The following is a 72,089-nucleotide window of genomic DNA, read 5'->3' on the forward strand; positions in this document are numbered from 1 at the left end:
CTATCTATAGTTTCTTCAAAAAATTCCTCTTCTAAATGAGGATTTAGCCTCCGCCTCTTAACACCAGGCTATTCTAATGGACCACTGGTAGGGGTAGCTACTTCCCTGTCTCTCTTTTTGTTCTTTTCCTAAGTTAGAGGAGTCTGTAAAATTGGTGGCTCTCCTATGTTGACTTGAGTTGGGTGAGCCTGTGTTTGAGCTTGCTCCTAAGAAATTTCAGGCCGCTTTGACATGGTTGTTTGTTCTGTTGCCTGAGTGCTGGTTTCTTTTTCTCTCCCCTGTGATGTCTCAGCAAGTGGTGCATCGGTCTCCTGTGAGTGCCTTTGAGAGGTATGAGCTATTGAGGCACTAATCCCTGATGCTGACTTTTGAGAAGTCTCAAATTGTACCTGTCCAAAAGAATCTAGGTCAAGTGTCTTTTCAAGATCCTTCATTACATTTTCTATGTTCACTTGCTCACTATCTATTTATACTAGGGTTCCTTCCCTCCATTCATCCATATTAGAAAAGTGTTCAATCTCAGGCATTCTGTGACGCAGGTATGGTGATAATCTATTTTTCATCATTCTGTCACAAATGAAAATATTAGGATCATATGGAATCCAACCAAAACTTTTTTTTAATTTCAGATTATCTTCTAGAATTTGTTCAACTGATTTCAATGCTTCCCTAGTGTTGCAGAAAAATGGGCCTAAGTGATCCTTGATTCTAAGTTGTGATTTCTTCTTGGCCTTAGTAAAATGAATCAAATCTGAGTTTATCATCTGTCTATAATATTCCAATGCAAACAGTCTCATTGGAACATATCTAGGTAGCTTGAATGGGGCAATCTCACATCCATATACCCTGATTTCTATGTGCTTTTGGTATAAATACCAATCACCCACTCTATACTATTTGAAGAGCTGAAGGATCCTCTTGATGTCATCACTAATTCTGGGAGGGGAATTCCCCATCAGCAAGGTGGTCACAGGTGGACAAATTGATCAATCAACTCATTATAGGAATAAGGGCTAGCAAAAGATCTATGGAAGATGGAAGTCCAAAAGATGACAGACCTTGGATTACCCTTAGTATCAAGTTTCTTGACAGAAAATGGGAATTTGTTTGATTGATATTAGAGGATGAGATGATATATGAAGGTGGAAAACTTAAAAACCCTTTCATTCGCCAGCCTCATGAACTAGTCATGAATATTATCAACAATAAAAGAGGCATAATCGTACTTGACAGTAGGAGGCTGGCCAGGGGTAAAGATAAACATCAACACTAGGGTCAATTCATCTACATACTCACTAGTGTTAAATCCCATGACTGCAGTGATCATGTCAACTATGATTTTACCTATATCTGTGAAGAAAGTTTGCATATAAGGAGGGGGATCTTTACGTTGATATCTTTGTTCTATGAAAGTCTGACAGAGGTGATTAAGTTCAGATTGGGATAATTTAGTTGATTTTTCAAGTAAATTTCCAATGGAAATGGGGGTAAGGGCATGACTAGGATGAAATTGCAGCATCTCATTGATTGAGTCTACAGTTATTGTGAATAGGACTGTTTGGTTGGGAGACATGATTGATCTGCGGATGGGGTCATAATTTGCATGGCACAGATGGATTATGTCAGGGAAAATATGCACAGCGGGGAGAAAATACATTGGGAGATTGGATTCCCATAGTCCCATGGCATCATAGCCATTCAAATGATTGTCTCGACATTGGAAAAAGAGTTGCAAATGGTTTTTACCAGTGGTCAGGTCTTTTATTTGAAAGTCTTTATCTTTCAGAGGTAGATAGTCTAAATCACGATGAGGGGTGGTAATGGGAGCAACATTTAGGGCTACTGGAGTTTCCATATTGGTTCTTGTGGAGTTCAGGAGGGAAACTGAGGTTTTTTAGGTGGAAATGATGAAATAGAAGGTCTGGGTACTTGAATTTACAAATGAAATAGCAGAATTATGGTGAATTTTGGTTTATTAATCAATTTGCAGTGAAAACAAGTATTTGCAGGGTTTTCTTGTTGGGAAATTGGTAAATACCTGCTTTTGGGGGATGGGCAATGGAATGCAGGTACTGGGTGTAACTGGATGGCTCTGGGCAGCGTCGGCTGCAAAGTTTGGAGCAGGTTGGCAGCTGAAAGCTCAAGTTGGTTGACCTCGACATATTGTTTGCATGGGCATATAGGTTCAGAGAATAAAACAAAGAAAATGACTTGTTTTGTTTTATATACAAAGTCAAGGTTTGGCGGTTTTTGGAATTTGGATGGGTGAAGTTATTGAGCAAACGACATGATGTTTTGTCATTTTTTGGAGGGCGGTAAGTGGTTTCTATCGCACCACTCATCAGTGGGAAGCGGTATTGGGGTTCATCCGCACGATACCATAGAATGAGTGATGCGTGGCAGGAGCACTGTACATAAAACCGCTTTGTGATCACGTGCTAACGTGCAGTCGCAAAGGGTCATGCGATATGCATGATAGCCATTGGATCTCAGAGCCTTGATCGGATGATTATTGGGGAGGTAAAGTCTCAACGGTTTAATGAGGCCGGGCCCAATGTAATTTAAAGGTTTTTAATCATATCGGGAGCAAAGTGATTGGTCGCGGAGGCTATTAATTAACCGTGAGGGTTAATTAATACCTTTTTTAATGTGGTGGGGGGTTAGGGCTGTTAACTAGTTAGTAGTTAACTAATTAATCCCTATTTAAAATGTATTATGGTTATATTTCCACCAAAGGGGTGGGATATGTAGTATTTCTGGATTTTTACATAGTCTAAACTAATATGGGAATGGGTAGATTTTCATAGGGAATTTATATATTAATACAAGTTAGTAGTTAATATGACATAATGAATGAAAAGTGCTAAGTATAAAACATTTTATGTGTTTTTTTAAACTTAGGCTAAAGTGAAAAAGGGTTTATATGGAAAATATTGTGATTTTCCTAAGTAAATTAGGATTTTACTTAGGAAAAACTTATCAAGGGAATAAATGATTTATGAATGGGTATGATGATTAATGAATGGTCTCAAGTACTTGGGATTTATAAATTACTGGGCCGAGGGTCTGGTCCCTCCAAAAGTCAGAGAAATGCTCTGAGCCCCTTTAATTTAATAAATACCTTGGAACTTAGGGAAAATTAGTGAAACTTTAGGGGAAATTAGTAGGGGAGTTAATTATTTTGACTTTGTTTGCTTGATGTGTCTTTCATGTTGTTACAGGGAAAAGTGTCTATTTAGAACTACTCTATCCCACTAAGGTGTGACAGCTACCTTAGAAACAAACAGAGAAAAACTACTTTTGTATTTCCTTTATGAATTATAGATAGAGAGGAATAGAAAGAACCAACCTGTGACTTGCGCTAATCCTTTGATCCAATCCCTCTCTTCTTTGATGGTCTCCAGCTACCTGCTCCCTTGCATGCCCAGCTTCATAAAGTACCTGTAAGATCACAGAAGCAGAGCACTATACAAAGACATGGATCTATATTCATAAACAACTTAGGATCAAATTTAAGTTAACCATACAAATGTAACTAGCATCAATGATACAAAAGCATGGAGGAAAACTCAAATAGTTTTTATTGATAAACAAGAAAAGATCCAGGAGGAGTTACAACCAATGGTTCCGACCCAGCATCAACCTCCCAGCAAAGAAGCCCCTCTTCACCTCAAACAAAGCATAAATCACCCAACAATCTGATGTTTGTCTCTAGAAACCAACAACAATTCCTTACAATATGCAAAATTCCAGCTTCCGGATCTCTGGGATGAGGGATCCATATATAGATATGTGTAAGGAGGATGAGTCAGCTTGTGATTTGATTAGTGTCTTCTCTCTGTCAGTTCTTGCTTCCACTTGGAGACTGAGGGCCTCTTACTCATCCTTGGTCAAATTCAGTGAGGCAAGTGTCACAGGAGAAGATTCTAGAAGCTTCCATTGTCTCTCCACCTCGCGGAATGACACTGCCATTTGTCATTTCTCGCCCATCGTACCCTACACAAGGGAGTTTTGAAATGCAACGCACCCTCACAGTGTATTTAGGTGCAATGCAATGCACTTAGCCAGTGGAGCAGCTGAAATGATCCTGTTTTGACCAATTCTGAGCAGTTTCTGTTGGAGAACTTTTGGGAGAAGCTGTAATGTGTTGACCTTGTTCCTTTAGGGGCTAGAACAACACTTTTAGGGACTTAGGAGCCCTTGGTTTATGGACATTTCAGGCTTGGAGTTGCAGGGCACAAAAATGTCTATAACAGTTGCCCCCTAAAGTGTGAGGCCATTAACCTTTTGGTGTCGGGTGAAATGCTTTATTATGAGGATCCGAAGTTCTTTCAATGCTGGGAGGAGACCTGTAATAAGATATAATACAATACATTATCTTCATACTATTTTCATGATCTAGCTGAGGCGGGCATTCCCATGCTCAGCTTTATAAATTCATTTTCATGTACATAGGACAGACAATCGTCTGATTGTAGACTGATGATTCTGATAGAGCCATCATCCTTTTGGTAGGATGATTATCTGTGCTGCAATGCTGTACATTAAATGTCTTTAATTCCCTGAATATATATCGCAGCCCGGATGGATGAAACTAGATCCGGGGTCTTCAATCTCGTCTGATCTTCACTCGAAGTACAAGTCGATCCATGTGAGAAATGTTTTGAAGTCGAACATGGAAAGACATCGCTTGATTACTAGTCAATGATGTAAACTGTTAACAAGCGCGAGAGGAATCACCGATAATGATAATGATCCTCAAGGTACTGCAGTACAATTCACGTGGTGTGAATAAAGGACTTGGTGTCGAACACCACCCAAAATATTTCGGTCGAAGGCCATTGATGTAAACCTGTTGCCGGAAGTGAGAAACTTGCCATTGAGGCATGCAAGCTTCAAAGTATTGAATGGGGTGTTCCTAGATCAACTTCTTGGATAATGAGCTGATGTCGACAAGAAGTGATCCGTCACAGGAGGGCCTTAATGAATCCCACATCAATGACATGGAACGGAGCAAATGATTTTGATGGAGGTGAAAACGATCTGATGATATAAGGTTCAGGGTGGCGGTCATGAAAGAATGGAGTATAATGTATGGTAGTGGGTGAGACACGGGTGACTTCTCTGGATGACTTCTCTTGAACATATCGGCGACACTGATGTGATGGATTGGTAGCATTGACCCCAAATGTGGATGGTATGGCATGACCATGGTGATGTGACTGGTGAATGAAACAACCTAACCCGACTCGGACACGGAGTGGAAGTGTCATGTTCAAGAGCGACTTGCTACCAACAAAGTGTCTTTGAGTTTTCTTCCCAATTTTTCCCTAGTCATTGCCGACCAGTACCTCTTTATTTTTGTCAAGCTTGAGGAGGATAACATATGCTTGCTCTATAATTTGCCCTTCGGGCAAACCCATCGCTATGTTTTAACGAGCCTAGCGATAGTGAAACTCGTTCTTGTTTAAAGACAAGTTTGTCGCTATTAATCTTTTTAACGAGTTTAACGACAAAGATAACTCGATCCTTTTCAATTTTAGAGAGTCTGAAAAGGAACGTAAAGGTAACTCCAAAATTCCTTTTTCGTCATCTAATCCCTTAAGTCCGAAAAAGTATAAAACAATACAGAAGGGATGAATTTTCGATAGTTTTAACGAGCCGAACAAAACAAGCGCTCGATCTTTTTGTGTAATAATCCCTCAGGTCCAAAAAGATTAAAATCTAGAGGAGGGATAGCACTTCCTGTCCCTTTAACGAGCTAGAGAGGCCAATGGCTCGGCAATCTTTTCATATTTTATGAGTCAGTTGAAAAGAGCTTAAAGGAGACTCCTCTTTTGAGGAACGAGTGATAAAACGGGTAGCAGCTGATTCCAGGTAAGGTTTGGAATTTTCCAATCACGGCAGTGTGACAAGGATGGCTAGTGAAATCACTCTTCGCAGCTGTTCCTCAAAATGGGTAAACAATCAAATGGAGGTGAATGATCGGCCAATGAAAAGTGGAGGTGACGGTGCAAACACAACCAAGGCTTTAACAGCTGAAGTACTACATTCACGATGGTTATTTACCGGGGGAATAGTTCATTTTTTAATGAGCTTAAACGCGGGTGGAAACATTTGCTCATGTTTTATGTTTATTTTTTAACAAGCTTGAACTATGTGCTAAAACTGCTCGATTAGATGGTCTTGTTTTGATTTTACCATAAATAGCTTTGTCCTTTCAAAGATCGTACTGTATTTTCAACTGCTTCATCAAACTAGTCAGAAATGAACAATATTTGCTTGAAAATGAGTTAGAACACTAATATTTTTTTTGAACTACGTAAAAGTAATGAAAAAGTGTTTTTTACCTCTCATTTTACCATTTCATTTGAACTTGGTTTGTTGGAGCTTTGGAGGTGCTTTTCCCCCTCGATTTTCATCAGCTGATTTCGGGAGATTCTGTGGACGATTCTCGGCGCCGTCTGGACCAGGTAGGAGCTAAACCTGAGCTCTTTCATTTCATGGTTTCCATTTTGCATTTTGAGCTTGATTCCTAGCTTTTCTGAGTCCCTGGGGTTTAAAGAACTCGTTCTTCCATCAGCGCACCCTCAGTGTATCGAAACCTGCATTGAATGTTGGCCTGTCTAAAGGCCATCTGACATTCAATGCACCTAGAACACTGCTGCAGGTGCGTTGGGCGCAAAAAGGGAATTTGATGCACAATTTTTGATGGAATTTTTGCCTGTTTCTCACCAAAATCAGGACCTGGCTCCTCTCTTGTTTGTTTTTCAGAGATCTTTGGAGTAAGATGACCATTACATGGCGAGAACATGACCATGAAGAAGAGGACATGCTTGCCTTACATGATCCAGTTACAGTGAACGTGTTGCGGAACTGTGGCTTGCTGAAGTTCTTCCGCATTTCTAGCATGAGACAGCAGATCAACTTACTGCAGTATTTGGTCGATGCTTGGGATCCTACCAATCAGGTTTTTCAGATCAGGGGCAAATCTATCCCCTTGACTATAGTAGACATCTATTTCTTGACTGGCTTGTCGAGGCGGGGTGCCCCCATCTCTTTGTCAGATTCGGCTCGAGGAGGCGATTCTGTGAGAGATTATGTCCGCCGGTACTGCAGAGAAGGATCTCAGCCGAGTAAAGACGGCAAGATCATCATCCGTGATGTCACTGACAGGTCCCTCAGGACTATTTTGTTTACTTTTGGTAGGATGGCCGGTGGTGCGGCTCTTCATGTAGCCAACCGATCTTACATGCAGCATGCCTTGGAATGCCTCCAACCGAAGGTGTTCAACTGGTGTGACGCAGTACTTCTTGTGATGAAAGAACAATTGACGAAGATAAAGAGCGGGAGGTTGAATAACTTTGGGTATGGTTCTATTTTGACCGCCTTTGCCTTGGAGAAGATACCACTGATGCAGCCGCAGTACATTGCACTCGATTTACCTTCTCCTACTGAACCACGTATGCAGAGATGGGTTGACCATATGTCTAGGCATGCTAGCCAGTCTCAGATTTCATTTTCTGGTACCTTCTTCAGGTGGTTTGATCATCAGGAGATGGTTTATTCTGAGTATCCATACGCTGGCATGGACTTCCAGGGTGATCCAGATTTAGTACTGCCGGATGGCGAGTAGTGGGGTGCCATTGGTAAAATCTTTGACCATATTCCTGTTTATCGTTTTTTTTTGTTTATAATGTCTTTGTTCTTTATTCTATCAAGACTTTAATCAAACTCATGTGTACATGCAGATGTTGCTCCTGTTCGTCCAGTAGTTCGCCTGAGAGTACCAGCTGCTTCCCCAGCAGGAGAGGCCGTCGGAAGGGCTATTCTTCGTGACCTCTATGTGGCCAAGACTCTCACAACATTATAGGAGCAGGTTGAGGGCCTCACTCTCGGTATTCCAGATGTGAGGACCGACGAGCTACCTTTGCGGTTACAGCGGCATACTACTAGTGTGCCTAGACGATGGACTTGTCTCTTACGCATGATCGCACAGGCTGTGACTTGCTATCACGAGCATCATTAGACTAGGGTGCCCCCTAGCATTTTGAGTTTTTGAGTCATTTGACCGATTTTGTCTTGGTTACAAAACATTATGTGTAAACCATAAACAGTTATATATATTTTTGATTTTCGGAGTTTTATTTTGGTTGAGCTACATGATCCACATGCAAAACTTTGATGGTGTGTTTCTTTTTACAAATGTTGCAAATGTCTATCTAATACATAGTTTGCTAATGAGTTAGTTAATGTGTTTAAGTTTCTGGAAATATGTTGATATTGAATAAGATCAAATTGTCCTTCCAAAATCTTAACCCTTAGGAACATGCGATAAATAGCTGGGTTTCGGACGGAATATATACCATTGAGTTGTAGTATTACGAATTGTGAGTCTAGCCTGACAATTAGTTCGGCGTATACCATGTGTGATGGCATCAGAGAGAAGTTCTATCAACGCGCTATATTCAGCGATGTTATTCGTTGATCGACCAATACATACACCTCTGAAAATTACTAACTCGCCGCTTGGATCAAAAATGGCCCAGGCTGCAGAGGATAGGTTCCGCGAACTACGACTCGCTCCGTCGGCATATCCAACACATGACTCCAATAGGTTTGACATCTGCAACAAATGTAAAAAGTGGATTACTTGACGAAAATAAACACTTTTAGCGAAAACAAAAATATAACAAAAGCACACAGGTTACCATTACGCATAGTAACGCTTGAGGTACAACCCATTACGAGGTTGTGCCAGCGGAATTCCGTCATAATCCATTAACTCGTAGGCTCCTTTTTCTAACACTCGTTTAACAATATAGGGGCCCATCCATAGAGACTTAAATTTACTTGCTCCCAATTTATCGGATTCTTGGTCGTAAAGCAAGACTAAGTCACCTTCTGAGAAGACACGAGGTTTGACATTTTTGTCAAACTGCACCTTGACTCGTTTCTTATGGGCTTCGTTAGCCAAAGCGGCATAACGACGGGTTTCATCCAATTGGATTAATTCCAAGAAACGAGCTTCTTCTTCTGAAGTTCCGGGGAGGAGATCAATTGCGAGTTTGAGAGACGAGATTTCACATTGGATTGGTAAGACTGCTTCCAGGCCATATACCAGTTGGAAAGGTGTGAACCTGGTTGAATTCCTTACTGATGTTCGGTAAGCCCACAAAGCTGAGTACAGGATTAGGTGCCATCTTCTTTTGTGAACTCCAATCATCTTTTGCAGCATGCGTTTGAGGACCTTGTTGATTGCTTCAACTTGTCTGTTGGCTTGCGGATAATATGGTGTAGAGCTGTCGTGAGACAACCCTAGTTTGGCAGCTAATTCGACCATCATGTGATTGCGAAAATGCGATCCATGATCTGTGACTATAGCCTGTGGCACGCCGAATCTGGCGACTACATGATTGAAAAGGAAGAGGGCAGCTGTTTCACCAGTATTATCTAATGTAGGCATCGCCTCGGCCCATTTGGTAAAATAGTCAACTGCGACTATGATGTACCCATGCCCCCCGGTCGAGGTGGGGTTACATGTCATGAAATCAATGCCCCATTTGGCGAATGGCCCAACAGCAACTATTGGTTGCAGAGGTGCGGGTGGTCTTCTGGTTTTGCTATCAAAAATTTGACAAGCATGGCAACTTCTGACTGCGATTATGCAATCTTTGAACATTTTTGTCCAGAAGTATCCTACTCGTAAGATTTTTTGTGCCGTAGAATATCCAGATTGATGTCCCCCACACGCGCCTGAATGACAATTATTCAGGACTTTTTCGGCCTCCTCATGGGTGAGGAACCTTCTCAGAACTGTATCGATACCACGACGGTAGAGTGTATCATCGACGATCATGTAGTCTTTTGCTTGGTATCAAATACGTTTTTGTTCGGAGTGGGAGGTGTTTGGCCTGTATTTTTGAGTTTGGAGATAAATGATTATATCTCCATACCACTCATTGCTTGCAGATATCAGAAACAAACTTTCATCCACGATTGTTTCTTCTGATGTGTCATCGTTGGACGACAATGGGAGATCGCACAATAATTCTGTGAAAACTAGAGCTTTCTTTGACTTGGATTTTACAAATTCCAGATCAAACTCTTGTAGGATTGCTATCCATTTTGAATATTTGCCCCCCAGCAACTGTCGCGACAGTATATAAGTCATGGGGTTACAATCTGACAGAATGGTAGTTTTCCGAAAGAGGATATAGTGTCGAAATCTCTGTATCGCTTGAACAGCTGCGAGTGCTAGCTTTTCAACGTAAGAATATTTGATTTCTGTATCATTTAAGTTTTTACTTAAATAATATATAGGATGTTCAATTCCATCGACTTCTTGAACTAAAACCATTGCGATGGTCGTATCTGCTGCAGCCAGATACAGGTTAAAATCTTTTTGATAATCAGGGGCGTACATTAATGATGCTTTCATTAGGGAATCTTTTAAAGCATCAAAGGAAGCTTACGCAACTTGATCCCAGACAAAGGGTACCTCCTTTTTCAAAAGACGTGTATAACCTTTAGCAAGTTCGGCGTAATTTGGAATGAACCTCCTCAGAAAGTTCGCTTTCCCTTGGAGTTTCTGAATCTGAAGCAAATTCGAAGGTGGAGGCAAATTTATGATTGCCTGGACCTTACATGGGTCGAGACGGATCCCGTCCTTCGAGACTACAAAGCCATGTAAACGGCCAGAACTGACGCAAAATACACATTTGTGTGGATTGAGTCGTATCTTGTAGTGTCGGCAACGTAGAAATATCGCTCTTAAATGCTGCGGGTGATCGGTCCGCTTTCACGAATGAGCCGGAAGGTCGTCGAGGTATGGTTGAACGATGTTTTTGATGTCATGGAAGGCATAATTCATTGCCCTCTGAAAAGTCGCCCCTGCGTTCTTTAAACCAAAGGGTAATTTTCGATATGCGAATGTGCCCCACGGACAAATAAATGCAGTCTTTGACTGGTCCTGTGGGCGGATATTTATTTGATTATACCCGGAGAATCCATCCATGAATGAAAAGATTTCGCATCCGGCGCATTCATCAATTATCTGGTCAACGAAGGGTGTAGGGTAGTTGTCCTTTGGACAAGCTTGATTTACATCCCTATAATTGACACACACTCTAATTGTTCCTTGTTTTTTCATAACAGGGACAATATTCGATACCCAATCGCTTAGAGGAACCGGGTAGATGAAACTAGCATGGAGAAGTTTTTCAACTTCTGCCTTAATGGCAGCGGCTTTCTTGGGGTGCACCTGCCGTAGCCGTTGTCGTACTGGTTTGACATCTGGATACATCTTAATTTCGTGTTCAACGATACTCGAGTCAATGCCTGGCATTTCATCATATGACCAAGAAAAGACATCTCTGAATTCGCGAAAAAGAGCGTTATATATCTCTAGTTCTAAAGGAGAACAACATTTGCCGACATAAATATTCTCTACAATATCTGTTTTAGTCGAGATATTTATGGCGATAGTCTCTTCAATATTGGACAAGTTTCGCTCGGAATCCACCGTGTTTACAGTATTTGATAGGAATTCAAAAACTGAAGGATAACACAGGTCATCTTGATTATCTTCTCCACAATCCAGAAGAAGGGAACGATGGTGGGAATCATTCCATGGTGTCCCTTCAATTACCATAGATCGGACAATTCCTTCGTCGGTGACATGCACTCGCGACCAAGGATCTGAAGGGGTACCATATTCTCTAGACCTATCTATCCAAACGCTTGATGAGCATTGATTTGGGTTTGCCTCCCATGCTAGGAACATTGATTGCTATAATATTTCCGTTGGGCTTGGGGGCAAAACCACTGCATGATCCATGTCGATATCGTTTTCTGAGATCTTTTTAGAAGATATCATGTTGCAGGTTCCTATCGACGCTACTTCCGCCAGATTGATTGGAGGTGGAAGAGTGAAAGTTCCCATTAGTATAGGATCTTTTAGTAGGCCTACTCCGATATTCTGAAGCGAATGGGGGCTTCCATGGATCATGGGAATGCTTCCAGTAACTTGAGAACCATTGGGGAGGAAGTTTTGTTGATCGACGATTGTAATCCCTCCTTGAAAGGGAAATGCAATCTTTCTAAAATAGGTCGACACAACAGCTGCCATGGCATATATCCATGGTCTTCCTAGTAGTATGTTGTAATCAAGATTCCCATCGATGAATTCAACATCTATTTCTACCGTTTTCCCTCCTAGTTCAACTTTCAAGTTACTTAGGATACCATATGGGGTATATGCCCTTTCGTCGAATGCTTTTAATGTCGTCGAAGATCGCGACAAGGTTGGAGATCCTAAAGTTTTCCAGCAACTCATCGACATAATGCATGTAGATGCCCCCTCATCAATAATCATTCGATGAACAGTTTTGTTGAGGGCTTTCACTTGAACAAGGAAAGCTAGTTGAGCTGGTAATTGAGGATCGTATCCTTTATGATCGAAGGATACAAGATTGGAATCCTTTGGGTCAATCCCACCAATGGCCGATAATAAATCCTGCCTTTGGGATGGGCAATTTTGTAGTACTTAGAGAGTCGACATAGCGGATGGCGATTGGGCCAAATCTTCCACTATATTATAATGCTGTGCCGCTCTAGCGCGGGGATTAAACGTCGACTTGTGTACTACTCCCTTTGGTGGTTTTATTGTCAATTCAGGGATGATGGGTGGCGCAACTTCTGTCGAAGTTGTTGTCGAACTACTAGGTTGATCTTTATCCTTGTTGTTCGACAGCTGTGGATTCCCATAATCTTTGTTCCTTGTCGATATCAAAGCATCATTTTGCTGTTTTGAAACCGACAACATTAGCACTTGAGATGGGGAAGCATTTCCACTTTCAACCAGATTTGTTCCTGGATTTGGAAACGGATCAGTTAACACTGCGGAGGTTTTCGAATTCTTGAAGAATTTCTTAAGCTTAGCTCTGTGTGGACAATGCACGGTCCAATGATCCTCATCGCATATAAAGCATGGATTTTTTGGTTTCCTATCTCCAGGAGGGTTTGAAGAAGATTTTTCAGGTGATGATTCCTCCTGTTTCTTCTTCTTCCCTTTGCCTTTTTTCTTGCTTCCTGGTTGTTTGGTTTCTTTGCCTTTATCTGTCGATACGGCATTTACTTCCGAAGCAAGAAGTTCGTCTCTTGCATTTTGACCTGAAATCTTACGGGCCTTTTTGGATGTAGCCTTTATCGATTTCGTGTCTGTCGTGCCAATCATGCCATCGTCGGCATGAGAGTCATTGTTTGATTTAGGAGGAGGAGGAATTGAGAATTCCGGTCTAGGGGCGTTAGGTATTTTATCGTAGAGCGTGCCGGACTATGTGTAAATCAAGTCCAGATATTGTGCACGAGCGATAACTTGCTCTTCTTTTACGACTCCCCCCTTTGCCACATCTTCCGTGATGGAAGGCAATAATGACTTGATAAACCATTCAGCTAACAGCTGATCGAGGACATATGTTTTTACCATTCTACGACGACGTCGCCACTCATGTATATGATCAGATATGTGAGTGGCCGTTGTCTGTTTGAAATTGGTAAGAAGTTCTGTTCCCGTTTCGTACCTTATTGGTAATTGAAAATGGGTTAAAAGGGTTGTGGCTAAGGTACTGAAGTTGTCGAACGAAGCTCTAGGCAATTCGATGTACCATTTTGCCGCCGGACCCGTTAATGTCCTCTGAAAGAGGCGAAGTCTTATCGAATCATCATTTAGGGTGTTTGATGAACACCATAGATGAAAGGTCATCACGTGATTTGATGGATCTTCACCCGGATTTCCATTAAATTTAGGAATATCTGATAGAAGTTTATGCGGAATCGTTGGCCACCAAGGGGCGTAAGCAATTGGATCGTTTGTTAACCGATTTAAATCAGGTAACTCTAAAGTTGCCACAAAGGGTAACTGTTGGTTCAGGTTAGGTGAAGCATACCCAGGGTAAGATGGGATTGCCTAAGCTGTTGGTCTTTGCATACCGGCATAATGCATTTGCTGCTGGTATGTTTGACAAGGTTGGTGGATATGACCATTGTAAAATGGTTGATTTTGACCATTTTGAATACACGGCTGTCCATTGTTAGCAAAGATTTGCTGCTCAGAACCTTGGTATACTTGTTGGAATTGCGGTTGTTGGTATTGCACCAGCCATGGTTGTGAAGCCATGTGTTATTGCCCGATACTAACAGTTTGACCAAGATGAGGGGTAATTGTACCCGTTTGAACCTGTGTCACTCCACTAGTCGGCGATTGTGATTGAGTAGCAGGGTCAAGGGGCTGTTGCATTACAACCTGAGAAACCTGAGGTTGGCATACAACAGGCAGCGCTTGAACTTGCGACACCATCACAATAGCTGGCATAGTCGGGATATTCGACATAGGTATGCATTGTTGCATTGAGTACACAACTCTTGGTTGTTGAGGTAGTATAGGTACCCAACCACTTGAGGTAATTCCAGTATAACCTGAATGTTGTTGTGAACTCCCGTATGGATATCCTCCCGGAGGGGATAATGAAAGGGTATACTGCCCCCCATACGGTGGTAATCCAGAACTCAAGGGAATTGTTTGCCCTTGGGGGTCAGATTGCCCAAATTGACCTCTAAATGGATCAATTTGTTGAGACTCAACATAAGAGTTTCCAGATATTATTCCGGATGAACAAACAGGAATGGACCATACTGTCGAAATAGCCCCTGAGTGGGCTCCTTCTAGTGGCTGAGATCTAGTCGGGACAGATGGTATATCAGCGAACATTGTCGGAGTGATAGCAGGGAGTTCTGTCGTCGCTGTGTCAGATGACACAGTCCTAGATGTTGACGGTTGTTCAAACATTTGTAGTCTATCGAAAAGATTACCTAGCGATTCTACAGGAGCTTCTGCTGGTGGTAGACTAACTTCTGATGAAGAAGGATATAGAGTGATCCCGACTCCAAAGTGCGTTGGAGTACTTGTTTGAGGATCTTCTACAATTTCTTCTATGGCAATCAGACCAGGTGGAAGGGGAAGACCGTCAGGTCCATAAAACATTTCTGGTGCCGAAGAAGGTGTGAAATCGGCAGCGACAGATGTTTGAAGAGTAAGACTCTTCGAACCGGTTGTAGATGGAACTGGTTCGGTAACACAAGTGTTTACTCTCAGACTAGGATCAATATCACTGTCCTTCTGTGGCTGCTGAACTTCTTCTGTAGAGGCAGGGATTCCAGAAATGTTTGGAGTAATCGGAGTCTTTGATGTCATTGGAACACGTGTTCTAACTTTAATAGGAGATTTGGAACCAGTTAAACGAGTTCGCTTTGTCCGTACTGGTTTCGATTCCGGAGACAAAGACGGTTGACTCGCAAGCCTCCGCGAATGACGGGGGTTCAATTGACTTTCTTCCACGATTGTGGATTACTCGATCAACTAAAATAAAGGGGAAGTATGTTTCCGAATTAAATGAATTTTAGATGCTTTGACACAACTTGTTTTTTCAGTTTTTAAGAGTCGAGAAAAAACAAAAGATGACTCTAGTCGCCTTCGATTTTTAATGAGCCTGAAGTGACAAGTGCTCAGATGGACCTTTTCCGTTAAGGAGTCTGAAAAGGAATGAAAGGGACTACTCTAGAGATCTAGGTAGAGGGAGTACCAACCCAATCGCAAAACTATAGAATACTTTTTACGGTACGGCAGTCAATCTTCCCGAATGCTGTGTTCAGTGCATTGCGATCGATAGGGCGGCAGACATGGCTTCCTAAGGATAAAGGATTTAAGCCTATAGGGATCTCCCAAAATATACTCGACGGTACGTGGGAGCACAAGTCCGTACTGGCACTTATCGTCTCAAAGTGGAGTAATCACCCAACCATCAGTGAGGACAACAGTTACCAGGCTTTACGACGCCGGAATACGTCTCTAGCCTAGACCTCTAAATGTTGTGCGTTAAGTTCCAAAGCGTTGTTAGATTCATTGAATTTATTTTAAGTTGATCTTGTTTATGAAGTTTGCCTTTCGGGTTCACCACGAGATGTAGATGTGTTGTTGGGAAAAGTATCCAATACGGAATGACCCTATCCCACTCTAAGGGTGATAGTACCTCAGCAACAATTGAAGCAAAGCTATCTAAGATTTCTTCTTTATGAAAGTAAAATAGGAGAGAAAGAGATCCACTAACCGATGTCTTTCGCTAATGGTTGATCCAATATTCTCTCCTTGTTGCTTGCTCCCAGCTCATTGCTCTTTCACTGGCCCAGCTACACCAAGATCCTGCAAAATGGCAAGAGAGGGAAACTACAAGAAGCATACATTCATAATTGATTCAAGGATTAGAATAAATCAAATACACAAGTATAACAATACATCATTGAGACACATGCATATAGAAGAACCTCAAATGCTTTATTAATGGAACAAGTAAAGTTCAGGAAGTGATACAACCATAAGAGGCCCAATCCAGCATCACCTTCCCAGCAGAAAGAAATCTCCTCTTCACCTCCTTCAAAGCAAATCACCCAATAGTTCTAAACTCAAACCAACAACACTTCCTTACATTCACAAGATTCCAGCCTCCCTAGACCTCATGAGAGAGCTCTATATATAGGAGTTTTGGAGAAAGGATGAGTCAGCTTGAAGCTGGCATGAAGCTGACTAGTGTCCTCTCTCACTTCAGTTATTCTTCAGTTCTTGAGTCCACTTGGAGGTTCTTGCTTCCACTTGGAGATCCAGACCCTCTTACTCATCACCAGTCGAATTCCCTGATCCAAGTGTCATTTTGGAAGCTTCCTGGGCATTGACACCTTGAGGAATGACTGCGCCACATGTCCCAACTCGCCCAGCGCAGGTAGCCTTCTTTGCAGTTGACATTCAGCGCAGGTAGACAGTGGAGCAGTTGACATTCAGCGCAGATGCTCAGTGGAGCAGTTGACATGATCCAGAATTGCCTTGTTTTTGAGTGTTTTCAGGTGGAGAACTTTTATTCAGTGCTGTGGTTTGCTGACCTTGTTCCTCTAGGGGTAGGAACAACATGTTTAGGGACTTTGGATCCCTTAGATTATGGACATTTCATGCTTCATGCTGTAAGGCACAAAAATGTCTATAACAGTTGCCCCCTAAAGTATGAGGTCGTTTATCGGGTGAAATGCTTTATCAGGAGGATCCGAAGTTCATTCAATCGCTGAGAGGTGACCTGTAATAAAATACAATACAATACATTATTTTTCATTCTGCTTTCATGATCTAGCTGAGGTGGGCATTCCCATGCTCAGCTTTATAAATTCATTTTGGTACATAGAACAGACGATTGTCTGATAGTAGACTGATAATTCTCTGCTGAAATTATCATCCTTTGAGTAGGATGATCATCTGCTGCAATGATGTACATGTCAAATGTCTTTATATTTCCTGAATATATATCGCAGCCCGGATGGATGAAACTAGATCCGGGGTCTTCAAACTCGTTCGATCTTCACTCTAAGTACAAGTCGATCCATGTGAGAATTGCGCTGAAGTCGAACATGGAAAGACATCGCTTGATTACCGGCCAATGATGTAAACCGTTAACAAGCGCGAGAGGAATCACCGATAATGATAATGACCCTCAAGGTACTGCAGTACAATTCACGTGGTGTGAATATAGGACTTGGCGTCGAACACCATGCAAAATCTTCTGGTCGAAGGTCATTGATGTATACCTGTCGCCGGAAGTGAGAAACTTGCCATTGAGGCATGCAAGCTTCAAAGTACTGGGGGGGGTGTTCCTAGATCAACTTCTTGGATAATGAGCTGAAGTCGACAAGAAGTGATCCGTCAAAGGAGGGCCTTAATGAATCCCACATCAGTGACATGGAACGGAGCTAATGATTTTAATGGAGGTGAAAACAATCTGTGACATATGATTCAGGGTGGCGATCATGGATGGATGAAGGATAATGTATGGCAGTGGATGGGACACGGTTGACTCTTTCTGAACAACATCTCTTGAACATATAACGACACTGATGCGATGGATCGGTAGCATTACCCCAAATGTGGATGGTTTGGCGAGACCATGGTGATGAGACCGGTGAATGAAACAACCCAACCCGATGTGGTACGGAGGAAAAGTGTCATGTTCAAGAGCGACTTGCTACCATTACAGCTTTGAGGTTCTCCCAATTTTTCCCCAGTCATTTCTGACCAGTACCTCTTTATTTTTGTCAAGCTTGAGGAGGATAACATATGCTTGTTCTATAACCTGCCCTTCGGGCAAGCCCATCGCTATGTTTTAACGAGCCTAGCGATAGGGAAACTCGTTCTCGTCTAAAGACAAGTTTGTCGCTATTTAATCATTTTAACGAGTCTAACGACAAGGAAAACTCGGTCCTTTTCATTTTTAGAGAGTCTGAAAAGGTACAGAAAGTTAACTCCAAAATTCCTTTTTCGTCATCTAATCCCTTAAGTCCGAAAAAGTATAAAACAATACAAAAGGGATGAGTTTTCGATAACTTTAACGAGCCGAATAAAACAAGCGCTCGACCTTTTTGTGCAATAATCCCTCAGGTCCAAAAAGATTAAAATCTAGAGGAGGGATAGCTCTTCCGGTCCTTTAACGAGCTGGAAGGCCAAAACTCGGCAAACTTTTCATATTTTACGAGTCAGTTGAAAAGAGCTCAAAGAAGACTCGTCTTTTGAGGAACGAGTGATAAACAGGGATAGCAGCAGATTCCAGGTACAGGTTGGAATTTTCCAATCACGGCAGTGTCACAAGGATGGCTAGGTGAAATCACTCTTCGCAGCTGTTCCTCAAAATGGGTAAACAATCATATGGAGGTGAACGATCGGCCAAATGACGGTGGAGGTGGCAGGTGCAAACACGACCAAGGCTTTTTATGGCTGATAAATTTACGATCACAAAGGTTATTTACCGGGATAGGTTCATTTTTTATTTAAAAATGAGCTTAAACTCTGGGGGAAACATTGCTCACTGCTTTTATTTATTTTTTAACGAGCATGAAGACCGTGTTAAAACTGCTCGGATCTTGCGTTTATTTTTTAACGAGCATGAACTTTATGCTAAAACTACTCAATATACCAGTCATAAGATAAGAAATGTCCCCTGTGAGATCTCTATTTTTTAAGGAGTTTCATCTTCACTAAGCTTTACTCCATATCCTTTCTTTATGCAAGTTCGGAAACGACTAATCCAAAAAACAGATAAATAACCGCTCTTTGCTTGCACTCCAAAAGGTTTGCATGCCCCCAGGTATAAAATACAATTTCAAGGTTGCCCCTCCTCCTTCCCACCTCTGTTTTTCTTTGGGTGTTCACAACTACTTGTCGTCTTGCCAGTCTAATCTTAACAATACTTGTCTTCTCGTTATTTTTAACGGGTCTTATGCGATACTTGTCTTCTCGTCAGCCCAACTTTTAACAGATCTTTCGCAAGATCGCAAGAGAACAGCTACTTGCGACAAGAGAGCAGCTACTTGTGACAAGAGAAGAACACTACTCAAAGACAAAACATTGGTGTTATTGAGGGAGGCTTGCCTCTTTCTGGTTACCCAAAGATGGTCCTGTTATTTTTTCAACAAAAAACTTCCTCGGCAATGTCTACCGAAATAGACAAGGGTGAATGACCTTTGTCAAACACGTAACCTTGACAAAATAATCTTATTCCAGAACAACCCCTCTTCCATCCACGGACGGGGTACGGACTAGTCATATTCTCTCGCGGAAATTCTACCTTATACCCAAGGTTCTCTCTGCCCGAAGCAGACCAGGATGCATGCCCCCTGGGTTCCAGTCCCATCTTTCCGAATCACTCGCACTCATCGGGAAGAAGGACTGGGGGTGGAGACATTTCATGATTGAATAGACCATTCAGGGTCGGTATGTGACTATTTGCGATGCGTGATCCCGGAAATGAAAGTTGGTCTACGAGCTTGACCATTCTTCCTTCGTGTGGAAAACACATTACTCTAAAGAGTGAGGAGACTATTGCTCCCATGCAATATATATAGTCTCGTCCAAGGAGTAGGTTATAATCCAAGGGTCCTTGAACGACCATCACGTTCATTTGAACGACCTTCCCTTTCAATGTAATAGGCACATTGGGGAGGATCCCTAATGGTCGACTGGTTCCTTTATCGAAACCCGAGAGATTTCTTATCTCAGGCAAAAGCGCCGGGGAACCCAGTGCTTTCCAAGCAATAGAGGAAAGGATACTCACAGATGCCCCTTCATCAATGATAGTTCCAGCCATTACCATTCTATAAATTTGGACTATGATTCTGAATGGTATACTGGCTGGTAACCGGGGTCTGCCTAGTTGGTTCCAATCAAAGGACACAACCAGGTTGCTTGGTGGTGGGACCGAATACACGGCCGGATATGACCCTGACAATGTTCCTTCCTGCGATAAAGGAATGGGCGCATTGCCCTGATGCTCATCAGAGTCTGTGTTGATGAAAAGAATCTGGATGGTGTCATCCTTATTCTCTTCAGTGAGGGTGTCATTTGAAGACGAATCTTCAGTGACGGTGTCATTTGACGATGAAACTTCTGAAGGAAGAACCGGGTCAACTACCGTTTCGACCTTTGGACTTTCGTCCGGTCTGGATTCAGTAGGTTCATTTTCAATGACTGACGCTTCAGCTGACCACTTGAGCGGGCCAGCTGTATTCTCAACCAACGAAGGACTTGGCACGAGTTTTTTGTATCCAGGAGGAAGTCTCAACGGTGAAACCGGACGATCTTCCAAAACTCTCTTCGCTTCGTCTAAGAAGGGACAACGGTGGATGGCGTGATCGCCTTCACACAGTCTGCAGGGGGATCTTGCTCCCCCTCTTTGTCTTGAACCTTCACTTTCGCTGGTTGATGGTAAGCATTCAACATGGCTATCAGAGGTTGATGCTCCCGAATTGTGCAAACGAGGGGACCAGTCCCTTAGTATCCGGGGAATACAGGGACAATCTCTATGGAAGTGGTCTCCTCTACATATGACACATGGCGATTTAGGCCCAGTCTGTGCTGTGTGTGGATTTTTGTCAGATGTCTTTTGCTTGCCCCCAGTCGCCTTAGGCTCCTTCTTCTTCTTCTCTCTCTTCTTCTTCTCCTTCTTCTCCATGGGAGCTTGGCTTTTGCCGGCTCTACCTTGCGAAGATGAAGGATTGGAGGAAGAGTTATAGGAAGTAGAAGGCTGGTGGGCAGCTCTAGACTGATCTAACTGTTGACTCGACTGTTCAGGAACCATGGTGTTCTGAACTACATTGGTTGAGAATAGCCAAATTGGCAGGCCAATTGTCAGTCCTGGAAGCGACAATGTGGCCATGTGGGGCGCACCAACTTCTCCCCAAGAGGAGAAAGGACTAGGATTTCCATCATGTGGAATTCCTTGGTTGGGGCGTTCCATGTTCTCAACTTACAGATCAACGCAGGAATAGGAGGTGATTATGTTCCGTTTAAAATAAATTTTATAACGACGCTTTAGACACAACTTGCTTTTTCACTTTTTAAGAGTCGAGAAAAAGCTAAAGATGACTCTAGTCTCCTTCGATGTTTTAACGAGCCCGAAGTGACAAATGCTCGGATGGACTTTTTCAGTTATAGAGTTTGAAAAAGGCCAAAAGAAACTACTCTGGAGTTCTAGGCAGAGGGTGTGCCAAACTTTTCGCAAAACCACAGAATACGTTTTACGGTACGGGTGGTCGATCTTCGTGAATGCTGTGTTCACTGCATTGCGATCAGTAGGGCGGCCGACACGGCTTCCTATTGGATAAAGGCTTTGTTCCTATAGGGGTCTCCCAATATATACGCGACGGTACGTGGGAGCACATGTCCGTATTGATACTTATCGCTTCACCGTGGAGGAATCACCCAACCACTCAACGCTAAGATATCACGTTTAACGACGCCGGAACACGTCTCTAGCTTAGACCTCTATGTGTTTGCGTTATGTTTCAATGCGTTGTTATGTAAATTCAATTCATTTTAATGTTGATCTTGTTTAGCAGTTTGCCTTTATGGATCACCACGAGATGTATAATACAACTTCCTAAATGCAGTCTAAGATGATAAGCAAGCTTTTCAATCTTTCAACTTTGAAAATCTTAACTACTGAGGGAAAAGAAAGACATCATCTTTTCACACAGATCATAGAGCACACACTAATGCACTTTTTCCTAAATCAACATACAAGCTGTCAAAATGCACATGCACAATGCAGGTATTTCTTTTCTCTTTCTTAATGTTGATGTAATACAAAAAGAAAGCTGTTGTATAATTTTGAATTCGATTTCAAGTGAAAGCAAACAAGCTTTTGTCCAAAATCAAAAGACACCTTAAGATTTACTTGTTTCAACACTAGAAATACATAAATTCACACCATATGACGAAAGCAAAAGCTCAATCAGCTATGAACAACAAACAAACTAACTCTTAAGATCAAAACGACACTTATCACAGGTCTAGATCTAAGAGGTCACAGCAAGACTAGTTCACTTTCGTTATGGGAAACTGCAAATGATATAAGAAATACACAAAGAACAAATACAGTTTCTTTATACAACCGAGGCGGAATAGTGGCAAGGAAAGGTGGTTTCAGATAGGTACATTGACTGATAACAGGCTGCAAAAACAAGGATGAAAACAGGGCAATAAACAGCAGGGAACCCCAGTAGCACAAGGCAAAACTGGTTCAGCGCAGGTAGTACACTGTCAGTTTGACATTCAGCGCAGGTAGCCCCTTCGGGACCTGCGATGAAATGCAGACTGCCTTCACAGTGCCTGCAATGAAGAGAGAAACTCTCGTTTCTCTTGGTTTCCGGGTTACAGATTGCTCAAAAATTCACAGTTTTTGGCCAAATCAAAAGCTATCAATCAAGTACACACTAAAGGGTAATTAGGAGGATGAAAAGCTATCACTAAGAGCTGTTCAGAGTCCTTGTGGATCAGCTCTTCAAATCATAAACATGCCCAGAAACTGAGCTAGAGTAGCTGCCCTCTACTTTGCACTTGAAAGATCCAAATGCAGTTCGATTCGGTACTCCCTGTGTTTAGGAAATGAATAGAAAAAACACAAACAACCAACAAGATACGATCCCCAGCGGAGTCACAGTTTGTTGTTGGGAAAAGTATCCAATACGGAATGACCCTATCCCACTCTAAGGGTGATAGTACCTCAGCAACAATCGAAGCAAAGCTATCTAAGATTTCTTCTTTATGAAAGTAAAATAGGAGAGAAAGAGATCCACTAACCGATGTCTTTCGCTAATGGTTGATCCAATCTTCTCTCCTTGCTGCTTGCTCCCAGCTCCTTGCTCTTTCACTGGCCCAGCTACACCAAGATCCTGCAAAATGGCAAGAGAGGGAAACTACAAGAAGCATACATTCATAATTGATTCAAGGATTAGAATAAATCAAATACACAAGTATAACAATACATCATTGAGACACATGCATATAGAAGAACCTCAAATGCTTTATTAATGGAACAAGTAAAGTTCAGGAAGTGATACAACCATAAGAGGCCCAATCCAGCATCACCTTCCCAGCAGAAAGAAATCTCCTCTTCACCTCCTTCAAAGCAAATCACCCAATAGTTCTAAACTCAAACCAACAGCACTTCCTTACATTCACAAGATTCCAGCCTCCCTAGACCTCATGAGAGAGCTCTATATATAGGAGTTTTGGAGAAAGGATGAGTCAGCTTGAAGCTGGCATGAAGCTGACTAGTGTCCTCTCTCACTTCAGTTATTCTTCAGTTCTTGAGTCCACTTGGAGGTTCTTGCTTCCACTTGGAGATCCAGACCCTCTTACTCATCACCAGTCGAATTCCCTGATCCAAGTGTCATTTTGGAAGCTTCCTGGGCATTGACACCTTGAGGAATGACTGTGCCACATGTCCCAACTCGCCCAGCGCAGGTAGCCTTCTTTGCAGTTGACATTCAGCACAGATGCTCAGTGGAGCAGTTGACATGATCCAGAATTGCCTTGTTTTTGAGTGTTTTCAGGTGGAGAACTTTTATTCAGTGCTGTGGTTTGCTGACCTTGTTCCTCTAGGGGTAGGAACAACATGTTTAGGGACTTTGGATCCCTTAGATTATGGACATTTCATGCTTCATGCTGTAAGGCACAAAAATGTCTATAACAAGATGTAATTCCTAAAATGCAATCTAAAGATGATAAACAAACTTTTATCTCTTTTGTGCAATGAAAATCCTAGCTACTAGGGGAAAAGAAAGACAGAATCTTTTCACAAATAGCAAAGAGCACACCGTAAATTCACTTTCCTAAATCAAGCCAAACAGACTGTCTATATGCAAATGCACATGCATGTATTTGTTTTCGACTTTCTTAGTATTGATGCTAAAAAGAAAGTTGATGTACAAATCTGAATTTCTTTTCAAGCGACAAATATAAATAAGCTCTTTTTCGAAATCAAAAACAGAGATGATTACGACACCTTACGATTTTGAAATGAACACTCGTTCTTGACACTAGAAAATTACAAATTCAGACCAAAGGCAATAGTAACAGTATAATCGACCATCAACAGCAATCAAACTTTCTCCTATGATCGAAATCGACACTTGTGACAGATTCAAATCAAAGGACGACAGTACGACTATTCTACTTTTGCAAAGGAAAACTGTAAACGACTCAACAAACACATAAAAACATCTACAGTTCTTTTGTACAAAGGAGGTGGAATAACAGCAAGGAAAAGAGGTTTCAAACAGACATATACTGATCACAGGCAGCAAAATTCAGGGATAGAACTGGAAAGAATGAAGCACAAGAACCACAGCTGCACAGAGCTAGTCTGATCAGCGCACCTGTAACACAGAGAATCTGAAATGTAGCGCAGGTTGCCCCTTCGGGAAGTGCGCTGAAATTCAAGATCTCTGAACAGTACCTGCGCTGGGCCAGAAACGAGACTCTGTCCGGGTTCTGGGTCACAGTTTGCAGTTCAGTCCTTGGTTTTTGGCCGAGTAAAAAGCAATCAGTAATGCAACAATCAGGGGTAGATCTAAGGAGGATCTAAGAGCTATCACAAGGTTAATCAGATAGTTTGTGAATTAGTTGTTTAAATCATAAACAGATCCAGTGAATGGATTGAAGCAACAGTTATCTACTTTGCATTTGTTATGGAAAATGCAGTTCGAAAGCTACTTATAAGTTTATGAAACAAACAACAAAGAATGATACACAAACAAACTAATTAGACATTCCCCAGTGGAGTCGCCATTTTGTTACAGGGAAAAGTGTCTATTTAGAACTACTCTATCCCACTAAGGTGTGACAGCTACCTTAGAAACAAACAGAGAAAAACTACTTTTGTATTTCCTTTATGAATTATAGATAGAGAGGAATAGAAAGAACCAACCTGTGTCTTGCGCTAATCCTTTGATCCAATCCCTCTCTTCTTTGATGGTCTCCAGCTACCTGCTCCCTTGCATGCCCAGCTTCACAAAGTACCTGTAAGATCACAAAATCAGAGCACTATACAAAGACACGGATCTATATTCGTAAACAACTTAGAATCAGATTTAAGTTAACCATACAAATGTAACTAGCATCAATGATACAAAAGCATGGAGGAAAACTAAAATAGTATTTATTGATAAACAAGAAAAGATACAGGAGGAGTTACAACCAGTGGTTCCGACCCAGCATCAACCTTCCAGCAAAGAAGCCCCTCTTCACCTCAAACAAAGCATAAATCACACAACAATCTGATGTTTGTCTCTAGAAACCAACAACAATTCCTTACAATATGAAAAATTCCAGCCTCCGGATATCTGGGATGAGGGATCCATATATAGATATGTGTAAGGAGGATGAGTCAGCTTGTGATTTGATTAGTGTCTTCTCTCTCTCAGTTCTTGCTTCCACTTGGAGACTGAGGGCCTCTTACTCATCCTTGGTCTAATTCAGTGAGGCAAGTGTCACAGGAGAAGATTCTGGAAGCTTCCATTGCCTCTCCACCTCGCGGAATGACACTGCCATTTGTCATTTCTCACCCATCGCACCCTACAGAAGGGAGTTTTGAAATGCAACGCACCCTCACAGTGTATTTAGGTGCAATGCTGTTGAGATTGCAACAAGATGATGGAGCTTAGTGAAAAGAGTTGCCTTCACTAAGTGGGCCCGTAGGCTATTTTTGGCGCAAGTCTATTTTTAGACTATGTCTATTTTTAGACATATGGATCATGTCTATGGATTGCAGGTTGCTGTTTATGGATGATTGATCAAGTTGGGAAAAAATAGATGGACTTATATTTTTGATGAAAGTGTGAGTGATCAAAGTCTATTTTTAGACTGGCTGTCAAAAATAGAAAAGTCAAATATTATTATCTCACAATAATATTTGGACTATAAACTTAATCTTATTCTCTTGGAGCACTTCAGTTTGAGCTACAGAGGTGGCACATGCAGCTGTCAGAAGGAAATACGCTTTTCTTATGAGTTAGTTGAGTTGTTGCATGCATGACTTCAGTTAAAACTCAATCAGTTGAGTTTGGTGGAGTTGATTGTGGATTTGATGGAGTTGTGTTCAGTTTAGCTTTGTTAAACTGGTTGTATTTAGTCTAACTAGCAAATAGACTAGAGATGAGTTGGGTGAATTAGTTATTAATTAATTCACAAGTTATTAACTCATAATAAAACTATGAATACATCAGTTAACTCAGTTGCATGTCAGTGCATGTTCAGTTCAACAGGGACAGGTGGTAGAGAATCAGATTGCTATCGGTTGCGACTATAGTTGTGCACCAGATCTTGCACAATCAAGGGATTGAGTATGCCAATGAGTTTGCTCACGTATTGGCCCACATTATAGCTTGTGCTCATGTCCAAAAAAGTGTGAGTGACTATTTTGCAGGTGAAAAATGAGTTTGGTGAGCCATTCTCATCAGTTCTTGAGCAGGTATTGGCCAGTGGAGGCAGGCAAGCAGTGGAAGAGATTTGGAGATCAGATCTGAGTTGTATTGTGTGTAACAGAGGTGGAGATACTTGTGAGAAGTATTATGCTGTGTAATGTTACATGACTCAATCATTAATATACAGATAGTTGGGGCTTTTAGCGAGATTCTTTCCCCGGGATACATACTGTGTTAATGTGTGAATGCTCTTGATGTTTTATTGTTATTGATGCTGCTATATTGATGATCAACATAGAGGAGATTATGTATTGTGTATGTTTTCCGCAATAGTACATGATCAGGATAATCTCCATTGAATATGTGTTAAATTATTCAAAATTTCTACATGGTATCAGAGCGAGCTAGATAATTGTAGAAAAAGTTTCTACATGGTATCGGAGCTGTTGATCATCAGATCTACTATTCAGGAAGTGTTTACATTCTATTTCTTCAGGCAGAGTCTGTAATCGGGCCAGGTAGCCTCTGGATTCATCCTTCCTTTGGAAGGTGAGATATCTGGTGAATGCCCATACAGTCAATCTCTGTACGAGAAATATTTTGTTCTCACGAATTTTAGATCGGAAGCGGTTGAGTTTGAGCTGGTGGAAATCGAATTTGCAGCAGTGTTGTTGAAATGTCTTTCAACGGATTACAAATGTTATTCCAAAGCAAGAGTGACCTGGCGCTCAAGGATAAACTCAGAAACAATAAAGGTGAGAATGGATCTTCATCAAAGGTATCTGATGAAGAGAATTGTGCTTTGGCTGCCAAAGCAAAGAAAGGGAAGAGTAAGAAAGCTTCTCAGTCTGGTGCGAAAGGCAAGAAGCAGGATATGTCCAAGGTGAAGTTTTTTCACTGTCACCAGCACGGACACTATGCCACAAATTGTCTGTAGAAGAAGAAGAACAAGCAAGCTGCTGGATCTGCAGGGGGAGAGGCCTTAGCTTCTCAGTTTGAGCTTGATTTTTCATTGATCGCATGCTTGGTTTCAAGTGTGATGGGATCAGTGTGGTTCTTGGACAATGGTGCGTCTTTTCACATGATGGGAGATAGAGATTTGTTCTCTGATCTGGAGGACAAAGATCTTGGAGTGCACATCGAGATGGGCGATGATGGTAGATATAGTGCAACCGGTATCGGTACCATTTCCTTTGAGAGGGAGTCTAGTAAACCCTTTGTATTGAAGGAAGTCATGCATGTTCCAGGATTGAAGAAGAATCTCATCTCAGTGGCGATGTTAGAAGACAAGGGGTATGATGTTGTTTTCAGCGAGGGAAAGGCCTTCTTGCGCAGCAAGATAACTGGTGAGACCCAGAAGATAGGGGTTCGAGTGAGGAACCTTTATCAATTGCATGTAGATGGATGCGCAGCAATGACAGGCAAGGCAGAAGGATTGGTGAGCCGAGATGATGGCGAGTTGTGGCACAGGAGATTGGGTCACCTTCACCATGGAGCCTTGAAGATACTGCAGTGGAGGATCATGTTACTTTCGTACATTCCAACGGAGGATCGGGATGCTGATATTCTGACAAAGGCTCTTACCAGGAGCAAATTCGAGTACCACCGAGGCAGGATAGGGGTTGCTGATAATCCATATCTTGTCGAGAGGGAGTGTTGAGATTGCAACAAGATGATGGAGCTTAGTGAAAAGAGTCGCCTTCACTAAGTGGGCCCGCAGGCTATTTTTGGCGCAAGTCTATTTTTAGACTATGTCTATTTTTAGACATATGGATCATGTCTATGGATTGCAGGTTGCTGTTTATGGATGATTGATCAAGTTGGGAAAAAATAGATGGACTTCTATTTTTGATGAAAGTGTGAGTGATCACAGTGTGAGTGATCAAAGTCTATTTTTAGACTGGCTGTCAAAAATAGAAAAGTCAAATATTATTATCTCACAATAATATTTGGACTATAAACTTAATCTTATTCTCTTGGAGCACTTCAGTTTGAGCTACAGAGGTGGCACATGCAGCTGTCAGAAGGAAATACGCTTTTCTTATGAGTCAGTTGAGTTGTTGCATGCATGACTTCAGTTAGAACTCAATCAGTTGAGTTTGGTGGAGTTGATTGTGGAGTTGATGGAGTTGTGTTCAGTTTAGCTTTGTTAAACTGGTTGTATTTAGTCTAACTGGCAAATAGACTAGAGATGAGTTGGGTGAATTAGTTATTAATTAATTCACAAGTTATTAACTCATAGTACAACTAATGAATACATCAGTTAACTCAGTTGCATGTCAGTGCATGTTCAGTTCAACAGGGACAGGTGGTAGAGAATCAGAATGCTATCAGTTGTGACTATAGTTGTGCACCAGATCTTACACAATCAAGGGATTGAGTATGCCAATGAGTTTCTCACGTATTGGCCCACATTATAGCTTGTTCTCACGTCCAAAAAAGTGTGAGTGACTATTTTGCAGGTGAAAAACAAGTTTGGTGAGCCATTCTCATCAGTTCTTGAGCAGGTATTGAGCAGTGGAGGCAGGCAAGCAGTGGAAGAGATTTGGAGATTAGATCTGAGCTGTATTGTGTGTAACAGAGGTGGAGATACTTGTGAGAAGTATTATGCTATGTAATGTTACATGACTCAATCATTAATATACAGATAGTTGGGGTTTTTAGCGAGATGCTTTCCCCGGGATACATACTGTGTTAATGTGTGAATGCTCTTGATGTTTTATTGTTATTGATGCTGCTATATTGATGATCAACGTAGAGGAGCTTATGTATTGTGTATGTTTTCCACAATAGTACATGATCAAGATAATCTCCATTGAATATGTGTTAAATTATTCAAAATTTCTACAAATGCAATGCACTTAACCAGTGGAGCAGCTGAAATGATCCTGTTTTGACCAATTCTGAGCAGTTTCTGGTGGAGAACTTCTGGGAGAAGCTGTAATGTGTTGACCTTGTTCCTTTAGGGATTATAACAACACTTTTAGGGACTTAGGAGCCCTTGGTTTATGGAAATTTAATGCTTGGAGTTGTAGGGCACAAAAATGTCTATAACACATGTACTACATGCCTTTGCCTTATGATGAAAGTAAATATATTTACACATTTACACTTATCATTCATCATGTGTTATTTTGCAACTTTCAACTACCTACCCTACCTACTTAACCTAGCATTTTTACTTCTTTATTAGGGTGCACTTAAACTGGCAAACCCTTATCAAACTTTCTTTTCTTTTACATGGCAATGCCTATCTAACTCTACACTTATTACATCCAAGGGCTCAGATTAAACTATTGAGCTCCTTATTTTACTCTACCTATCTACTCATCTGCCAAAATTACACTGTTTGGTCAGATTTTTAATTCTCTATTTCTACAACATGAAATTAAAATATGAACTAGCCAAGTTTAAACTGTTTGACTATTCATGAATTGTGTCATAAGTGACAATCTGCACATAATTGTTTATTACATAAAGTGAAAAAGCAGAGGCATTTAGACTTGCACACTTTCCTAGTCTTTCGTTTTGTTGGGGTTTATTTTCTTTCATTTTTGACCATCTTTTTATTTTCACCCTTTGATTTTTCTTTTAGGTTATACCCTCTTTACATTTTTTAAATTTTTTAATGTTTTGAAAATATGGAAAACCTTTGCAACAAGTAAAGGTATGAACATATTACATAACTCATCAAGTCAATCATGATATATGACACCTATTGGTATAGGGGCATAATAGTGGCTCCACTTGGGGATGGCTTTTCCTGGTGAAAAGTCAGGAACAATAGGTTAGAGGCCTTTGCATGACTGTGACTTTGCTATGCAATCTTCTTTTGCTTGTTACTTTATTGTATGTATGACAGTAATACTTCTGAATCTTAGGGCCTTCTCTTCGGGCTTCAACTCCAACAAGATACTGCCCAATGAAAAATTTGACAGTATAAAGGATACAATATGTACATGTTAAGAATCATGGTAACATTAATATGTAGGATCAAAGTAATGTTTTAACATCTGACCATTGACTGGTCCTTCTTCAACTTCTGTACCATCCAAGTTTTTTAGAAAATATGCATTGTTTCCTTGGAAAGCATAGATGATATATGGGCCCTTCCATAGGAAGTCAAACTTCCCATGTTTCCCCTTATCCTCTCTCCTGGAATCCCATCTTAACACTTTATCTCCAAGGTAGAATTCATCTGCCTTGGTCCTCTTGTCAAAAAATTTCTTAAGCTTCTCTTGCAACACTTGGGATATTTGGTATACCTCCTCTCTGATCTGCTGTAAATTGATGGTCTGATTTATCCTTCTTTGAATATCATTAGGTTCCACTTGAGCTTCTTGGAGTATTTTCATAACAGGAACTCCTAGTGATGAAGGAAATACAGCCTCCATGCCATATACTAACTCATAAGGACCAGTTCCAATGGATTTTTTGGTTGTAAGCCTATCTGCCCATAGTGCGTTTATCAGTTTCTTGTGCCAAGTCTTCTTGTTCTCCTCCAACAGTTTTTTGATCATGTTAATGAGGCTCTTGTTGGAAGATTCAGCCAGTCCATTCCCTTGAGGGTAATAGCTGTGGAATGGCCTAATGTGATGAGATACTTGTTATAGAAACTAATCATTTTCTTTGATTTGAAAGTTGCAACATTATCAGTTATGATTTCAGTAGGGCAACCGAACCTGGACAATATATTGGTCTCTATGAAACCTATGATTACTATGTCATTGGCCTGTCTGGAGGGGATGACCTCTATCCATTTGGTAAAATAGTCAGTGGCAGTGAGTATCCATTTGTGTTGGCCTGAAGAGGGTGGATGGATTTCTCCAATGATGTCAAGACTTCATTTTTGGAAAGGTTTCTCAGTGGAAATGGGTTTCAGGGGTAATGGTAGCAACTTTCTCTTACCTTCAAAAATTTGGCATTTATGGCAAGAAGTGACAAATTTCTTCACATCAGTGAATAAGGTTGGACAATAGAATCCATCCCTTTGGATCTTATCTGCAGTTGATTTCCAATAAAGGTTTCCACCACAGTTTCCTGCATGAAATTCTTGGAGAGCCTTGTGAGCTTCATCTTTTAACAAACAATTCAATAAAATTCCTTTATGATTTTTCCAAAAAAGAGCATTATCTAAAATACAAAACTTTGAAGCTTTCATTTTTAGAAACCGATTCTTTGTTTTGGATAACCCTGGAGGAGCTTGTAGGTTTTGTAAAACATAAATTACATCAGCATACCAAGGTGAGTATAAAAAGGCCTGGCTGATTTGTGGAGTCACCATCTCCTGTTCGTCATCCAGTTCATTTATATCCAGGTCTTGACAATTAGATTCTGCCATGAGTTTGGCCAAACCCTGTCCTTTTATCAGTTTTGTAGGTTTTATTTCTCTATTGTACTCTAAGATGGTAGCAATCCATTTACCTCTTTTGCCCTCAATTCCATCCTGAGTCAGGATGTCTTTGACAACTGCATTAGGTACATAGGCTATCACATGGGAGTATAATATGTAAACTCTAAAGTCCTTAATGGCTTTTACAAATGCAAAGGCTTGCTTCTCCATTCTTTTGTATTTTAATGATGCATCTCTGAGTGCTTTACTGAAAATGGCTATAGGTTTCTCACATCCTTAATCATCCTTTTGTAATAAAACAGCTGCTATGGTGTGTTCTAATTCAAAATAAAAAATTATGAAGTCTCTATCAAATTGTGGACTGGTTAGGACCAGTGTTCTGGTTAAGGCCATTTTGATTTCTTCAAATGATTGCTTGGCATATACTATCCATCTTATACTTGAATCCCTTTTAAGCATGTTATTAAGAAATCTAATTAGTTCTGCTAAGTTAGATATGAATCTTCTCAAAAAAATTATCTTCCCTAAGTAAGATTGAAGTTCTTTGATACTTTTTGGATGAGGTATCTGTAGAATAGCTTCTATTCTAGCAGGGTCAATTCGAATGCCATCCTTAGAAATGATGTGACCTCAAAGTTTTCCTTCCTCCAGACCGAACAAGGACTTATTTGGATTTAAAGAAATACCATATTTTCTGCATTTTAAAAATACTTGTGTGTGATTGTCGAAGTGCTACTGATCTGATTTAGAAAAAACAGTTAGGTCATCCAGATATATAACAAGAAAATCATGAATCTCTTTGGAAAAAGCAATGTCCATTGCCCTTTGGAAAGTTGCTCATGCGTTTTTAAGTCAAAATGGCATTTTGATGTACGTAAAAGTACCCCATGGTGTTGTAAAAGTAGTTTTCTCTTGGTCATCACGATGAACCAGGATTTGGTTATATCCTGAAAACCCATCTAAAAGTGAAATTCTAGAAGAACCTACTACTCTTTGCAAAATATTATCCATCTTGGGTAAAGGGTAGTTATCTTTCACGAAAACCTTATTCACATTTCTCAGATCAAGACATAATCTTATTTCCCTAGTTTTCTTCCTAGTAGGCACTAAATTAGACACCCACTCTGAAAATCTAATAGGGGTGATAATCCTTGCCTCATACATACATTTAATTTCTTTTTCCGTTAATGGTAATAATACAGGGTTGATTCTTCTGAGTTTTTTCTTGAAGGGCTTCTGATTTTCTTTCAGAGGTATTGTATGTTGAATTATCGAGGTGCCATATGATTTCAAATCCTCATAACTCCAGGCAAAAACATCCAGGAATTCTCTCATTAGTTCAACATACTTTATCTTTTGGTCAGGAGGTAAAGATTTTGATAGTTTTATCATTTTTGGGTTGTCCTCTGTACCTAAATTGTATTCTTCAATGTCTAATTTTAACGATTCCATCTTTGGTTTCTTTGGAATGTCATTGGAATCAAAGAGGTCTTCTAGAGGAGTTAATCCTTTAGGTAGATGATTGTCTTTTAAGTTAATAACCTCTGTTTCTTCTTCAATTATCTCATCAAGGTCCATTTGTTTTAGGTCTTGCACTTCTTTTTTAGTGAATTTTGTGGGATGAAGCATTTGAATTGAATTCTCTTCTAAAATGTTTGTCTCTACCTCATCTATCTGGTTAGAGTTGATGACTTTATCAGCATCTATGTAACTATTAGAAAACTCTTCATCTAAAGTTAAAAAGTTATTAATCTGCTCATCACTATCGAAAACCTGCTAGTTCTTCAGATTATCAGGGATGGGTGGCATGTGCCTAATTTCAACAGTAAACTGATGATTAGGTTTGAAAGGTAATTTGCAGGTATTGGCAAACATTTCCAGGCTATGGGCATGCAAATTGTGTTTCCTAGGGATTGTAGCAAGCTGAGTTTCCAGGAAAGTATTGAGAATCTCTATCAATGTTCCTCTATAATATCCTAATCTAGGATCCCTAGTTAAATATCTCCCTTTGATCTGTTTGATGATTAATTCAGAATCTCCTATGGCAGATACTCTAATTGCCCCTAAGTTTTTAACAAGTTTAAGACCCAGCAAGAGAGATTCATACTCTGCCATATTATTGGTGCACTTAAAATTTAATCTATAGGCATGGCCTTTAGCATGATCAGTTTCTAAATTGTACACCCAAACTCCTACTCCTGCCCCTAGTTTATTGACTGAGCCATCAAATTCTAAATGCCAAAAAATTTCATGCTCATAATTGGTGTCAGGGGTGGCAAGAATTTGTTTAACAATGGAATTTGGTTATTCATTCTCATTTGGTTTTTCTTGGTTATCTGCTATTTCCTGAATCTGAACACTTGATTTTTCTTTTTTAATTTCTTTTGGTTCTACTGCTAAAACTTCTAAAGTGTTGGGAGGATTGGTTTCAGCATTATAAAGAATAAATGAGTCCATATCAGAGTGTACTGAGTAGATGGGGAAATTTTTTGGTTTTTCCTGACTACTTACTACATATTTAATCAATGTTTCTCTGTATAACTTCTTAGGTTGGTCGAAAACCGAGATAGTAGCATATGACATGTCCAATTGAAGAGATCCATGAAGCTTAGCACTCGAGGATTTGGACAATAACATACCATATTTTGGTGGTATATTTGCTACCACTATATCCATTAAGATTGTTTCTATAGGGTATTGAACCAATGAGACACACAAGTCATTTATCAATCCTAAACATCTCACCTGACTAGAATCAAAAGAAAAGAGATCTTTGTATGGTCTAGTGATGTCTAGGTCTAATTTTTCCATTACAGACTTGGGCATTAGGTTGTGAGATGCTCCAGAATCAAACATGGCATTGTGAAGAATCTTGTCATGTATATTTAAGCTTACATAGAAAGGAGGAATTCCTCCTTCTAATGGTTTTCCATTTACTTCAGGGCCAAAGATTAATTCTAGCTGGTCATCAAAAAAATTCACTGAGTATTCAGCTCCAGTGATTTTAAGGGATCTATTTATTTGAATTCGGCAGGCATCATGTTTATCTAATTCAGACAATGGAACAACATTTTAAGTTTACCTACTTCAGTTTTCAAATTAAAGGGTTTTTCTGTTTGGGATTTTGTGTTTCGAACAGTAGGATTGTCTTTGTTTTCTGTATTTTTTGTATTTTTCTCCCTTTTAAGAGTGGGGTTATGATTAGTAGTTTCTCTTAAATCAACTTCTAGAGGTTCTTCCACATTTTCCTTGGAAGGAAGAGAAGTGGAGGGTTGTCTATTATTTGGTTGATTATCATAGACATCTTCAATTATGGGGTTAGAAGGGTTATTATTTGATCTAGAAAGAATATGTACAGGTGTAGTGATTGTCTTACATTTTATGGGCTGCCTTGAAGTCTTCTGCTTGTTGGCTTCAGGAACATCAATTCTTCTACTCCTTAGGTTATATTGCTTATGCACCTCGTAGATGGCTATGTCATATCCCTCCCTAAAGTTGAATGATTCACCTGACTGAGTTTGAAATTGTTTAAGAATGTGAGCCTCTTGATCCTCTTGGGTCAAGAAAACATCTTTTTCATTACTGATCCCCATTAAATTTATTTGAGTGTCCTCTTCAAGTTCTTTAGAGTTTGAGCCTTCAACATAATTCTCCTGGAAAGGAGCTCTAATGTTTTGGTCTGGGCCATTCTTCCTAGTGTTCTGGTTTTGATTTTTTATGAAATGAGGATTTCTCCCTGTATTGGTTGGCCGACCATCCGAAGGAGTTTTCCTTTCAATTGTTTCTACTTTGTCTCCTAGCCTATCCATCCCTTTAATTATTGCATCTAGTTTCTGTTCAAAGGGTGAGGATTCTTCTTTCAATTGCATTCTCTTTTCACTCCTAACTTTGGCTCTTTTGGACATTGGGTTGGCTTCAACGCTAACAACTATGCTATGCATATCTTCCAAAGTGTGAGGGGCCCATTCTCTTAGCTGGAAGGCCATGTCAGAATCAAATCCATCGGGGAATTTGATCAAGGCTAAATCAGGTGGAGGCCTAATATTTTGAGGGATGGCTTTATAGAGATTGTTGAACCTAGTGCAGTAATCCTGCACAGTTTCTTGTGCTCCTCTCTTTAGGTTTTCATACACTGATAAAATTTGGAGAGGATATTTCTTTTTCTCCCATCAGTTTAGGAATTGTTTACAGAGAGTTTCTAGGGTGTCTATACTATTCGCTGCTAGGGCTCTAAACCAGGTTCTGATTTTCCCAGTTGAGCTCTAAACAAATATTCTCATTCGGACATCATCAGCATCTATTTCATAAATTTCAAAATAATCAGTCATATTTTTTGTGTGTTGTTGGGTTGTATAGGTACCAGTACCATCAAATGGAGTGATTTTACTTTGGTAATCCTGGGCATGGCACCTAAGTTTGCTGGTAATACCAGGGAGAATATATGTTTGCCATTACTGTAAGTAATGATGAAACAACAACTGGGGTTGGGATAGCAGTGGATGTTTGGGTTATGGATGGGGGAGTTTGAGTTGTGGATGGAGGACTGGAAGGGGTGGTGTGATGTGGAGTGGTTTGGGGTTGAGATGTATGAGGAAATGGTGATGGGCTTGGCGAGGCAGTAATAATTACAGAGGGATTGGGTGTTCCTTCGGAGGTAAGGTCAGATTGTATTGAGTTCTGCAAATGTCTGTCAATTGAGAAATTGACAGCTTCAAGATGTAATTCTTCGATGAACAATGGGTCAGGGATGAAATCAGTTAATTCAGAATCAGAAGATGTCCTAAACAAATAGGTTTCAAAGTTCATCAAAGGGTTCATCTTCAAGATAAATCCACCTAATAGGACATGATCTTGATCTGTAGGTGGGCCTAGAACTAGCAGAACTTTCTTAACTTTCCTATCTCCTAAGAATTCTGGGGATCAAATTGGGGTTCTCAAACACTTGCGGTGGATTGGGATCAGGATTAGCTCTGGTGTAACGAGTCCTTTCTGAAGCCAGGTTTTTAGGTTTTTCTTTTGGTTTTTCTTAATTGATATTGACAAACAACTTCTATGTTTTCTTTAAGATGCTTTAGATTTAGGATTTAAACTTTCTTAAAGATGCATTTGACTGAGGAACTGGTTCCCCAGTATGGTTGCCATTATGTTATCACTTAGATTTTCCCTAAAGTTGTAAGAAGAGGGAAAGGGGTCCGAGGTAACCACAAACCAACTTTTAAGTATAGAATCTAGCCAATCTGTACTCAAAGAGGGCTCTCTCTTTAAGATTTAGCTTTGTTTTGAAAGATATTAGGCTAGTTATGAAAGCTTGGGGGTTTTGATTGTGTTTGGTGGTGAAATTTAAGAGCAGATGGGTAGAACTGAGTATTTCAGGCCATTGGGCTATGGAGTCAACTAAAGATGGCTTAATTGGATTTGGCTTTTCAACAAAAGGATGGCTTCATAGGGCAAGATAGCTAAACAGGGAACAAATTGTAACTTGAAAAGATGGGATGGACTTAAAAGGGAAGAAGGGAAATTAAGAACCCTTCAACATGTTTTAAGAGGAGAGAACTTGAATGATCACTAATAAAAAGCAGTTAAGAATTTCTTATCAAATGACCAAAATGATAAACTAAAAAGCAGGAGCAGTTAAGAATTCGTTGATTATGATAGTTTAGGAGAAAACATTTAGAATAAAAATGATTTTAAATATAGATTGCACTTAAGCACTTTTTGAATTACACTTTTTCATTTTAATATTCAGATATGGAACACAGTTGAAATATTAAACAAGAAAACAATAACACATGAGATATAGAATACTTAATTGTCCAGTGTTTGACACATGAATCTTGTGAAAAGTCCCTTGTATTATTTCTTCATCCCGCCAGGCATACAAAAATTTTCCAACAATACTTCTTTTCCAAAATAATTAGTCTTATAGAAATGTCTAAGAATCCACCCACAATACTCCGAATGAGGGAGTATTTATACAAAATTTTACAATAAAATATCTCATAACAAAGAGAGATATATTCTAGGATGACTAACTATATATTACATGAAAATAGAGAAAGATGGTCTCCAAGATAGAAGATAAAGTAAACTGATGGCTTGCTGTCCCTATTTTTGTGAATGAGCTGGAGGCAGGCCCTATGATGAAGCATCTTGTTGTCTTCCTCGTAAATCAGTGCTAGCTGTTCTGCTTTTCATCTTCTTACTGATACTCTTTGACCTGTTCTGATACTCTTTACCTGTTTGATCCTTGTTCACCCTCTTTTACCACAATTGACTATGGTAAATAATGAAAATTTACTTTTTTACCAAGGATAAATCACAAAATTTCTGTCATATCTGTCCACCATTTTTCCTGTGGTATTTTGATCCTTTAAAGTTTAACAATGTAAACTTTGAAACGGGAACTGATACTATTACCTGTTTCGTAGAGATAGCAAAAAAATGACCCGATTTTCAAAAGTGGTGATGCAGAATACACATGTTTTTTTTAGAACATGGTTTTTGGAACTTTAATTTTTTTCATGTGCATTAAGTTTTAGAATGGTAGTGATTTTCATGCTGATTTTAAAAAGTGAGTATTCTGCATCACACCCTTTTTTTAAAAGACCTATTTTTTGACTTTAAATTTTCTAGTGTGTGAAATGTAAAAAATTGTTTTCTATATTTGATAGTTTTCGAAGTGGTCATTTTATTCATATTTTCATGTTCTCTATCTTAATTTTTTTATTTTTTTTGTGGGGTTTTTATTGTTTTGCGTTTTTAAATTAGAAAGTCGATAGTTTGAATTTTAGATAATCTACATATTTATACATCCTTAATTAATTTTTCAATCCACATGAAATAATTGTTTCTAAAAAACAACATTTTTTAACAATGGACATAAAAATAACCATTTTTAACATAAATATAACAAAAAAACTAAACGTTTTGATAATTTTTTGCTAGAATTAACATGTCAAAATCACAATTTTTATACAAAAATATTAACTAAAAATGGTCAAATAATAGTTTTTTTTATGAATTTCATGTCAAAAAAATAATAATAACAACTTTTTTTTCAAAAAATAATAATTAACTTAAAAATCAATGTGAAAATCACAAATTACAAATATTGAACACATAACAACTTTAATTCATTGATTATTCTTTTCATGAAATGTCAGAGTCAAAACATTGCAAAGCTTGATTTCCAGGTATAACTTAAATTTAATCAACAATGTCACATAATCCAAACTCTTCGTCCTCTAGAGTTTCATCATTGTCATCTTCCACAATATTTTCTGCTTCCTTTTGCGCAATTTCCTCTTCTAATGGGTCTTTGATGTCTCCAAATCTCCCAATATATGTCTTTCCAAACATTCCATGTAATGGTGGTTGGGGTTCCTTTGCCTTTTTTGCCACACGTGATTCACTAAAGTCCCCTTTCTTCAACCCAATTTCTTGCATTGCATCTGGAAGAAATTGAAGAGCATTAATTCTTTGCTGAATGAAATTGCATTGTAATGGATATTTCTCAATTGCAATGAAATTTCTTCCTTTTTGAAGGCAGCATGCTAGTGTTGTACCTAATTATCAAGCACAAAAAAATAATGAAGTAAATTAGTACAATGACATATTAATTAAAAAAAAGAACATACCATTCCATGTGGCAAAACCTACCTGAGCTAGAAAATAAATCCAGAACCCAATCTCCTTCATTTGAACATATGTCTATAAGATAGTTAATCAATAATTGTGGTTTCTGATAAATGTTAACTATCTCTCCTTTCGTTTCTTTGTCTTCATATGTTAGTTTTCTCACAACAGCATCATAAGTCAGTATTTGGCTATGACTCTTTCTGTCCACCCGATTAAAAATCATAGACATATGGCTATCATCTTTTGCCCAACTATCAATATGAATGAACTCACAGTCATTTATAAATTGTTGATCTTCATTGTTAAGAAGATTTGACTTTTGCCTGTAACATAAAATAGTAAAAGTTCAATTAACTTGTACATAAATGAATTTTTCAACATTAATCAAATATACCTTTAAACATCTTACCATGTAAGCTGCATCCTTGAATTTGTTTTCCCCTTGAAGCTTGACAATACCATTGCCAATTGTGTGTCTGAATGAAATGTCACAAATCTCCATAATGGTGATGACGTCACTTCCATAAATCCCGCCACCACTTTATTAAAAGCTTGATAAGTATAAGGGTCACTATCATAGTAAATGTTTGGAATATTGAAACCATGGGGAATATCTGCAATAACCAGGGCATAATCTCTTTTTGGTACGAGTTTAGCAATGTCTTCACAGTCGCCTTGTATTACTTGATATTGAATAGTGTCTAGCCCATTCCAAATGAAATGATTAAGAGTTGGATCAAGTTCAACATTCTTAATACGTTGCTTTCTCAGTCTTTCAATCTTTATTTTTTCAATAAAAGTCTTGAAACTGTCTGGTGCTCCATTATCTTCTTTCCTCATCTTTTACCAAACAAACAAATGTATGTGTAAGTTTTAAATTAAAAATAGTACACATATGATTAAAATTGAATGTATAAATCAAGTTACCTTTTTAAATGCAAGATAAAAAGCTTTAAATGTTGATGTAGAACTTGAATCTGGATAGTTGCGTACAACATCCTCCCAACTATCTTCATTCAATAATTTAACCATTTGTTCCTGAATTTTCATGTAAACTTTGTGACTGCATAGATAAAGTAAGAAAAAGTTAATATAATGATATGTATAACAAATACCACCAATAACAACATGTTTTATTTAAAAGATAACTATAATCCTGGAAATAAGTAAAAATAATTCAGCAAACTTACTTTTGAAATTCTTCAAACATTTCTTCCAATGATAATTCCCCTGACCTCACACAAGATAATATTGTTTTGACAATTTTTTCATTTTTCACTCCTTGCATCACCCTCCAAGGCGTGATGGTCATATCGTCTGGAAGTTGCTTCAGTTCAAGAGCTGATTTATTGTTGCTACATATCATGTCTTAGACTTTTTGACCCTCTGGTTTTTAATGCCATTGTCTTCCCACATGCTAAAAATGTCATCAATCAAATTCCAAATGTCTCCAGTTCTAAATGCCAATTGGAAAATGTTATCAACACCTCTAAATAAACCGCTATATCTGCTGTCTTTTCCACCTTTTGAATTGGTTTTCTCTTCAATTTGATAGCCTATTTCCATACAACATTCCTTTCGGAAATTTGCAGTAATATTTATCTTATCCCCACCACATTTTTCTAGGAATTCACTATGAATAAATCTAACCTGTTGGATCAAAGTCATAGACATCCTATATTAATTATCTGAATTATGATCCCATGCCACTAACTTTGCTTCTGTTTCATTTAAACCAGCATAAATGATACATTTCATTGTTTCAAAACGTGGGTTATTAGGATATTCCTCCATCAATTGTCTTTGAGCTTCAACAAAATGGTTCCCCCCAAGCACATAATAATTGTATTCAAAACATTTTGACTTATCAAATGCTTCTTTGTTGGGAACTTGAAGTGGATCAACAAGAAGCACATAACTAGCCACATGAGCATATGGATTGTACCTCATCAATGTCTTCAAGTTGTGAACATGCAGATGATGTGCCTTTCTGACTTGATATTGGCATTGTCCTTCACTTGCCTTATAGGTTTGTCTGACATTTAACTGAAATGTACGACCACCATCAATGAAGTTTCTCTTTGTCAAATTCTGTCGAATGGCATTTTGTTTTGTTTTGATTATGCCATCATCTAAATCAGCTCCTGGTGTAATGATTTCTCTGCTTTCTTTTGAAGTTTCACTAGGTTATTGACTGCTGGTAATGACTACTTCAAGATCTTCAACTCTACTTTTTTTCGTCATAACATTCTCAAGAGATCTATTCTTGGGCATTGTTACTTTTGGTCTTTTACGACCTTCTTCAGTTCCAATGTCATCTTAAGTAATGGCAACATATGCTTCATTGTCAATTTCAACTTCATCGTCCTCAAAAGTAACTTGTTTACCCTTGCTAGATTTATCCACCAGAGGCCTTTTTTTCTGATTCTCTGGATGTAGTTTTGTAGCATCATCAATTACTACATTTTCCATGTTTTCCATATCTTCTTCTGACACTGAGTAAAAATGGCTGACAACTTTCATGATATCATGCTCTATGAAATGAATGCCTCCCAACCTAATTGAACAGCTTTCAACAAAATTCTGCCAAACAAAATATCATATGTTAATATAAACAAAGTTAAAAAGATATAGCGAGACACTTTCAAAACGCAAAATAAAAATACAAATAACAATACTTACGATGTTTTTTGTCATCTCATTTACGATTTGTTTACACAACTTTGTAGATACCTCTCTCGTGTCATATAATGAATATGATATTTGGTATTTAATCCTTTCATGTGACTTGGGATCTTTTGTAAGTACGTAAACAACTTCAGTGTTTGGTACCGAACACATATCTATGACTCTTCCCATCACCTCGAAATTTTCATTATTATGGGGTATATCAATGTATAGATATATGTTCACAGTTGTGCTCTCTCTTTCTTTCACATACCAGACTCTTGATGGAAATTTCACCTCTTTTGAACTTTTCCAATCTGAGATTAGCTTCTTATCACTTGAAGCACTTGAAATATTTGTAGGCATGAGCTCAGGTGGAGTTCATTCACCAATGTTTTTTGAAGATACACCTTTAAGACTCTTTGGTCCAGAAAGATTCACAGAAATTTTCCTTGATGCCATTTTCCTAAAAAAAAACACATAAATTAGTAAATAAAAAAACATATTAACTTAAATTAATAACAAAAATATACCATAAATTTTTTATTTGTATAATCAGAATTGCCCAACCACCTCTAATGGGCAGGCGGGTCGATGGGCGAGCAGGAGGCCAGGTGAGGGATAATGAGGCTAAGTAGACATTTAGGCAAGTATGGGCGAGCCCCTACCCACGCGCCCCCCACAACTCCCTAAGCTTCCCCCCCTCCCCGGCCCCCTCTCCCCTTCCCTCACCCTACCCCCTACCGTCCCCCCACACTCCCGCGCCCCATCCCCCCTCGCCCCTCGCCCCCAAAACCCCCTCCCCCCCCCCATCCCCCCAAACCCCCTACACCCCCCAACACCTCCCCGCAGCCGCCCCTCCCCACTGCGCCCACCGCTCCCCACACCGCACGCCCCCCCCAACCCCCCGCCTACCCCTGCCCTTCCCCACCCCTACCCCCGTGCCCTACCCCCCCCCATCCCCGCGCCCTACCCCCCCCCATCCCCCCCACCTTCTGCCCCTACACCCCCCTACGCTTACCCCCGCCATCCCCCCCCCTACACCCTACCCGCGCCCTACCCCCCCCCCCCCCCAACCCTTACCGCGCCCTACCCCTCTACCCCGCCCTACCCTTACCCCCTACCCTTAACCCCCTACCCCACTACCCCCCCCCCCCCTACCCTTACCCCCCACCCCCTACCCTTACCCTTACCCTTAACCCCCCACCCCATCCCCCCCCCCCCCCCTTACCCCCCCCCACCCCACCCCACCCACCCTTACCCCTACCCGGCCCCCCCGCCCACCCCTTCCCCCTCCCCCCCCCTTCCCACCCCTGCCCCCTCCCCACCCCACCCCCCCCCGCCCCCTCCCCGGCCCACCCCGCCCACCCCTTCCCCCTCCCCCGCCCCCTCCCTGGCCCCTCTGCCCACCCCTCCCCTGCCCCCTCCCCCCCTCCCCCCCCCCCCTCCCTGGCCCCCCCGCCCACCGCACCCCCGGGCCGCCCCGCCCCCCCCCGGCCCCTCTGCCCACCCCTCCCCTCGCCCCCCTCCCCGTCGCCCCGCCGCCCGACCCGGCGCCCCGCTGGGCCCCGGCCCCCCCGGAGGGGGCCCGGGGAGGGGGCGCAGGTGGCCAGGGGGCCCCCGGGCCGCCCCGCCCCGGTGGGCGGAGGGGCCGGCGGGGGTCGGGGAGGGGTTCGGGGTGGGCGCAGCGCCACGCCCGGGTAGGGGTAGCAGAAAGGGGGGGGGGGGGGGGGTAGGGTGCGGGTGGTGGGGGGGGGGGGGGGGTAGAAGGGGGTGGAGGGAGAGGGGGCAAGGGGAAGTAGTTAGGGGGTTGGGCCCATGGGGCCGGCGTTAAGGAAGGGGGGGAGGAGTTGAGATTGGAGGGGAATGGGAGTTAAGGGGTGGGCTTATGGGGAGGAGAGTTGTGGGGTAGGGAAGGAAGATTTGGGGAAAGGGTGCATGGGTGGGTGAGTTGGGGGTGGGAAGGGCTGGCGCATGGGTAGGGTAGAAGGGGGAAGAGGGCATGGGTGAATGGGAAAGATCGGTAATGGGTTGGGGGAAGGGGGCACAACGACGGCCTACCCACGGTTATTGGGTGATTGAGTTTGATTGGGCCCACCATGCTCACGATTGACATAATTGTTATTTTGGCTTGGAAAAATTATTAATTTAAAAAAAAAAATCTTCTTCGTTAAATTAATTTAATATGAAAATTTTGAAAAAAAATTGAACTTACCTTTCACTTGCGATAATTCTTCGTTGAATATGTTGTTGATAGTAATATAGCTGCTCCACAAATTCACAAGTCTTTCAACGAACTTCAGAAAACCTGGATGTGAGGTAAGTAATAGTGATAACGAAATTTAATATATAAGTGAAATTACGAAGATGTTTTTCTGTACGATTAATGTGGGATAATTTGTTTTAAATTATTATAGAGTGAGTATTGTAGAGTTATTTTACAATGGATTGAATGTGGGATTAATTTGTTTTAGAATGTATTATAAAAATTAAAAAAAAAAAAATTAGTTGTTTAGTAAATATTATATACTTTAACTATTAGAATAATTAATATAGAAGTTGTAGTTTACAATTTGAATTTCAGTGATTGATTTCATAAAAAAAATTAGTTTACATTTTTCAATGAATTGTAGAATAAAATAATAAAGGTAAATAAATCTAACAAACGTTTGGAGGGAAATATTTTCGCGAAAATTTTTGGAGGGAAATATTTTCGCAAAAATTTTTGGAGGGAATAATTTTGGAGGGAATATTTCATTCTTTAAGCTATATAATATTCTTAGGAGACTCCATTTGTATCATTCAACATCTTCTATTTGAAAGGGATGGATTGTTCTGATGGTGAAGTTTTGGTTTATACACCATCAACATCTTCATCGCGTAACAACTCTATTCATATTGATGAATATAGCGGGAATTCTTCCACTATGAATAGAAAGTCAATTCTTCCACTTAGTCCCGATTCTAAAGACTACGAGAGCAGCACTGATGAAAGAGGGGATGGAGAATTTCAAATTAATAAAGAGTCACAGATTCCACTTAGTCCAAATTCTAAGGACTATGAAAGCAGCGGTGATGAAGAGCATGATGGTGAAGTTCAAAAGAATGGAGTGTCACGATGTCCATTTAGTCCTAATTCTGAGGACTATGAGAGTAGCAGTTTTGAAGAGTGTGATGGTGAAGTTCAAAAGAATGGAGGGTCACGGTGTCCACTCAGTCCTAATTCTGAAGACTATGAGAGCAGCAGTTTTGACGTGCATGATGGCGAATTTCAAAATAATGGAGTGTCATGGTGTCCACTTAGTCCTAATTCTAAGGACTATGAGAGCAGTAGTGATGAAAAGTGTGATAATGAATTTCAAAAAAATGCAGTGTCAAAGTGTCCACTTAGTCCTAATTCTAAGGACTATGAGAGCAGCAATGATGATGAGTGTGATAATGAATTTCAAAAGAATGGAGTGTCAAAGTGTCCAGTTAGTCCTAATTCTAAGGACTATGAGAGCAGCGGTGATGATTTTCAAAAGATTGGAGTATCACAATGTCCTCTTAGTCCTGATTCTAAGGACTATGAGAGCAGCAGTGATGAAGCGCGGGATGATGATTTTCAAAAGATTGGAGTATCACAATGTCCTCTTAGTCCTGATTCTAAGGACTATGAGAGCAGCAGTGATGAAGCGTGGGATGATGATTTTCAAAAGATTGGAGTATCACAATGTCCTCTTAGTCCTGATTCTAAGGACTATGAGAGCAACAATGATGAAGCGCAGGATGATGATTTTCAAAAGATTGGAGTATCACATTGTCCTCTCAGTCTTGATTCTAAGGACTATGAGAGCAGCAGTGATGAAGAACAGGATGATGCAGTTAGTCCTAATTCTAATCAGTATAAAGGTAGCAGTGACAAAGGACAGGATGTAGCATCTTCAATAAGTAAACAGCCACATTTTCAACGTAGTCCTAATTCTATGGACTATGAGAGTAGCACTGACAATGTACATGAGGAAGAATATCCATTAAACATCGAGTCAGATTTTCCATTTAGTCTGAATTCTAAGGACTATGACAGTAGCACTGAAGAAGGGGAAGATGAAGGGTATCCTCTCAGTCAAAATTTGAAAATCAGAGCTGATCATAGTGTGGATAACACTCCTCTTAATGATGATGAAAATCCTTATAAAAATGATGATCCAATGATGGAGATGTTGCCAAGAAATATTGTATCGAGGAGTAGGAGCAGACCTTTTCGTATCAATGCAAACTATTCTAGTTATACAAGGGGTAGAGCAGAATATCTGATGAGAAGAAGTTCTATCAGCGCTCTCATTTCAAGTGAATGTTGCCAAAAAAATTTCTTGAAAACGTATGGATTTCACATTTGCATTAGAAAGCAGGAAGAGATATTTGTCAATGAATAAAAGCATGCAAAACTCATATTTAGTTGGTTGCATGCAATCTACATTGTCAGGTTGTGATTATCATATTAGGAATTTATTATTGTGTAGAAAAGCTTTCAAAATGTTTCATTCAATTGGGAATTTTCGTCTCTCGAGAATTCAAGAAAATTTGGAAAAGGATCCCACATTTTATTCAGAAGTACATTATAAAAGATAGTTTGGGCCATTATCAAATACTGCAATGTCATGGATGAAAGATTTCTTTTCAAAGCATGGAGAGTGTATGCCAAATAGAGAGACAATACATATTCCAGATAATTTTTCAAGACGAGAAATCTACAACTTATACAAAGAATATGCAGAAAGTGTTGAGGGACAAGGCCAATTTATTACATATCAATATTTTTTGAAGATATGGAAGAAAGAATTCAATAATGTTCGTATTCCTAAGAAGACAAGGATGGGGATTTGCAATACATGTGCTTCTCTTAAATAAAAAAGGGACAAATGTGAAGGCTCAGAAAGAGGTAAGTGTTCATAACTTTTACTTTTAAAATTGTATAGTCATCAACTATGAAAACATATTTCTTAATGAATTTCTTTTATGTTGTGTAGATTTAATTGTCAAAGAACTTCAGGAGCATCGCGAACAACAAACAAATGAAAGGAAGAAGTTATACAAGAATCGAAAGAAGTGTTATGATAATCCAAATAAATATTTGGGTTTGATAATTGATGGTATGGACCAGAAGAAAACACTTTTACCACATTTTGTTCGCACACCCAAAAATCTACAAGAGGAAAATTGTATTCAGTTTCACTTGGTCGGTTGTATGGTCTTCAATGGGAAAATGTTGCCAAGGGTGTACTTCACAGCTCCAAATATTCATAACGATGCAAGTCTGACCATAACCATAATTCATGATGTGATTTCTCATTGGTCTGGTAATCTTCCTGAAGTTTTGTATCTACAATTGGACAACACTTGCCGTGAAAACAAAAATCAGGTTGTTTTTGGGTATCTGAACATGCTTGTTGAATTGAGAATTTTTCAAAAGGTAAAGGTTGGTTTCCTTCTTGTTGGGCACACTCATGACCATATTGATCAGATGTTCAGACGTTTTTCAGTCACATTGAGGAGGAAGGAAGTTGGGAGCTTGCCATCACTAATTGAATGTATTAAGAAATCATACATGCCAGAGCCTGCTTTTGAAGTGTTGGAAGAAACTGTTGACATGCGAAGGTTTATTCTAGGATCATATGGTGAGGGGAAATGCATTGAACAACTTAATGATATTAGCTTCCAACATCAATTTCGTATAAAAAAAATTGATGGGAAAACACTAATATGGGGCAAGAAGTTTTCAACTACTACAGAATGGGCACCGTCATCAGGTTTGCAATTTTTGAAGTTCATTCCAGATCGTCCAATATTTGCATCAAAAATATTGTTATTACAATCAGTTGGTGAAGTTCAGAATGCACGCAGACAGAATAGACATATAAATTATTCTGATTGCCTAGAAGAAATTAAAAAATGTATTAGATATACATATGAGTACTTTGACATTGCTGATTCAGTTTGGTGGGAGTCATTTTTCAATAATCAAAGTGATATCATTTCAACAACAACCAATGAAGATATACCTTTGAAAAATCCATTTATTTGGCCACAAAATGTGTCGAATGAACAAGAGGAAGTAAACATTGTTGAACAGCAACAAACTCAAGGTATTATTAATTCTTCATAGGCAATGGAAAGAGAGATGTATATTGGTTCCGGAAGATCTCGTGCACAACGTGAAGCCATGGAAGACCTTTATAGGGGTTCAGTACATGATATTAAGGAGGGTTGCATGATTGCAGTGCTAGCAGATGGAGATCCGAAAGGCTATCCATTTTGGGTTGCTAAAGTTATAAAGGTCTTTACAGAAAATGAGGATGCTACAAGTGTTGAAGTACATTGGTATGCCACAAATACACACCCATTCAATGGTGTGTATAAGCCAGAGATGGTAGTTGACAAAAAAAATGGTGGAAAAAGAAAAAGAAAGGGTACAAATATAAATCGCCGCCGCACAGACATATTACAATTGGAGGATGTTGACATACTTGTTTATGAATTCAATTTAACAAAGGGAGGAACTCTTCACTTCAAGACGACAGAGATTCTGAAAAGGTTGTTACCAGAAGGAATAGTGTTGACATGGGAGTCTGCTGAAACCAGTCGTAGATCTAAAAGACTTTTGAAACATGGAATGTTGGGCATGCATGTGGACTCAGATGGGGCACTAGTTGATGAAAGAGAAGAATATGGAACATCTTCGTCAGCATCCAGTCACTCATCTGAAGATGTGAATTGTGATGGTGTGCAAGAAAATATGAGTGATTTTGAATAATTTTTTAAGACAGATTATATAACTGATGTATGCATCATATCTTCAAATAAAATTAATGTTTTCCATATGTTGTTAAATGAGAAGTTATGAAGCATTTTTATGTTGTTGGATTATGTCTTAAGTATGATAAATTTTATTGTTTAAATATCTACAATGCAATATCAAATTAGAGATATAATGTCTGTTTTATTCAGTATACAAATAAAGACTTTTGATTTCATCCAGTGATATAATTTGTTCATAATGTCATGGTTTTTTAATTTTATAGTTGAAAAAATTTCAATTTCTTTTGTATCTAGCATGGCGTGGTTGAAAACATGTTAAATTTATACTTAGGAAAGAAAAATGATATTCTACCAGAAACATTAATGTGTTTTTTCCTTAAAAATTAACTTTGTTTGAGACATAAAAAATTGGTTTTATTAGCATTTTTTAAAAAGTTTGAAAATTGACCCTAAAAAAAAAATCATTATTCCAGTATCATCACTTGCGTTTTGAAGCTATATTTTGCACGAAAATTTCGTAGTAAATTTCGTAGTCACCGCCATTTTTAAAACACGTTCAAAGTTGACACCTAAAAAAAAAACATCGTTCCAGTATACACACTTTTCGTTTTTAGCACTATTTTTGATGTTTTTTGGGGTTTTTTGGCCAGAGTTCCCGTTTCAAAGTTTACATTGTTGTTTCCTAAATATTTCATCAGCCTCTGTGTATTTAACAAAATTAGGCTGAACTGGAAACAAATGCTTTAACTCATGTTCAACATAAAAAAGGTTCTCTAGACTGTCATAGAGAACTCTTCCCGTAGGTAGTGCCTTTGGTAGAGATGCACTAGTTGATGAACCAGCTTGATTATTTGCATATTGAGCTAACTTGTCAACATAGTATATATGCCTCATCAATTTATCATTAATTACTAAAGGACTGGGAAGTCCTTTGCTCTGTAAAATACCAAACTTCTCCATAAAATCATTAATTTCTTCTTGCATGTTTTGGCATCTTCTTTATAAATTCTGCATCAGGGACCTTTTGGTCAATACCTTCTTGACTTCCAGAATAGTCCCAATTCTGTCTTCAATGCCCAGCTCTTCTAGCTGGTACTTTTTTTTGTTGTTCAAAAAATTTATTAGCCTGATAGCTTCCTCAGGCTTTCCTCCTAGCTCTTCTTTAGTTCTCTAGATTTCTTCAAGAGCTACTTTTACCAAATCAATCTGTTCAAAAATTATTTGTATTGATGGCCAAACATCATTTATTGACTGAGTGATGTTGGTCCAAAGAATCTTCCTAATGTCTGCTAAGGGCTTGTCAAAGGTGAGGTCCTTCTCTAGTGATTTCACCTGCTGAGGTAATCCTTTATTCTCCCTTACATTTTCAGCAAAATTAATTTTGGAAAGATCATATTTCTATTCTAAGGTAACAAACTGTTCTTTTACCTTTTGCAATTCAGAGACTTGGAGCTTCATCTCCGCCATTGACCTTATCAATTCCTCTGTGCTTAAACCTGAAGTTCCTGCTGGTGCTATTCCTGTACTTGTACCTATCATTGCTTCTCCTGTGGCCAAGGGGACATTGGGTGCCAGAGCTGTTCCAAGTGTTGAGGGGACTGCAGTGTAGACCTTTGGTATCACATTTGGAGGCTGAGAGGTCAACTCTCCCTACTTGCTCTTCAATGATTTTTCTAACTCTTCCTCAGTCTCCTTCAACTGTTCATTAAGCTTTTGGACTAGGTCCATAAGCTCTTCTTCAGACTTCTTTTGGATGACTTCAGCAGTTTGTGGATGCCTTGATGGTGGCAACTTTAACTGCTTTCTCAAGGCAGCTATGTCTTCATCTTTTTCCTTTATTAAGACCTCTGATGCCTTTACATCTTTTGGGTTATGACCCAATCCAATCACTAACTCCTCCAAAGATTTAATTCTGTTGTCTTTAGCTTGTGAGGAGGCTCTTTCCAGCTGTAATTGGGCAGTTGTATTATTTAAAGAATTTTCTAATCTTTGGGCAATCATGGCTTTACTAGTCAATGTTGAATACACCATTTCCCCTGTCTTCTTCTGTAACTCAATCTAATCCAGGGGATGAATGTCCTTTTCCATGACCTCAAAATTTGTTTGAAGGTAATCTGCAATTGTTTTAGGCTATTGTACTTTGAATTTAGGCTCATTTGAATCTGCAATTGTTTTAGGCTCATTTGAATTTTGCCCTCTTTGATTTCATAGGCTGACATCAACCTATTCTGTCCCACTTTAAATACTGATTGTAGACCTAGATCCTTAATGGCTCATTCTTGGCATTTATTTCTTTGAATTCCTCTCCAACTCCTGTGTCATTGAAGGATGACACTTCTGCACTTTGTTTCCTCTCCAACTCCTGTCTCTGTGAGCTAGAAGGTGTCTCACCTGCTGGGAAAGTATGATAATTGTCTACACCTTCTTTTCTTTGACTATCTGTAGTTTCTTCAAAAAAATCCTCTTTTGAATGAGGATTTAGCCTTTGCCTCTTGACACCAGGCTATTCTAATGGACCACTAGCAGGGGTAGCTACTTCCCTGTCTCTCTTTTTGTTCTTTTCCTCAGTCAGAGGAATCTCTAAAATTGGTGGCTCTCCTATGTTGACTTGAGTTGGGTGAGCTTGTGTTTGAGCTTTCTCCTAATAAGTTTCAGGCCGCTTTGACATGGTTTTTTGTTCTGTTTCCTGAGTGCTGGTTTTTTTTCTCTCCCCTGTGATGTCTCAGCAAGGGGTTCATCGGTCTCCTGTGAGTGGCTTTGAGAGGTATGAGATATTGAGGCACTAATCCCTGATGCTGACTTTTGAGAAGTCCCAAATTGTACCTATCCAAAAGAATCTAGGTCAAGTGTCTTTTCAACATCCTACATTACATTTTCTATGTTGACTTGCTCACTATCTATTTATACTAGGGTTCCTTCACTCCATTCATCCATATTAGCAAATTGTTCAATCTCAGGTATTCTATGATGCAAGTATGGTGATAATCTATTTTTCATCCTTCTGTCACAAATGAAACTATGGGAATCATATGGAATCCAACCAAAACTTTTGTTTAATTTTAGATTATCTTCTAGAATTTGTTTAACTGCTTTCCATGCTTCCCTAGCATTGCATACAAATGGGCCTAAGTGATCCTTGATTCTAAGTTGTGCTTTCTCCTTGGCCTTAGTAAAATGAATCAAATTTGAGTTTATCATCTGTCTATAATATTCCAATGCAAACAATATCATTGGAACATATCTAGGAAGCTTGAATGGGGCAAGCTCACACCCATATACCCTGATTTCTGTGTGATTTTGGTATAAATACCAATCACCCACTCTGTACTATTTGAAGAGCTGAAGGATCCTCTTGATGTCATCACTGATTCTGGGAGGGGAATTGCCTATCAGCAGGGTGGTCACAGGGTGGACAAATTGATCAATGAACTCATTATAGGAATAAGGGCTAGCAAAATATCTATGGAAGATGGAAGTCCAAAAGATGACAGACCTTGGATTCCCTTAGTATCAAGTTTCTTGATAGAAAATGGGAATTTGTCTAATTGATAGTAGAGGATGAGGTGATATATAAAGGTGGAAAACTTGAAAACCCTTTCATTCTCCAGTCTCATGAACTGGTCATGAATCTTATCAGCAATAAAAGAGGCATAATCGTACTTGACAGCAGGAGGCTGGCCAAGGCTAAAGATAGACATCAACACTAGGGTCAACTCATCTACATACTCACTAGTGTTGAATCCCACGACTGTAGCTATCATGTCAACTATGATTTTACCTGTATCTGTGAAGAAAGTTTGCATATAAGGAGTGGGATCTTTAGGCTGATATCTTTGTTCTATGAAAGTCTGACAGAGGCGATTAAGTTCAGATTGGGATAATTTAGTTGATTTCTCAAGTAACTTTCCAATGGAAATGGGGGTAAGGGCATGACTAGGATGAAATTGCAACATCTCATTGATTGAGTCTGCAGTTATTGTGAATAGGACTGTTTGGTTGGGAGACATGACTGCTCTGTGGATGGGGTCATAATTTGCATGGAACTGATGGATTATGTCAGGGAAAATATGTACAACGGGGAGAAAATACATTAGGAGATTGGATTCCCATAGTCCCATGGCATCATAGCCATTCAAATGATTGTCTCAACATTGGCAAAAGAGTTGCAGATGGTTTTTACCAGTGGTTAGGTCTTTTATTTGAAAGTCTTTATCTGCCAGAGGTAGATAGTATAAATCAAGATGAGGGGTGGTAATGGGAGCAACATTTAGGGCTACCGAAGTTTCCATACTGGTTCTTATGGATTTCAGGAGGGAAACTGAGATTTTTTAGGTGGAAATGATGAAATTGTAGGTCCAGGTACTTGAATTCACAAATGCAATAGTAGAATTATGGCGAATTTTGGCTTATTAATCAATTTGCAGTGAAAACAAGTATTTGCAAGGTTTTCTTGTTGGGAATTTGGTAAATACCTGCTTTTGGGGGACGGGCAAGGGAATGCAGGTATTGGGTGTAACTGGATGGCTCTAGGTGGCATTGGCTACAAAGTTTGGAGCAATTTGGGGATAAAATCTCAAGTTGGTTGACCTCGACGTATCGTTTGCATGGGTGTATAGGTTCACAGAATAAAACAACGAAAATGACTTGTTTTGTTTTATATACAAAGTCAAGGTTTGGCAGGTTTTGGAATTTGGACGGGTGACATTATCGGGCAAACGACATGATGTTTTGTTGTTTGTGGGAGGGCGGTAAGCAGTTTCTATCACACCGCTCATCAACGGGAGGTGGTATTGGGGCTCACCCGTGCGATACCATAGAATGAGTGACGCATGGCGGGAGCACTGTACATAAAACCGCTTTGTGATCGCATGCTAATGTGCGGTCACAAAGGGTCGTGCGATATGCACGACAGCTGTTGGATCTCAAAGCCTTGATCGGAAGATTATCGGGTAGGTAATGTGGCACGGGTTTAATGAGGGCGGGCCCGATGTAATTTAAAGGTTTTTAATCATATCGGGAGAAAAGTGATTGGTCAGGGAGGTTATTAATTAACCGTGAGGGTTAATTAATCCCTTTTTTAATGTGGTGGGGGTTCAAGGCTATTAATTAGTTACTAGTTAACTAATTAATCCCTATTTAAAACATATTATGGTTATATTTCAGCCAAAGGGGCGGGATATGTAGTATTTTGGGATTTTTACATAGTCTAAAGTAATACGGGAATGGTTAGATTTTCATAGGGAAGTTATATATTAACACAAGTTAGTAGTTAATATGACATAATGAATGAGAAGCGCTAAGTATAAAACATTTGATGTGTGTTTTTAAACTTAGGCTAAAGTGAAAAAGGGTTTTTATGGAAATTATTGTGATTTTCCTAAGTAAAATAGGATTTTACTTAGGAAAAACTTATCAAGGGAATAAATGATTTATGAATGGGTATGATGATTAATGAATGGTCTCAAGTACTTAGGCTTTATAAATTATTGGGCCAAGGGTCCAGTCCCTCTAGAAGTCAGAGAAATGCTCTTAGCCCCTTTAATTTAATAAATACCTTGGCACTTAGGGAAAATTAGTGAAACTTTAGGGAAAAGAGTAGGGGAGTTAATTATTTTGACTTTGTTTGCCTGATGTGTCTTTCATGTACTGCATGCCTTTTCCTTGTGATGAAAGTAAAAATATTTACACATTTACACTTATCATTCATCATGTGTTATTCTGCAACTATCAACTACCTACCCTACCTACTTAACCTAGCATTTTTACTTCTTTATTAGGGTGCACTTAAACTGGCAAACCCTTATCAAACTTTCTTTTCTTTTACATGGGAATGCCTATCCAACTCTACACTTATTACATCCAAGGACTCAGATTAAACTGTTGAGCTCCTTATTTTACTCTACCTATCTACTTATTTGCCAAGATGACACTGTTTGGTCAAATTTTTATTCTCTATTTAGAACTACAACATGAAATTAAAATATGAATTAGGCAAGTTTAAATTGTTTAGCTATTCATGAATTGTGGCATAAGTGACACACACAATTGTTTATTACATAAAGTGAAAAAGTAGAGGCATTTAGACTTGCACACTTTCCTGGTCTTTCTTTTTGTTGGGGTTCATGTTCTTTCATTTTTTGACCATCTTTTTATTCTTTTCACCCTTTGATTTTTCTTTTAGGGTATACCCTCTTTACATTTTTAAATTTTTTGATTTTTTGAAAATATGGAAAACCTTTGCAAAAAGTAAAGGTATGAACATATTACATAACTCATCAAGTCAATCATGATATATGACACCTATTGGTATAGGGGCATAACAATGTGTATCTAAATTATAAAAGGTGATGGATTCTTTCCATCAAAATACAACTGGCATAAATTATAGGGCACAAAACCACTGGTTATAAATTATTAATCCCAAATCAAAACTAGCCCCAACACTATCTAGACACTGTTGCCTTAGCAAACTGAAAATCCCCGCCAGAGGAGGGAAGGGATGAAGCTCACTAGGTGTTCATTTAATCCATTGACTGAGATGAAAGGACTATTGGCATTCATTCAATCCATCCATTGAGATGAGAGGACTGCATATTGCTGGGGCTCTACTCATTGAAAATGATATTGTTGGGACTCTACTCATTGAAAATGATATGGAGAGGAGTCATAAAGTTAGAAAATGTGAAATGACAGGGAGAGGAGTCATAAAATTAGAAATTGTGAAAGGGTTATATCTAATTTCAAGTTACATGTCTTCTCTTTTCTATTTTTTTTTAGTAAGGAAAATGATTAAACTGAAAGTTTTGAATTTATTAAATATTCTAAAATAATTAATATAATTATAAAATAGGTATAATTTAATTAATTAGTAAAAGTAAAATAAAAATTAAGATAATTTAACTGATGAAAATAAATTAAATATATATTACAAAATATTTTAAGTATAATAATTTTTTTTAATTAAAATTGAAAGTAAAACAAATATATTTTATTTTTAATTATAAATATATTTTATTTTTAATTATAAATATATTTTATAAATTTAAATGTAATTATTTTATAAATCAAATATATAATATTTAGTGTAAAAGGTTATAATTATTAAAATATTGAAATATAATAGTTTTGAAAGTTTAAATTTTTATTTTTATTTTTTTATAAGGAAAGAAGTAATTTTATTACATAGAATTTATATATTTTTACAGTATTAGATTGTTTAACGAGGAAATTGCAAAAAACACAAAAATAATAGTCACGAGGTCATTGCAGGTAGTTCAATTACTTCTGGAAGAGGTTTGAAAGTAATGTATATTTTCAAAAATGATGAGCTAAGTTTTCATCAAAGCTCCATATGTTATCAAAAGTGTTATGTTGTCATTAGAAACCATAGTGGTCAACATCATCTGAATGAGAGTGACTTGTAGGCGAGGTTGGACAATTTGTGGAGGGTGCACGACTGGTTGGGGTTGAGTGGCTCCATCTTTCTCCCTGATTGGAACTTTCATATTTGTCAGTGGTCCTACATCTGCTAGAGTGTGTGCCTCAACATTGATCTGTGGATGATCTGTTTCGTGTAGATCTCAGAGAGTGATCTCTACAGAATCAGAGGTCGAAGTGGAGATTTCGGGGGAGTTTAGGTGCAATTATGTACAAAGAATTCATTCCTCTACCCCTATGTTGGCTTGAACGTCAACCAAGGAGTTCGCCTTCGACTTGACATGAGTGAATATAATTTCTTCTTGATCAACTAGAATTGTGTCAAGGTGCTACATGCTATCATATAATCTCGGTACAAAGGAGGTCTTATGTGAGAGGGATAAGATGTTTATGCTAGGTAATAAGGATTCTTTGGATCAAGGCTCCCAATTTTGCAGCATTGTTGTTGTCTTTGCCAATGTAGCCAATGATTTCTCCATTGTAATTTCTTACAGCTCCACTAGTTCCAGCTTCCCATGGGTTACCCTTTGAAGCCCTATCAAAGTTCAGTTTGAAGGGGAGTGCTAGAGGTGGTGCTTAGGAATTGGAACCTATTTCCTTAGGGTTTGGGTGAATAATGCCTATTGTAGAGTGAGCACGATTGAATTTTCACCAACCAAGGATATCCTTTTTCTTGGGGGAAATGAGGAATATCCTTGTTGCCCTAATTGGTTAGGAATAGAGTTTCCTTAGGTTGCTTGCGGAGAAGGATCTAGATGCTATCGAGGGTGTTGTGCTTATCATTGAAGGTACATTGGCTACATTATTTTCAAATATTCCACACTAATAGTCCTAGAGAAAGCCTCCACAGTTTGTTAGGGAACTCGTTTTGATAAGGGCTTTGAGGCCATGTTTTTAAGAGTTTGGACCACGTCTGCACATGCGTTACTTATTTTGTTGAATCTTGTTGTGATTTTTCACCAAAGAGAATGTGCTAGTTCACAAGTGCAAAGAAAGTGATCTATGGTTTCTTGCTATTGTATGCATAAGAAACAACATGATGGTCCTCCATATCCTTTTTTGTTTAGGTTCTCCCATTTTCAGATTTTGCATCTAGAAAGGAGTTAGAGGAAGGTGGTTACCTTCAACCATAATCCAGTATGTGAGATATACTTCCAAAAAGGATCATGATTAGTCTAAGGAGCTTGCTACGATAGGATGTAGGCTTCCTTGACTGTGTAAGCCAAAACATATCGATATCCCCATGGCAAGATATCTAGACCTTTTTTCTTTCTATTTTCCTTCTTCTTATTTCTGTCTATTGATTCTAAGCATCTTCACTACTTCCATCTTTCTAACCACCCCTCCTACCTTAATGCAAAATTTACCATCTTTCCAGGGTAAGCATGAGACGAGTGTCATTATAACATAGTCTGACCTCCAAGTTCCAATTATGGGACTGGGGTTGACACACATACACTTCCAAACATCCTACAGTATCTATAGATCACCCAGGAGTTGAAGAAATTCCCTAGGTGCTCAATCCCTGAGCTGGAACGTTGTTTCTCAGACCTAAAACCCCATCTCCATGCATAACAAGGAAAGGGTGCAGTTATAGGCCTCCAACCATACATGTAGGCCTACTTCCATGTGGCTATGGCCTAAGTTACCCTATTCTATGTCAATGGTCCCAAGATATGAGTCACGTATCTAGGCTAGCCTCCAGACTACTTCTTAGATCTTCCTGTAACTTTCCATAGTTATATCACATAATAATAAAGCTAAACATTAAAAATGGAATCAGGAACTTGACCTAGATTGCCTAGAACACACTAGACATTTCTTCAAACATATGGAAAACATGTAAGTTATAGGTCATGAATGCATATATGATCTAAAATTGATCATCATCATCTGAGAATCACCAAGAGGGCTTCAAGCCCTCTCTAATTAGCAACAATAATACTTGTTAGTTCATGCATTCATCAACCATTCCATAACTTATGAAAACATGTCAAGATACTACATAGAATACATCATATAGCCAACAAATAACTAGTATAGAAACCATGGAAAATTAGATGTAACATCATCATCACAATCAATACAAATTATCATAGATCATAATAGGAAAATGTCTCAAATTAACATGTGGAAATGACAACCACGTGAGGGACTTCCAAATACCACCCGACCATAGATTGAGTTGAACCAAATCTCTCTTTCATCCAATCACCCCCATGCCATATTCCAAGCATGAATGTGGGATCTCATGGAATAGACCAAAACAAACGAAACCCACTACTTCCATAGGCCAAACCACCTCAACCCTTAATCAAACTGATTCCACCTCTACGGTCTACAAATCGCTAACATCCACTAAATCGATCTCTACCCAACTTGTCCAAGGCTCTAGGAGCTAGTATGTCAACCCAAAGCCTTCCAAGGCTCCAAAGTGTTTGTTCCAACCACAGTTCCAGGGACTAGTAACTCAACCCACCAAGGGCTTCAAAGTGTTTCTCCCAACCGACAGCTTCATGAACTAGTAACTCAACCTAAGTCATTCCAAGGCTTCCAAAGCATTTTTTCCAACCAAGAATTTTGTTTCTGTAGCCCCTGTACAATCCTTTACTGGTTGTGCTTCCGCCCATCTGGTTAAATTTTCTGTCGCAGTGATAATGTAGCGCGCACTCATTTTCTTCCCATGGGGATGAATTGGTCCAGTAAAATAAATTTCCCAGTTCTCAAATGCCTTAAAGATACCTAAGGATGTAGTAGTAGCTCATCCCTTGGCTACGATTTTCCACTCCTTTGACATGCATCGTACGCCTTACAGTATGCTTTGGAATCCTTGTGCAAAGTTGGTCACCATAACCTTGCGCGCAAAATATTTTGCGCGGTTGCTTTACCTGCATAGAGGCCTCCCTCAGCTCTTCCTTGAGCCTCAACAAGGATACTATCACACTCAAAGTTCAACACATATCTCTGCAATATTTCATCTGCACCCATTTTTTACAAATGTCCACAATGACCGAAAAATCGGCTACACACACTACTAATTCTTTCTTCTAATGATTTGTATATCCTTTAGGCACCATCCCTATAGTTAAGAAGTTAATAATATCATAAAAATGGTTATGAGCTACACATACCGCAAATATTTGTCCATCGAGTAACCCTTCCTCCAAATTACTGGGTTCCTCAACTATTTCAATTTGTGTTAGATGATGAGGTCCAACATTCAACATCCCCGGCTTCACAATCACTTCAAAGTCATACACCTAAAATAGTAACAACCATCTGCAAATCTCCCCCCCCAACACAAGCTCATTGACCAGGTATTTTAAGGGAGAATGAACTTCATACATCTTGAAATGTCCTCCCAACAAATAATGACTGAATTTTTGTAGCGTGTAGACCATGGCCAACCCTTCACGCTCAGTTGTTGAATAATTTTTCTTGGCCTTTGGTAACTTTCTACTTGTGAAGGCTATAGGATGGTCTAGTTCTCCTTCGCCTCCCTTTGTGAGTATTGTACCCAACGCCATGCAAGAAGCATCCACATGTACATGAAACTCCTTTTTCCAATCGGGAAATACCAAGATTGGTGTAGTTACCATCTTTTCTTTCAACACATCTAAGTTGCGCTGACATTCTTCATCCCAACAGAATGTCGCATCGTTCTTTAGCATTTTTTCCATGGGCACGGTAATTTGAGCATAAGCTTTGATGAATTTTTTGTAGTATCCCGTGTGTCCTAGCATTGCACACAACTGGTTGACATTTCTAGGGGCCTCCAAGTTCACAAGCACCATAATCTTTGCAGGATCGACTATCAATCCTTTTTTTCACACAATATTACACAGCAAAATCCCAAAAGGGATACAGAATATACTATTTTTCAAATTCAATGCTATCTCATACCTTCTATATGTATCCAACATAAGGCATAGACTTGCTACATGGCGCTTCACGAAGCCAAACACCATCCAGTCATCAAAGTACACTTCCATGAACTTATGAATGAATTCTTTGAATGCCACTATAACTACTTGGGAAAATATTACAAGTATGTTCTTCAATCCAAACGGTATAAAAATGTACTAAAAGCAACCCCACTTTGTTGCGAAGGTGGTTTTGTTTCTATCCTCTAGGGCAATATTAATTTGATGATACCTGGAAAATCCATTAGTAAAGGAATAGGTCTCTTGCCCTCTGACATTGTCCAACACTTCATCTATAAATGACGTCGAAAATGGATCATGAACACATGCATCATTAAGCTTCCACAAATCTACGCAAATCCTTCTCATGGACCACCATCGGGCTCACCCAATATGACTCTTCAACAGGTTTGATAATGCCTGCCTCCAACATTTTATCCAGCTCTTGGCGATCCCTTTCCTTATACTTAGGGTTAAGGAGATAAGGCCTTCCTTTAACAGGCTTCTTGTCCGGCTTCAAGGTGATCTTCATAACGCCCAAATCACCAATTATGACCTTTAAGTCTAAAAATGTAGTGGGGAAGAGATCCTGGTATTCGCAAAGTAATTCAACAGCTTTATCTACTATAGTGTCATCCCAATAATCTCCAATCTTTGTGAACTTCAGTTATTCTTCAGTGCCAATGTTTACTTGCTTCATTTTGAAAGGTATAGAGATGTCTGGGTCCTGTACTTGTGGTCCTTCAACTTCACGATGCCCTTCTATCTATGAAATATTGATATTCCTCGGTTATTCTTCCTCCTCTTCAGTGGTCACATTATAGCATTCCAATGCGTGGCGCAGCTGGGTGCTCCAATTTGGTTGGGTCCATTCCATAGCTTCCTTCGTCGTTCTGAAGATAACCGCTTTAATTTCTTGCAGTGCTTCATCGATGCTTGCAAATCCATCCTCAAAGCTGAAAGTCAATAAGGATCCTTCCTTCAATACATCCCATTCTGTAGTGCCGTGGCAGAGCTCTGTTTCAAGGTACCGATTGATGGGGATTGTATCCAAGGTATGACAAAATATGTCTACCCATTCTGGCTACAGTTCTATCACCCATAACTTTGTCCATTTTTAGGTGATCGCGCTGATCATCCCTTCCATTGTACTTCTTAGTCATTCTTGTATTAGCATGCCCAAACTATAGCTTCATCTTTCTCCTGTAAGCTCGCCATCTGACAAAACTATCCTTATGTGTACGCCACCATCGTGCAGGCATAGCATGCAACGCCAACTCCAAGGCCTGAAAGTGATGGTCCTCAAGGACTTCATGTTCAAACTCATCTAAAACATATCTACATCAATCAAACCATCATAATAGGGTAACTTTCTTACCTTTGATGAAGCACAACACAACGAATTCATCATCATATTGCAACGCAATGTAGAAACTTCATGTAAGCAATTCTGCCAATGTTCTAATTCCTTGTCTGAATCAAAAGTGCAGGAGCTCTCCCGATACCATGCAATCCGTCCACCTTCCTTTGGATTGATCCAATCTTGATCTCACACTGCTATCTTGTAGATTTGATCCATCTCATTGTCACGTTCCACGTAATCGTGGACTAGTTCAGTATAGTGCGCTCCTTCTGTAGGATCCAGTGGCACTATAACCCTAAGCAACTTTCTTTCAAATCACATTGTCCTCTTCTTTAGATTAATGACCCCGTTTAGGTCAATAGCCCAGTGGATTCCCAGGAGCTCAGGGTAGGGATTACTTTCATTGACAATTTCTATAACTTCAAATTCTGCTACCGCACTCGCACCGTCAATATCAACTATTACTCCATATAAGTATCCCATGGGGATGATTTTCTACTCATTCGTCATCCTAAGATGAATCGGAGACCACTACAACATAGGTCTCCCCATCCTTTCCCATGTCTGTTTCGGTAGAACAATCGCATCGGACCCCAGATCCAGGATGATCTGGTCCATTTCAAATTGCCTATATGCATTGTTAGACGCATCTCTCACCCCTTTCATGCCTTATGCTTATCGATTTTTCGAACCGCACGCTGCTCTGAAGTAGTCTTTTCCTTATTGGCACACTTTTCTATTAGGTCCTGCAATCCTTCCAGAACCTTCCTATTGCATAGTAACTTTATGCAGGTCTCCAAAAAGGTAGTAAGTACGGAAGGATCAACCTCTAACGGCACACTAGTTTCTTGCATATTTTCCTTGCTTCATGAGGTGGAGGCATCAACGAAGCTCTTTTTGGCTTCCATGAATTTTTCCTTAGCACGATTAAGATCGAAGCCAGATTCCTTCTCTAGATCTTTGCAGAACCATCCATCTTCTTCAGGCAACTTACCCTTATCAGTGCCAATCATCATACCACTTCTTAGCACCATATTAATGCTCCAATCCTCCTCACGGGGTTTAACCCTCACCCTTTGTAAATTCTTCATAGGTTGTTGAGGCTGCGGTTTCTTCTCATGCATATTAGCTATTAACACGAGATATTCTTCTATTGCATGGTCAAACTATTTGCAATATTGACATGAAGGGTGTGTACGATTGGGGAAATCTCACGCAAAGTGCCTCGACTTTCCATAGTTCTAGCACATAATCTGACCACGACATCTACTAGGTCCTCATCCTCAGCCTCGTGCTCAGCCATGAAAACTTTGCACGCTCCTCTGGCACCTTGACCTGGAGGCCAAGTCTCTACTTGAATACAGTAAGTAGGGGTTCCTTCCATAATCATCTCATTACTTCGACTGTGGTGCTCATCATGGCCCACAGACTTGAAGAAATTACAGAACAACTGCTAAGGTGTTTGAAAAAACTTCAGAAGAAAGTGGTAGCTATCCATTTCATGTTTCCCAATGACTTGACAGATGACACACCATAGCGCATCCCCTGTGATCGGCCCTGCTGGAGCCTCTAGTTTCAGGGGAATTTTCCGCCATCCTATAATATAATTCGTGTACATAGGGAAATGATTCTTATCATGCCCATGACCCGTGCACTTCAAACACCAAACTTCTGCGAGCATGTCTGGTTTAGTCTCCTTATCTTTCTTCAAACTTTATAATTCTAAGTGTAGGCTTGCTAACTATGAGTGGATCTGTTGCACCCCTATGTTCGTATCTTGAATAGGTGATGCATGTAGAATCATTGCGATCGCCAAGGCTTCTACTTGTGTTGCTATCTTCTGTTGTGACAGAGAAATTATCAAATGGGGAAAAAGTGACGCGATAAACTGGTCCCAATGTTGGCTATCTGATATCTACATGTTAGCCCATTTGATCTGGCACTTCAACCTCTGATCAAAGTCCCAAGGTGTCTCCTCAACCTTCATCACGATCTCTTTAAATTCTATCACTGACTGTGAGTCAGATTTAGACTTACTAAACTCTTTGGTCAAAGGCATTCGAGTTTCTGCTAGCGATGCATGAGGATTGTCAGCACAATAGTTAATGTACCAGGTTCTCGTGCAATCCTGCAAGGCGGTAAATAACTGCACCTTCTTTATATTATCATCGGTTATTTGTTGCGTTGTCCATACAACGTTGGCAACAAACCATAAATGTTTTGGGTATTCACTTCTTATGCCCTTGAAAATCAACATCTTCATTGTGTTTGCCATGTTGAATGGAGGCGGTGGAAGTGGAGATGTAGGTGAAGGAGTTGTGGTGGCGGTGAGGGTGGAGGTGGAGTGGATGGATGATGTGTTCTACGAATACCCTGAGTTATTAGCAGAACAATGCATCACGACATAATCAGCACTACCCCTTCGTCATCACTCGAAGGAGATCTAATCAGTGGGCTATAGTTTGGTCCTGAGCTTTCGCGATTTCTAAAGAGGATTCTGCTTTGTGTAGCTCTAAAAATCAAGGTAATGGCATTAGCCACTTTTCACATAATAACATTTTAATCCAAGTATTCAATGACCTTAAATACTTACCTCACGGTCCCTTGAAGAATCTTCACTCTTCTTTGCTATAGTTGACCGAGGTGTCAACTACAAATTCTGTAACAAATCCTCCCTGAATTCGATCAAGCCAATGATCGACAGCCTGCACGATCTTGTTTTCAAAGGCCTCTAGTCGTCGCACCAATTCTGGAGTCCACACTATAGGACTATCAAGCTTCCACCTTCCTTGATTTTTTGTCAGTTTAGCTAACCACTCGTATAGTTCAATTGGGAAGATGTGGAAAAAGATTTCATGTACCTCTGTATATAGATATCTATTCAACCAATCCTCCTTCAACATGCATGGATTCTTGTTTTCTTGAATTGCGAACTTGTGAATCTTCCGATATAACCACTTTTCAATCTCTTTCCTAGTTCGATTCCAACAATGTAAACTTTGAAACAGGAACTGATACTGTTACCCATTTCGTAGAGATAGCAAAAAATTGACCCGAATTTGAAAAGGGGCGATGCAGAATACACATATTTTTTTCAGAACATAGTTTTTGGCACTTTAAATAACCTTAAATAACTTATACGATTACCCGTTTCATAGAGGTAGTAAAAACATGACCCGATTTTGAAAATTAGTGATGCAGAATACAATACTTATTTTTTGGAGCATATTTTTGACAACTTAAATATTCTTATGTATCAAATATAAATATTCGTTTTTAAATGTTAGTGATTTTTATGCTAATTTTGAAACGTGTTGATGCAACGCATTATACATCATACCTTTTTTTTTAGAGGACTTATTTTTCACACTTTAAAATTTATTATGTCCATTTTTTTTAAATTATGATTACTTAAAAAAATTATAAGTTGTTTTATTTTTATTTTTTTAAATGTTGATTACTTCAAGAAAGTCATATAAAAATATATATATAAAAAGACAAAAAAAAATGTTAATAAAATAAAATTATCTCATAAACTATAAAAGAATTTGGAAAAAAAAAACATATATATATATATATATATATATATATATATATATATATATATAAGTAATTCAAAATAGAAAAATTAAAAAAACATTAGCAAAAATAAAAACAAAAAACTAGTAAAATTAACATTTAAAACATTTAAAAAAAAACAAAAATACACTGAAATTTAAAAAAAAAAAAAAACCAAAAAAAATTAAAATTTTAAAAATATATGTTTAAAAAAAAAAAAAAAAATTTAAAAACATGCATTTAAAATTAAAAATTAAATTTTTCAAGAATCATGTATTTTTCTATTTAAAAGATAAAAAACAAAATTGATTAAACACAAAAAAAAAAAAAAAAAAAAAAAAAAAAAAAAATTAAAACTTTTTTAACTTACCTTTTTTATTTAAAACACCCAAAAAAAAAAAAAAAAAAATATATATATATATATATATATATATATATATATATATATATAATTTTTTTTTTATACAAATCGTTTTTTTTTATTTAGAAAAGTATATATTAAAATTTTTTAAATTAATTGCTAAACAATTTTGTTTTTTTTTTATTATTTAAAAAAAAAATTATTAAAAAATGTTATTTTTTTTTAAACAACTTTTTTTTTTATTATTTAAAACAAAATTTTTAAAGTTTTTTTATTTAAAAAAAACATTATTAAAAAAGAAAAAATTTGGGCCCTTCGGGCCGCCGCGGTGGTGCGACCCCGGGCAGAGGCCTCCATGGAATCGCCCCTCCACCCTCCGGGGCGCCCGTAGTGGCATGGCCCCGGGCGGAGGTCCTGCACGCAAGCCTCCGCCCGGGTTGCGGTGGTGCGGCCCCAGGCAAAGGTCCTGCACGCAGGCCTTCGCCCGGGGACGCGCCACCACGGGCGGCCGGGAGGGCCCAATTTTTTTTTATTAATAATTTATCTTTTTTTAAATAAAAACCCTTTAAAAATTTTTGTTTTAAATAAAAAAGAAAACATTGTTTAAAAAAATAACATTTGTTAATAATTATTTTTTTAAATAATAAAAAAAAACAAAATTGTTAAGCAATTATTTTAAAAAATTTTAACATACATTTTTCTAAATAAAAAAAAAAATATGTATAATTTTTTTATTTTTTTTTATTTTTTAAATAGATAAATAAATGTTTCTTTAAAAATTTTAAAATTTTTGTTTTTGTTTTTTTTTTTTTAATTTGAAAAGACATATTTTTAAATTTTTTGGTTTAATTTCAGTGTATTTTTATTTTTTTAGTTTTTTTTTAAATGTTTTTGATGTGAATTTTACTAGTTTTTTTATTTTTATTTTTGTGGATTTTCTATGTTTCTTTTTTTTTAATCTAGTTTGTTTTTATTTTTTTCCTATTCTTTTAATGTTTTTTTTTTCTATTTTTATTTACTTAATTATATATATATATATATATATATATATATATATATATATATATATATATATATATATATATTAATTTTGTTTTTTTTTTCCTAGTTCTTTTATGGTTTATGAAATAATATTTTTTTAACATTTTTTTTTGTCTTTTTAATATATATATTTTTAAGTAATTAGCATTTTAATTTTAATTTTAGTCGTTTTTATTTATTTATTTTTTTTTTATTAATTTTCTATGTTTTTATTAAATTTAGTTTGTTTTTAATTTTCATTTTTTTTTTTAATTTATTGATAATGTTTTTTAATTTTTTCTATTTTTACCTAAATTTTATAGTTTGTTTTGATTTCTATATATATATATATATTTTCTTTTTTTTTCTTTTCTTTTGACAATTTTTTTTTTATTGTTTACAAGATTTTTTTTTTCTTTTCCATTTTTTTTAAATATGTTTTTTTACTATTTATTTGTTTATAATCTTTAAGTGTTTTTTAGTTTTTTAATTTAGTTTTTTTTTTTACATTTTTATGATTAATTTTTTTTTTTTTTTTTTTTTTTTTTTTGTTTTATGTTCTGTTTTTAGTAAATGCTTTAATTTATGTTTTGCTAATTTTTAAACTTTTTTTGTTTTGTGTTTTTTCATTGTTTTAATTTTTTAATTTTTTATTTTATTTTATGTTTTCATTATTTGTTTGAAATTTTAATCTTTTTCAAGGTCATGATAAAATATTTTACGCTATTATTTCGAAATGTTGAAATATTACCCTTGAAAAAAAAGAGAAAAAAAAAGTGCATCCCAACGTTAACAATTTATGTTTTGAGGGTGTTTTTGGGACAATTTTTGCATAAAAAATTGGTTTTCACCGCCATTTTTAAAACATGTTCAAAAATTACCCTAGAAAAAAAAAGTGTTATTCCAGCATCAACACTTTTTTTTTAGCACTGTTTTTGATGTTTTTAAGGGGTTTTTTGGCTAGAGTTTCTGTTTTGAGTTTACAGTTCTCGTTTCAAAGTTTACATTGTTTTCCAATGATGCCACGTCAGACGTCTCTTTAAGATGATCCTGGTCCTGAAAATGAAACCATTTGTTGGCTTAGGGGGTCTTGACCCAGGTCCGGAGTTAGTTGTGCCAACCAACAAAACCCTACACTGTTGGCCCTTTCAGAAACAACCTGCGTAGTGCAGGCTGGAGTCTCACCTGAAACAGTATTGGGGGATGCAAGAACCAAGTTTCTTCATCGAGAGACTAGTGTAATGTCTTACAGTGCCTTGGATTTGCATTCGCGTAGATCAATAAAATTCTAGGGATCATTACTATTACTAGGTTAAAGCAGCCTTGAGACATTCATGTAGGTCCGTGATCAGTCCTTGCAGACCTTAAATAGTCAATTTACCTACTTTCGCGCATAAAAAAGTAACCCTAAATTAGAGTTTGTGTAAATCTACTTCATTTATCATAAAACATAAGAGAAGTAATATGAAACTTTGTGGAAGTGGCTAAGAATTATTTCTTACATTATTAAGACAGATTTCGTAAATTTGCGTAGAATTCAATCATTATTTCATATTACATGTCATTCATCGAGAGCATATAACATAAATAGATACAAATGGAAATACTCAGTAATTCTTTGGAAAATTGTCTTTATTGATCTTTGGCTCACTGATTACGGACTCTTCTTACCCTGTGCACACAACTGTAGTGGTCTGCGCACTTAGTTGTGGACTTTACCTAGGCCACCTACACACTCAACTACATGAGCCTTCCCTTCTCTATCTAAGCACAAGAAGCAAAGCCTTCCTTCCTTAGCTCTTGCTCAAGACATAAAAAAATTTCAATGTCCTCGATTCTCTATCAAGACTTATCAAAAACTTACTTCTAAGACTCGCTACGACTCAACTATTTATATAATTTTTAATACAATGCCATGCTCCACGGACCAAGGGTGAATCTCAAAACCGACTCAAAACTTTACCTAAAATAGGGGGCTAAGCCCCTTTGACTCTAATTCATCTACACGCTCTACATCGACATATAACAGAGACTTTACATCTTTTACAAAAATGTATACAAAATTTGTGTTAACTAACCCCAAACTGACCCATGGGACCCCATCCCACCACAAGTTCCAAAAGGATATGTTCAAGAACTTATAGAAAGTCTGAATGGAAGATTCCTTGATCTTTCTTTCTTCAAATATGTAAGCTTCTTTATTATTTGACATTATTTACATGATGTTACTGGAAGATAAGAGAATTCAAAGCATTGGCTTGCCAAATTTTTTCATGACTTGCAATATACGTTATGTGAGAAAGAGGAAAACAAGGAATTAATTGATTTTGAATCTTTGCTAAGAGAGTTTCATTCAATTTTTGACACTCCATGTAATATTCTTGGATGAATTTTTGTGTCACATGGTTACATACAAATTTTCCAAAGATGTCCAAGTTATGGTAGGAAATACTTACTATTTATGGAAGCACAAATGCATGTTAAAGAGAATTCTCAATAGAAAACATTATAAAAGATGTAGTAAGAACACAATTATCATTGGACACATTTGATGATTTGATGCTAGTGTCATTGGTATGGCTTGATTTATCAGTTGTGAAATGGAAAATATTATATGAAGTTTAGAAACGTGGTTAAGCAAAGAAACAAGTTAAATATTTCATAATTTTTTTTTTTTTTTTATGTTTTAAATAATGTTGTATTTGGTTTAATGTAGATCACATCAAAATCTTGTATCAACTTTTCCATTTTAATGATAAATGTAAAAGTTTACCACACTTATAAAATTATGCAACTAACCTTATTAGGTATAAACAAGTGTAATTGGTTATCTTATTGTTTGATAATGTGTGCATCATGTACCCACTCTCTTTCCTACTTGTGCAAATCTTATATTTCATGCTCATACAACTTCATAATAATTATTAATTATTCTAACATTATAATCATGTTTTTTAAAATTAAGTGATTTTCTAACACTAGTAATTTCAATACATAGATTGCTTAGTATTATAATAAAATTTAACAATCACACATCATGCTAAGTGTATATTTAATCAGAAAATCCTTAGAAAAGATTTTGTTAGAATTAATAGGAGAAATATATTGTTTAAATGTAGTGATGTTCAAATACATTCTTATACAGATTTGTTTACCTGTAGGAGTCATTATCTCCATCTTTTAGTACGTTTTCCCACTACTATAAATATGTGATTCATTCATGTATTTAGAAATGGATTGGATATAAAAAGAAATATCTTTTCAAGAGAGTTTGGATATTTTGTTTTCTTTATATATTACTAATTTGGTATCAGAGTAGGTATAAATTAGAGGAGGGTCGATGGTCACGGAGAGAGTATTTTTTAAGTGATTTATGTAGTGCGAGTGAGCCTATAAATATGTTATGTGGTTTTTCCATCTTCATATCATTAAGAAGAGAATTATTTTTGTATCTATGCATCTATCGATCTATGTGAAAGGTTTGCCTAGAAAAAACATGGCTAATGTAAAGGAGGGAGGGAGGGCGCACACTAGAAACTAGCACATTCTAAGTTCTCCTAAGGTGTCAGTAAATTTCAATAGCAAATTTAGAGCACCAAAATACTATTATGATCACTATAGAATAAAATACTATAGAAATAATTTGAGGATGAATAATCCCTAATTTAGAAGAGTGAATTGGATTGCAAGAAGCTTGTAACCCTTGCAAATTGAGACGAGTTTTGTTTAAAACAGTGGTCAATTTTTTATGGAAATAAATATTTATTCAATTTTTAGGCGATGAATGGGACCTATCGTGCTAGATAAACCATCCCATAGATAAATGATCCTATGGATTTTAGGATGGTGGATTGATGTAAGTGAGAAACTAGCACACATCTCTTGTTGTAGGAAATAAGCATTTGCTTGGGTGTAGTTAAATGGAACAGATGCAGTAGATAGGCATCCAAATAAAAAAATAAATCAAATGTGAAATAATAGTATCCACTCTATCGAGGCATTATTTTATGCACTCAATCCAGGAAGAAAAGAAGAGACTTGAAGGTAATCCTATGTGGAGGAAAATATTCGTTCTATTTTAGTAGTGGTAGACTTGAGGAGTCATGAGACAACAAACCATAAAGATATTATAACCCATGGATAATTGGTTACTCATTTATTAAATTTGGAATTGTTCAAGGAACAAATAATTATCTTCAAAGCTAATAGTTTGTGAGTATTATGGTTTTGAATCATACACTATATTTATAAGCAAGTCTATGGTGTTATGTTTGACTTCATGTATTGATCCAAAGAGTATATTCATTATGTGTATGGTATCTCCAATTATGGAAAATCAAAACTATATGTACCTAAGTCAAAACATAAGCCTAATGAGACTATGTGTACATGCATCGAGAAACCACATGACAAATGAAATTTTGTGGCCAACTAGAAAAAACTTTGTTTGATTGTTTGTGTCATATAAAACCACTTAATTCATTTCTCATTGTAGGTAGAAACCATGTGAGGATATGGTGAAGAAACACAAGTTTGTGGGGGATGGAGAACCTATGGACAAGGATTCTTGTAGATATTTTTGTTCCTTGAGAATGTAGTTTAGGAGCATCAATAGTATGGTTATGGGTAAACCAAGAAAACCCAAAACATGGTTAAAGATAAGGTAAGAAAACCTAGGATGATGATGATGTTGATGTAGGGAAGTTAAAGGTACAATTACAATTATGAAAATATGTGGTTCAAGGATGGTTGAATGAAGCATGTATAAAAGCGAAATCTTAGTAGACTGATGGTTCCAAAGGTTGGTCAACGATGCACTCTAGTCCATGGTTATTCCTTCATATCGATATCAATGTCTTGGTAATGTTTATAAATGGTAGGTTGGAAAAAACACAAAAAAAAAAAAAAAAAAAAAAAAACTAGATTTTATAAAAAATCTATCTCTCTATTAAGAGGAGTGTGAGAGTTAATGGGAGAAATGTATTGTTCCAATGCATTCTTATTGAGAATGTTTTATTCCAATAAGTGGGAATTGTATCCATATAAGATTCATTGTCATAATAACCTGTAGTGAGTTATCCAATTACTATAAATATGGAATTTTATGATGTGTTTGGAAAG

Source organism: Pinus tabuliformis, chromosome 3_1 (assembly GCF_031772625.1).
Source record: "Pinus tabuliformis cultivar Carrire ecotype Pingquan chromosome 3_1, CPIR1, whole genome shotgun sequence".
NCBI classification, from domain to species: domain Eukaryota; kingdom Viridiplantae; phylum Streptophyta; class Pinopsida; order Pinales; family Pinaceae; genus Pinus; species Pinus tabuliformis.